The sequence below is a fragment of the Clytia hemisphaerica genome, unplaced genomic scaffold (genome assembly GCF_902728285.1).
Source record: "Clytia hemisphaerica strain Z4C2 unplaced genomic scaffold, Clytia hemisphaerica genome assembly, whole genome shotgun sequence".
In the NCBI taxonomy this organism is placed as follows: domain Eukaryota; kingdom Metazoa; phylum Cnidaria; class Hydrozoa; order Leptothecata; family Clytiidae; genus Clytia; species Clytia hemisphaerica.
In genome coordinates this window covers 412,212-483,290 of record NW_027103879.1, presented here as the reverse complement: position 1 = coordinate 483,290, position 71,079 = coordinate 412,212, and the positions used below count along the sequence as shown (strand labels likewise).

Sequence of the window (71,079 nt, the reverse complement as noted above, 5' to 3'; positions counted from 1 at the left end):
GTCTTTGGTAATACACTTACCGAAGCGAAAGCTGGCCAATCAGGCCGCCCGAACCTGCATTGCAGGGAAAAATCTCCCTGCAGGCGAGTTACCTGCGCAAAAATATCATAATCTATACTGTGAAATTTCAAATGGTGGTTCGGTTCTCTCAGAAACCTTGACGGCGGTCTGGTTTCAACTCTAAAAATGTCTCAGGTCGGATCCTACTTTAAAAGAGGAGTCACTTCTTTGAGGAAATTTCGAACAGCGGTTCGGTTCTCTCAGAAACTTCGACAGCCGTCTGCTTACCTCGACGGCGACCTGGTTTCAACCCTAAAAGCGACTCTGAGATCGATGTGTGAGTGTCCCGTGGGGGGGGGGGTACTTAGGCAAAAATAGGTGCTGGGTATGTGTGCGGACTATAAAGGGTGGGGTTTTTCACCTTTCAAAGTCTCTCTAAGGGTTACAAAAATCAGGAAATTTCAAATTAGTCTCTCTAAGGGTGGGAAAAAGCACGATTTTTAGAAAAAAAAAATTGATTTTGAGAGAAAAAATTACAAAAAAGTCTCACTAAGGGTAGGAAATTTTAGAAAATCAGAGAAAATTTTTCGAAAAAGTCTCTGTAAGGGTCACTTTTTCACTAAAATTTGGTCTCTCTAAGGGTCGGTTTTCGGAGGTCCCGTCCGCACATACCCCTCATTCACCAACCCTAGTACCCCCCCCCCTCATTGTGTGATGTAGGTTTTATCGTTTCCTAGGGATTTTTCTAAGCTTTATAGTTTAGTTACATTCTTTGTTTCGTTACAGAATTACTTTAGACTGAATTTATCTAATTGAAATTTTAAGGGAATTTCAGGGGTACCGTTTCACAGATAGTTTTGGGTTTCAGTCTTCAATATGGTGGGCTGGAGAGCTGCAAGATCATCATAGTTTGTATTATATCGCAGGCTGAGTTATTTTTCTAATAAACTATAACAGGTAGTTGATATGCTCACGTGGTACAGGGCAAGTTTTTTGTTACTACCTCTCACAACGCCCCGGGGGGGGGGTACTTAGGCAAATAGAGGGTACGGTATGTGCTGCCCTTAAGGGTACCTTTTTTGGACTTCCAAAGTCCCGCTAAGGGTCGGAAAATCAAATTTCAGTCCCGGTAAGGGTCGGAAAAATAGGAAAATTTCAACTTTTTACCCCCTGAAAGATCGAAATTGTGTCAAAATTGGTCAAATTAGTCCCGCTAAGGGTCTAAAATTCCCAAAATGTTCCTTTGTTTTCTCCTTTTTAGTCCCGGTAAGGGTCCATAGTTCGAAAGTCGGGCGGCACCCCCCGCGTCAGCTCCCAACCCTAATACCTCCCGGGCACAACGCTCAGTGCTTTGGTCGCGTGATGCAGGGACAAGTTAGTTTTTTTTTGTGTGTGTTATTCTTTTTCTGTAACTGCTTCATTTCTAATGGTACTATAGGTTATTGGCAAGTAAGAATATCAATAGAACTGCCAGTGGCTAGATAGTTGTATATAGTCGCTTATTTAATTTAGGTTTCATCATATTTAGGATTTATCATATTTAACTGTTTATTTTTCATTGGTTATTTCCTCTCTTTTATTGTTATGTTGTCTGGTCAGTCTGCAACCATTGCCTTGTTTTGGGGGTACCTTCGGTTGGGACCAAATTTTCCCCAAAACTGATCATGGGTTAGCCAAATATGTGGACGCCAAACTTAATTGAAAAATTTCTCAATCTATTCTACTCCCCTCCAACCAGATGAACTAATTTGGAAATTAAAGTTTCAATTTTATGTTCAAAATTCTACACTTTTAGCCGGATTCGAAATCAACATTTCCACCTCGAAATTTGACAATTATGACAATATTGAAAAACCTCGGATAATTTCTAGTGTAAAGTCTATTTTACGTTTAGATCTGAAAAACTTTACTAAAACTACTGTTATTCATTTTCTACAGGCCTCCAAAAACACCGCAAACAAGTGTTGCTGCCATGGTAACGTCAGATCGTTTGGGAAACATTTTCCTCAAAGATGATGTCGTGGAATTCCCTGCAACGAAAGTTGGCAAGACGAAAGAAATGAAATTTCGATTGTGTAATGATGGGACAGAAGTGACAAGAGTGAGTTACCATGGAATTTCTTTCCCCAAATTCCTACAAACATTCCTACGAAAATTAAGATTTATCTTTTTTTAAGCGATATGGCAAAAATATTGCTCGTTGTTGGTTAATTGAAAAACTTATCTTTTTTTAAACTAGACTACTGTTGTTAGAAATTCTGAACAAATTATTTTCTGAAATCTTGATGGATTTTAGTGGTCCTTGTTGTTTACAGCTTGACACCGATTTCATTCCTGCTAACATGTTTTCGATCATATCTTTGTTACTTTTTTGTTCAAATCGTGTATTATTTTCTGGATTCTTGTCAGCTGAAATATCTTCTAACTTTTCTATTCAAATCCTTTATTCTTCTCTGTTTTAGATTCGATTAAGTGGGTTCCATTCTCCTTTCTCTGTGGTCGAAAAACACACCAAACTCTTTCTCAAGTTAGTAGACATTTTTTGTTCCTCTAGCTTTTATCGGTCTGGCTAGCGCAAAACAAGTTCCTATTTAAGTGGGTCAAGCCTATCATCTCTATCATAAATTTCGTATTGGTCTGACTTTGCTAATCATGACTAACCAGCATTTATATAGCCAGTGTTGTCAAAAATTTTACAAACTTTCACCAATTTGTTAAAAAATGATTTATAAAGCCCGAAGGGTTAGATGTCGTGCTTTGGCTGAAAAGTGTGCCGAGGTTAGGTAGGAAATTCTAAGTCATCAATTGTTATTTTGAAAGCTAATCGAATCGAAACTGCCATTTTTAATCTATTATATATAATCTATAGCCATCATGCGTAGACATTCGAGGGTGACTTTGAAAGACTTTAAATAGCTTTAAAAATGTGTAAATGTCTCCTGTAATGCCCAGGTCAACGAGTGATCCAGATCCAAGAACCTCCAAATTTGGCCCTGTTTCACTTTATTCTGTCCTTTAGCGAATTGAGTTGAATTTTTACCACTGGACACCTTTCCATCATTCAGTCAGGTCTGCGCAGCACTTAAAGGGTCATTAAGGCTAAAAATTTGACCAATTGAAAGATCAATACAGAAAAGGCGCGAAAAATAATTGTCAGGTGCTTAAAAATCGCTAGCGAAAATGCTTCAAGCGAGAATGGGAGAGTTTGGATTTAAGCTTATTATAATATAGAAGGTTATTTTTAATTATCGATATTTTTTAATCTTTTCAGACCGAAAAGTTACATCCGTGTTCCAGTGACGTTCACACTGACCGTCGCCAACTCCTCGTTCACTGGATTGATCATCGTCTCCCTTGACAACCAGCAACAAAATGGCGGAAACATTTGCGTTCAGCTCAATGGAACTTCTTCATTTTGATGGCAACGTCGTTTCATTGGATTTGAGTTTCGAATGTTTTGTTACTGTTTGTTTAACTCAAGTAATTCAAAATTTTATTATTTTCTCTAACAACTTTTTAGGCAATTCAAATTCAGTTTATTGTCATAAACCGGCAAATCGTTAGAAAAATATTTGTCCGTTCAAAATTTAAGGTTTGCTCAGTTTTCTAGCATTTTGTAACAATTATATTCTCCTCCTTTTTAGCAATGAGTGATTTTCATGCAAATTTTCATAGCATTCGTATTATTATTTTTCGGTCTCGGAAAATCAAGGGTGGTTTTACAAATGTCTTATCGCACGTGGTTTGAAAACCTGTATGAATTATCGTGAGACGTAGGAAATATTTTTTATCATTTTATTTTTCTGTTTTCATGTACAAAAATATTTCTATTTATTTAAAAAACTGTAAAGTAGATACCTATGAAAATATTCCATTGCACAAATTGTAGCAATCTTTTAAATTAAAAAATTTAAATATCGTTTTGAATCAATTCGAATGGTACCAGAAAGTCTCTTCCCAAACAAATGAAACTTTGGATTCTTCCTATTCCATCGAAATTTTCAAGTGTTTCATTTTCATTTTTTTCTGCAATGTTCTCGTTCTATTCCTTTATGGAATCACATTGGAAAAGAATCTTTTTTTTGAGAAAATATCTATCTCAAGCGGAAAAGCAGATCAAAAGAGTGTAAACCAAAAATCATCAAAAGTTCTTCTTCAAATAGAACATAAGTTCATTCTTCTCGTTTACGAAATCCTTCCAATTGATGTCGTTGTTGCCATAATACTGCAACGAAAGTTCTTGTTGGTTTTTACGACTGACGATGAAGAGTTCAGAATTCTCTACATTGAAATTCGTGATTTGCATGAAAAGATCATAAGAAGATGATCGACCAGCCCACAACGCAAAGTTGTCGTTGAAGAAGACGGTGCGTGGATCATTTCGAAAATTGTTGATGCCTGTGTCATGGCAGACGTAAAGTTGTTTACTACTGTCGCGAAATGGTGAAAGTTTGACGAAAATGTTTTGTTGATGGAAATAAAGTTTCCCTTTTTCCATTTTCTTGAACAAATTGTCCATTCGCTTTTTGTAAACAGGTAAATTTGATTTCGGGAAAAGTTTTTTTAATTCGTTGAAACCGTCAAAATTATAGACTTTGTCATCGGCTTTTATTGGCTCGACTTGCATAAATCCCTCTTCTTCAAAAACATTTTCAATAATTGAATAAAAAAGACCTTCACATGATTTCAAATTAAGGCTGTATAATTGAACTGTGTTCGAAACCCTTTGGAAGAGTTCGAGTGTTTTCGCGTTTTCTTTCCTTGATTCCAAAAATTCATTCCTTGATTTCCGTAGTTCTACCTCCAAAACGCCGATTCCCTTTTTGGTCTCATTCGATTCATCTCGCACGATTTGAAAATGTAGATCTCTGTCTTTCAACTCTTCTTTCAATGAAGTTAACTCGTTTTTAGCGATATATAACTCTGTCTCGTTATTCGCGAGTTTAATATTGGTCGTGTATAACTCATTTTTTATCGAGTTTAACTCTTCTTTCGATTCGTTATATTTTTGGAGGACAAATCGGAGATGGTGTTGACTGTTCGTTGCTTTGTGATCGGCATAGTCTTTTCGAAGAAGCTGAAAAAAAAAGATGATCAAAACAATGATAATTCATATGTACGTAAAAGTTACTTTAGAAAAAATTCGTCTATTTGGGTCTATAATTTGATTAACAGAGTCCATCTCTACATCACTGCGAAATATATATGATAACGTCCACGACGGTCCCCGTATGACGGGGACCTCAGTGCTTTGGATTTACCAGATAAAAAAGTTAATACCTGAACATTGCAACCAAAATTTTCAAATTCACATTTAATTGTCTGAAAAAGACATTCTGTGTTTTGATGACCAGAAACCTGAAAGAAAAATTTAGAAAATTGTGACCTATTTTCCGAGCTATTTTCTAAAAAAATTACATCAAGCTTTGGTTTCCACTCAAAACTAAAAAAAAAACTAAGCTAAGCAGACGTGGTTTTTGAGGTCGATTCACATCGTTTATAACAAAACAAGTATAGGGTGCTGACAGCCTAGGTTTACATACCTCATTCTTTGGAAAGACTATTTCGCATCCTTGATTTGGACATTTCGTTGGATATTTCAAACATTGTCGATAATGATTCTAGAATTTAAGATGGAAAATCTCTTCATTATTAGATTTATGACATCACGGATTATAAACACATTTAATTTACCATTCAAAAACGATAATGATTTGGAGTGAAAGCTCTTCCCCGAAAGTTTGTACTTTTCTATCCAGATTTTAGAATTTTTTTCAAACAATAGTATATATTGTTCTATCAAAAAATGGCATGGGTTTTTACCAGCTTTTTAAAACACAAATGATAGTGTGTAAAGCTCAGAGGACTACGTGAGTTTCTCTCCTATGTGCCGAATTTATTGTTTTTCCCAGTAAAGTTCTACAGATCTCACGCTTTTGATGATTCTGATAAACACGTTAACGGGGGATTTAAACATCTATATTATCCATCTCGTCTATTGACCATAAACATGAAAGTTTAGCTTTGTATGACATGTTAACCTATGAGGACAGAAAGACTCGCGTAGCTTTCAATCATATTGACATTCTCAGGATCACTTATGCAGATTATATCGTTTCTTACTGTATCAGGTTTTCTAGAATTTTTCTGGGACTTATGATTGAAACTGAAATTGGTTTCATCGGATCTTTTTTACGTTTGCTAGTTGTGCTTGCATGATTAGTTCGGAATTTATCCAAGATTACTGCCATTGTTGCTTTGTATTGTAATATTTAGAGCAAAGCAATTTTACCTGTTCATCACTTTCTTTAAAAGCCATTTGACAGTACACGCAGTTTATCTCTTTCATCGGACAATTTTGTTCGTGTTGTTTTTTCGCTTTACGTAAGAAGCGTACGTCACATCCCATAAAACGACACGTTATTTCGACGTATGGACAATCCGTGTTAGCGTGTTGCTGTTGAAAAAGGATTTGATTACATAAAACGAAGAAAATATATCTTTCAATAAAACTTGCTGATCTCGCATTTCTTCTCGCATTTTACTTAAGACCTTACGGAGAATCGTTCGTAAGGCTGTCTTTTGGGAATTTCCCCAACATTATGTAAAGTTTTTGTTGATTAAGAGGGTCTTATGCCCGGGGGGGCAGCTGGGCAAAAGGACCGACGGGTATGTGCAGGTCCTAAGGGTACCTTTTCCAATATGTTTAAAATGCACTGTAAGGGTCGGAAAAACTAAAGATGCACTGTAAGGGTAGAAATTTCAGAAAATTCTTGAAAATTCTAGATATTTTAACCAAAAATACTAGAATTTTGACCATTTTTTGCACGAAAGGGATCGAAAATTTGGAGGGAAATGCACTCTAAGGGTATGATTTTCACTGATTTTTGCTGCACTGTAAGGGTTCAATTTTAAAAGCCAATTTTTGGCCCGCACATACCGTCAGTTCGCAAACCCAGTGCTTTTTGAACGTAAGCAAACTCTACATAAAGCCTTAAAACACTACGATCTACTATGTGCTGCCCTTAAGGGTACCTTTTTTGGACTTCCAAAGTCCCGCTAAGGATCGGAAAAATCAGAAAAATCAAATTTCAGTCCCGGTAAGGGTCGGAAAAATAGGAAAATTTCAACTTTTTACCCCCTGAAAGATCGAAATTGTGTCAAAATTGGTCAAATTAGTCCCGCTAAGGGTCTAAAATTCCCAAAATGTTCCTTTGTTTTCTCCTTTTTAGTCCCGGTAAGGGTCCATAGTTTGAAAGTCGGGCGGCACCCCCCGCGTCAGCTCCCAACCCTAATACCCCCGGGCACAACGCTCAGTGCTTTGGTCGCGTGATGCAGGGACAAGTTAGTTTTTTTTTGTGTGTGTTATTCTTTTTCTGTAACTGCTTCATTTCTAATGGTACTATAGGTTATTGGCAAGTGAGAATATCAATAGAACTGCCAGTGGCTAGATAGTTGTATATAGTCGCTTATTTAATTTAGGTTTCATCATATTTAGGATTTATCATATTCAACTGTTTATTTTTTATTGGTTATATCCTCCCTTTTATTGTTATGTTGTCTGGTCAGTCTGCAACCATTGTCTTGTTTTGGGGATACCTTCGGTTGGGACTAAATTTTCCCCAAAACTGATTATGGGTTAGCCAAATATGTGGACGCCAAACTTAATTGAAAAATTTCTCAATCTATTCTACTCGGGTAAGTAAGTTATGGCATGTCTCTAAAACTGAAAATTACCATAATTTTTAGATCGCATTAGTCGGCAGAAAATGACCAAACAAATGACTGAACATGAAGGGTACTACAGGGTGTCCCTAATAAAAGTATCGAGTTTGAACATGCGATTGAGTAAAAAAGTTTGTGTGTGTTATTGCTAATTTGTAAACAGGCAGAGTATGTTTTTATTGTTACGTAATGACAAAGAAAAATGAGGGAGAGCTTAAAATACAATTTTGTGAATACACACTTAAAACTTTCTACTCAATCGCATGTTCAAACTCGATACTTTTATTAGGGACCCGGGGGGGGTACTACCCTTGTCGACCGACGGGGGTGCTCCGCTGAGGTTCGAAAAATGGACCCTACGTGGGACTCGAAATTTGCGAAAAAAGTGACCCTGAATGGGACTGAAATTCCAAAATTTTCTACTTTTTCTCCAAATTTTCCAAAAATAGGCACCCTACGAGGGACTGATTTTTCTATTTTGGTGTTTTTGCGACCCTACCTGGGACTCGTGAAGGTTAAAAAAGGTACCCTGACCAGCGGAGCATCCCCGTAACCCATCTTGCCCTAGTACCCCCCCCCCGGGATTAGGGACACCCTGTACGATGAAGTTTCTAACCTGATGTGTAACCTAATTGTTTTTTCGTTAATTTTCGCGAAAAACCGTAAAAAGTGATTTTGACGTCATAATCGATGACGTCATAAAAACTAAAAATGGAATTTCTTAAGAATGGTTTATCCAATTATAACTGCAAACTTCCCAGAACTTCCACCAAAGATGTATCTCACTAAAATCGATTATTTCAAAAAAGTAATTTTTCGAAATTTTGATGACAGTAGAAATCAGGAAAAAAGGAAAAATCCTATTTTTTGCTGACTTAATCAGAATTTCGAAAAAATTTTTTCTTAAAATGATCGACTTTAAAGTCTATTCACGATAAGTGTGCACTCTTTTTTCTTTTACCTATAACTTTTGAAGGAATTCTTCAATCTTTATAAATTTGGTATCATTGGAAAGATATTAGTGAGTGGAACAATTTGAAATAAAAAAATCTCTAAAAATATTCTAAAAATGAAGATGAAAATTAAGAAGAAAAAAAGGAAGATCTTGTAGAAAAATGCTATAACTTTCATTTTTACTGGAGAGATTCTTTGATCTTAGGAGATCATCACTGTGAAGAAATTTCATTGAAATATTTATTCAATATAAAGTTATGATACAAAGTTAATAAGTGATTGACCCCAAAAAACAGCAAAAAACTGCAGAAAACAGCGTTTTTAGACGTCAATCAGCTTATAACTTTGTTTGATATCTTTTGACTGAATGATTATTTTTGAGAATTTTTTTTCACAGTGATGACGTTCGATGGATTCACTTCAGTGAAAATGATAGTTATAGCACTTTTCTACAAGATCTTCCTTTTTTTCTTCTTCATTTTCATCTTCATTTTTATAATTTTTTTAAAGATTTTTTTATTTCAAATTGTTTCACTGACTAATATCTTTCCAATGATACCAAATTTATAAAGATTGAAGAATTCCTTCAAAAGTTATAGGTAAAAGAAAAAAGAGTGCACACTTTTCGTGAATAGACTTTAGTAAGATACATCTTTGGTTAAAGTTTGAAGACGATTGGATAAACAGTCCTTGAGAAATTCAATTTTTAGTTTCTATGACGTCATCGATTATGACGTTTTAATCAGCGAAAAAACAATTAGGTTACACATTAGAAACTACATCATAGTAATCTTCATGTTCAGTCATTTGTTTGGTCGTTTTCTGTCGGCTAATGCGATCTAAAAATTATGGTAATTTTAAGACATGCCATAACTTACCCGAGTACTCCCCTCCAACCAGATGAACTAATTTGGAAATTAAATGTTTATTTAACAATAGTTACATCGTAGTTTAATTTCAAATCGTCTAAATCACTTATTCCGCCTGCGGTACTACCGGAGCGTCCCGCCCAATGATATAGTATAGCCCAAAGGGCTAGATAAGCGGCCTAGGTCAAAAAGTGAAGATCGTCTTATGGAAGGATTTCCTACCAGAGTCACGTGACATTACAATATAATTTCAGCGATGGACCAATCAGAAGCTTCGCAGGTTTTGGAAAACAATAGCAACAATATTTTTTCCGATATTCACTTTTTTTTGCTGAAGAAAGCTTAAAGTTGCCTATCTAGCCCTTCGGTCTTTACAGATATCTGTGGTCCCGCCTGCAAGAAGCCTTACTTCTCATTTGTTTCCGCGTGATATTGGCTATACTCTGAAAGCACAAACAAGATTTAACATATAGTACATACGTCTCAAGCATAAAATGGCACTTTTGTAAAAGCAGTGAGCCTAACTTAGGCCTAACTTTGGAAATATGATAAATTATAATTGAAAATGCTTTTAATTTCTTTCATTCTTAGCTTTGATAGCAAAATTTCATGATGGAGATATTCTTAGCATATTCTTAGTTTTTTGGTCATTTTCATCATGGACATACTTATAAAGTGTATTCCCATAAAAAAAGCGTGTAGTTTATGTTAGTTTATCACTAGCAGGGGACTAAATTTTCCCCGAAACTGATTATGGGTTAGCCAAATATGTAACGCCAAACCTAATTGAAAAATGTCTCAATCTATTCTACTCCCCTCCAACCAGATGAACAAATTTGGAAATTAAAGTTACTATTTTGTGTTCAAAATTCTACACTTTTAGCCGGATTCGAAATCAATTCATTTTCTACAGACCACCAAAAACACTGCAAACAAGTGTTGCTGCCATGGTAACGTCAGATCGTTTGGGAAACATTTTTCTCAAAGATGATGTCGTTGTATTCCCTGCAACCAAAGTTAGCAAGACGAAAGAAATGAAATTTCGATTGTGTAGACGTATGGAGGTAATTTCCAAAAATGCCAAGAATGCCAGATACACCACATCTTTTTGGACCTACCCCGGTGGAGGTCCTATAAATTAACCTTTGTCCGTCCGTCCGTCCGTCCGTCTGTCCGTCCGTCCGTTAGTTACCAGCTTTTCTCGAGATTGGCTCATTAGTTTTTTCTGATTTTTTGCACAATGATGCAAAATGGCAATGCCCGAAATGTGACGGAGTCCGATTTTCGAATAAAAAATTTTGGGGCAAATTTGGGCCGAAAAGCGGCTAAAAAACGGGTTTTTTGGACTTTGTGAAAAATTTGATCATTAATTTTTTCTGATTTCTTGCACTAAAGTAGGGTACCATCATAGGTAAAAGATGGCTCAAGCAGATTTTTGCAAAAAAATTTTGTTGGCTCAAAAAACGCATGTTTATCTATAAGAATCACTATTAATAAGCATACATCGATGTTCTTAGTCAAATTACTCAATTTTTTTATGAGATAGATGTTTTTTCTGCTCAAGAGGGCTTACTTTTGAAGAATATGTGTGTTTAGACAGGAAATTTGGGTTGCTTGGCGTGTTTTTATAGAAAAACTGGCCAAATTTGATATTTTTTTATAAGCACATTATCAATTACTTAGGTATTGGCTTTTCTCGAGATTGGCTCTTTCATTCTTTATGATTTTTACACAAAGATGCATAACTATAAACCCTTGAATGTGACAGAACCCGATTTTCGAAAAAAAAATTTTTTGGGCAAATTTGGGCCAAAAAACGGCTAAAAAACGGGTTTTTTGGACTTTGTGAAAAATTGGATCATTAATTTTTTCTGATTTTTTGCACGAAAGTAGGGTACCATCATAGGTATAAGATGGCTCAAGCAGATTTTTGCAAAAAAATTTTGTTGACTCAAAAAACGCATGTTTATCTATAAGAATCACTATTAATAAGCATACATCAATGTTCTTAGTCAAATTACTCAATTTTTTTATGAGATAGATGTTTTTTTCTGCTCAAGAGGGCTTACTTTTGAAGAATATGTGTGTTTAGACAGGAAATTTGGGTTGCTTGGCGTTTTTTTATAGAAAAACTGGCCAAATTCGATATTTTTTTATAAGCACATTATCAATTACTTAGGTATTGGCTTTTCTCGAGATTGGCTCTTTCATTCTTTATGATTTTTTACACAAAGATGCATAACTATAAACCCTTGAATGTGACAGAACCCGATTTTCGAAAAAATGTTTTTGGGCAAATTTGGGCCAAAAACGGCTAAAAAACAGGTTTTTTGGACTTGTGAAAAATTGGATCATTAATTTTTTCTAATTTTCTGCATAAAAGTAGGGTACCATCATAGGTAAAAGATGGCTTAAGCAGATTTTTGCAAAAAAAATTTGTTGGCTCAAAAAATGCATGTTTATCTATAAGAATCACTATTAATAAGCATACATCAATGTTCTTAGTAAAATTACTCAATTTTTTTATGAGATCGATGTTTTTCTTTTCTCACGAGTGTTTAGACAGGAAATTTTGGTAGTTTGGCATGTTTTTATAGAAAAACTGGCCAAATTCGATATTTTTTTATAAGCACATTATCAATTACTTAGGTATTAGATTGATTGGCTCTTTCATTTTCTACGATTTTTTGCATAAAGATTCATAATTATAAACCCTCAAATGTGACGGAGCCCGATTTTTGGAGAAAAAAATTTTGGGGTATATTTCAGCTAAAAAAACGTGACCTAACTTATAAACGTGTTAAATGCATAATCCAGGTAGGTCCATCAAAGTATCACTTGTTTATTTGGCATTTATGGCACTCAAATTTTGCCACATTTGCCAAATTTTTGTCAATCGAATGCAAAATAATTGGCAATCAGGGCAAAAATGGCATATTTTGAAGTCAATCGAATTGGCTGTAAAATTTATCTTTTTTTAAACTAGACTACTGTTGTTAGAAATTCTGAACAAATTTTTTTACACCGATTCCATTTCTACTAACATTTATTCGATCATATCTTTCGAAGAGCCGATTGTTGATACTTTTTTGTTCAAATCGTATATTTTTTTCTGGATTCTTGTCAGCTGAAATATCTTCTAACTTTTCTATTCAAATCATTTTATTCTTCTCTGTTTTAGTGGGTTCCATTCTCCTTTCTCTGTGGTCGAAAAACACACCAAGCGTGTGATTTTCATGCAAAATCTCATAGTATTCGTATTATTATTTTTCGGTCTGATGATTGGTGGTCTGGTGATTTTATAAATTTCTTATCGCACGTAGTTTGAAAACATGTATGAATTATCGTGAGACGTAAGAAACATTTTTTATCATTTTATTTTTCTGTTTTCATGTACAAAAATATTTCTATTTATTTAAAAAACTGTAAAGTAGATACCTATGAAAATATTCCATTGCACAAATTGTAGCAATCTTTTAAATGAAAAATTTTAAATATCGTTTTGAATCGATTCGAATGGTATCAAAAAGTCTCTTCCCAAACAAATTTATCGTATTCCATCAAAACTTTCAAGTGTTTCATTTTTTCTGCAATGCTCTCATTCTATTCGTTTATGGAATCACATTGGAAAAGAATCTTTTTTTTGAGAAAATATCTATGTCAAGCGGAAAAGCAGATCAAAAGAGTGTAAACCAAAAATCATCAAAAGTTCTTCTTCAAATAGAAAATAAGTTCATTCTTCTCGTTTACGAAATCCTTCCAATTGATGTCGTTGTTACCATAATACTGCAACGAAAGCTCTTGTTGGTTTTTACGACTGACGATGAAGAGTTCAGAATTCTCTACATTGAAATTCGTGATTTGCATGAAAAGATCATAAGAAGATGATCGACCAGCCCACAACGCAAAGTTGTCGTTGAAGAAGACGGTGCGTGGATCATTTCGAAAATTGTTGATGCCTGTGTCATGGCTGACGTAAAGTTGTTTACTACTGTCGCGAAATGGTGAAAGTTTGACGAAAATGTTTTGTTGATGGAAATAAAGTTTCCCTTTTTCCATTTTCTTGAGCAAATTGTCCATTCGCTTTTTGTAAACAGGTAAATTTGATTTCGGGAAAAGTTTTTTTAATTCGTTGAAACCGTCAAAATTATAGACTTTGTCATCGGCTTTTATTGGCTCGACTTGCATAAATCCCTCTTCTTCAAAAACATTTTCAATAATTGAATAAAAAAGACCTTCACATGATTTCAAATTAAGGCTGTATAATTGAACTGTGTTCGAAACCCTTTGGAAGAGTTCGAGTGTTTTCGCGTTTTCATTCCTTGATTCCAAAAATTTATTCCTTGATTTCCGTAGTTCTACCTCCAAAACGCCGATTCCCTTTTTGGTCTCATTCGATTCATCTCGCACGATTTGAAAATGTAGATCTCTGTCTTTCAACTCTTCTTTCAATGAAGTTAACTCGTTTTTAGCGATATATAACTCCGTCTCGTTATTCGCGAGTTTAATATTGGTCGTGTATAACTCATTTTTTATCGAGTTTAACTCTTCTTTCGATTCGTTATATTTGTGGAGGACAAATCGGAGATGGTGTTGACTGTTCGTTGCTTTGTGATCGGCATAGTCTTTTCGAAGAACCTGAAAAAAAAAGATGATCAAAACAATGATAATTCATATGTACGTAAAAGTTACTTTAGAAAATTTCCGTCTGTTTGGGTCTATAATTTGATTAACAGAGTCCATCTCTACATCACTGCAAAATATATATGATAACGTCCAGGACGGTCCCCGTATGACGTATCTCAGTGCTTTGGATTTGCCAGATGAAAGAGTTAATACCTGAACATTGCAACCAAAATTTTCAAATTCACATTTAATTGTCTGAAAAAGACATTCTGTGTTTTGATGACCAGAAACCTGAAAGAAAATAACAAAAACATTTGGCTACAAAGGTAGAAAATTTAGAAAATTGTGACCTATTTTCCGAGCTATTTTCTAAAAAAATTACATCAAGCTTTGGTTTCCACTCAAAACTAAAAAAAAAAACTAAGCTAAGCAGACGTGGTTTTTGAGGTCGATTCACATCGTTTATAACAAAACAAGTATAGGGTGCTGACAGCCTAGGTTTACATACCGCATTCTTTGGAAATACTTTTTCGCATCCTTGATTTGGACATTTCGTTGGATATTTCAAACATTGTCGATAATGATTCTAGAATTTAAGATGAAAATCTCTTCATTATTAGATTTATGACATCACGGATTATAAACACATTTAATTTACCATTCAAAAACGATAATGATTTGGAGTGAAAGCTCTTCCCCGAAAGTTTGTACTTTTCTATCCAGATTTTAGAATTTTTTTCAAACAATAGTATATATTGTTCTATCAAAAAATGGCATGGGTTTTTACCAGCTTTTCAAAACACAAATGATAGTGTGTAAAGCTCAGAGGACTACGTGAGTTTCTCCCCTATGTGCCGAATTTATTGTTTTTCCCAGTAAAGTTCTACAGATCTCACGCTTTTGATGATTCTGATAAACACGTTAACGGGGGATTTAAACATCTATATTATCCATCTCGTCTATTGACCATAAACATGAAAGTTTAGCTTTGTATGACATGTTAACCTATGAGGACAGAAAGACTCGCGTAGCTTTCAATCATATTGACATTCTCAGGATCACTTATGCAGATTATATCGTTTCTTACTGTATCAGGTTTTCTAGAATTTTTCTGGGACTTATGATTGAAACTGAAATTGGTTTCATCGGATCTTTTCTACGTTTGCTAGTTGTGCTTGCATGATTAGTTCGGAATTTATCCAAGATTACTGCCATTGTTGCTTTGTATTGTAATATTTAGAGCAAAGCAATTTTACCTGTTCATCTCTTTCTTTAAAAGCCATTTGACAGTACACGCAGTTCACCTCTTTCATCGGACAATTTTGTTCGTGTTGTTGTTTCGCTTTACGTAAGAAGCGAACGTCACATCCCATAAAATGACACGTTATTTCGACGTATGGACAATCTGTGTTGGCGTGTTGCTGTTGAAAAAGGATTTGATTACATAAAACGAAGAAAATATATCTTTCAATAAAACTTGCTGATCTCGCATTTCTTCTCGCATTTTACTTAAGACCTTACGGAAAATCGTTCGTAAGGCTGTCTTTTGGGAATTTCCCCGACATTATGTAGAGTTTTTGTTGATTAAGAGGGTCTTATGCCCGGGGGGGGGGGGCAGCTGGGCAAAAGGACCGACGGGTATGTGCAGGTCCTAAGGGTACCTTTTCCAATATGTTTAAAATGCACTGTAAGGGTCGGAAAAACTAAAGATGCACTGTAAGGGTAGAAATTTCAGAAAATTCTTGAAAATTCTAGATATTTTAACCAAAAATACTAGAATTTTGACCATTTTTTGCACGAAAGGGATCGAAAATTTGGAGGGAAATGCACTTTAAGGGTATGATTTTCACTGATTTTTGCTGCACTGTAAGGGTGCAATTTTAAAAGCCAATTTTTGGCCCGCACATACCGTCAGTTCGCAAACCCAGTGCCCGGGTCTTACGTGACTTTTTATTTCCGTTCAAAACTTTTTGAACGTAAGCAAACTCTACATAAAGCCTTAAAACACTACGTAAGCTTAGGGAAATTCCCCACCCTTAAAGGTCTTAAGTAAAATTTTACGTACATGTGAAAAAAGCTTTGTGTAGAGTTTGCATACGTTCAAAAAGTTTTTTAAAGTTTTACTTAAAGGGACATAACAGTACTTGCGAAATTTGTAAACAAACTGTATGCAGCGGATACAAAATCAAAACAAATGTCACATGTCAAAATAAAAAATCAAACCAAATATGGCTAATTTTGATTGTTCAATTGTTTTACAAGTTTGTTTTGGACACGTGATTTTAATTGTTCTCTTTAATGACACGTGGTTCGCGCAATGTTTACTTTTTAAATATTTCCCGCTTTCCAAAAGGGAAATATTTATTAAAACGGGCTTTCTCCATAATTTCCCGTGTCAAAACGCCTTCCGTACGCCCTGACTGACGCCCGTTTTTATTTTCACAGCGAAAGATGCATCCAGTGAATTATAAGTAATGCATCGTGATTCAAGTCGACTGATAAACTATATATATATATGTTACAAGTTCCTTACGGATTCTCAAGCCCAGTTATAATAAAACTATTACATGTTAGTAGCAGACCCGACTGGCAATTGTTATGTAGCAGGTTGAAACATGAGTATTTGCTGCTAGAAAGATGCAGTTTGTTTTCAAGTTAAAATCTTTAAAATAAATCAAACTGTGTGGGTTTCTTTACTTCCAAACAACCTACCAATAGTTTTGGAACACTCCATAATAAAGGGAGATGGCTGTTCTTGTGGAATGACTTTCTGGTTACCCCATATAAACACGATGTGACATGAAAGTGAAGAGACTTGTTGGTTTTTTGATTTGTTGGTTTTTGTTTGATTTCTTGACTCATATATCTCATGGCAAATGGGATAGCAAATGACTTTTCATGTATTGCTTGGCTTTACATATGATACATCTAACTTTGAACCCTCCAGAATGTTGAAAAAAGCATTTTATGAGATAAGTTTCGATTGTGATTGTAATCGACAGATTTGACTTGGCGTCAGTTTTGTTTGGTTGATAAATCTTTAGCTTTACCATGACCGTGGGATGATTTTCAAATAAACTTTTGTTGTTATACACAGTTTTGTTTCCTACACATGATGACTCCAGCCATGATTGGTATCAGAATTTTGGAAAAAAAACATCTTACGACGACGAGAAATTGTTGATAGAAATTATATTGACTTATTTTTACAATTTTGGTGGTGTGGGTTTTGTTGTTGTTTACACCGTGGATCCTGTCAGTGTAGACCTAAAGCTCTAAAACAGCATCTAATAACATGAAAACCAGAATATGATTCTTCAATGGGAATCAAAACTATAAAGTGCACTTACAAACATCAATTTGTCAGATCTAACAAAATTTATAACGGCACTGTCATCATTGACAATAAAACAAACAATATTCTGTCAAGAGCCTTGTAAACATTCCAACAACTTCCATCGAAATGATCTATCACAGCTCAGTCTACCATTTTTAGCGCGGTCCGAGGATTGAGCCGAGAACTCTCGCAGAGCGCCAGAGCTCCCGGGCGCCGCGCACCGCGGGGATGAAAAACTTCAATCTGTCAATCATTTTCTCAAGCGAAGAGTACGCTAAGCGATTCTAGCTTTACGATAGTGCCGCGGATCATCAATGGATAGTATTCAATTATCATTATCCCTTTATTTTCATTCCTAGAACTTTTGCAAAAAAAAGGAAAAATAGAAAAGTTGTATTTTTTACTGCTCTATTCACATACTGAATTTGAAAGATCTTCTATGTGGCGTTTTTTTGCAAACTTCAAAAAACTGATTTTTGTCCCGCCTTTGCGGGATTTTGGCTCAAGTGCTTGAGTGCAGCATAGGGTACAAAGTCCAAATATGCGTTTCCCGTAATTTTTGTATGAAGAGTTAGGTCTACACTGCCTGTTAGGGTATCTTGATTGTTGTTTGTTGGAATTGATTTCCAAAAAAAAGAGAACCTTTTTTTGATAAATACTTTATTTTTTTCATGAACCGTGTGGATGGTTGACATCTTTCTCTAGTCTTGTAAACCAATGCAGTGTCTGTTTTCAAATCTTGAATTCTCTATACCTACTGAACTGAATTGAAGCTCTGACTAGCTCTGTTTAAAGCTATTTAAATGCTTTAAAACTTTGAGGCATATTCTTTTCTTTGTTGCTATTAAAGATAGATTTTTACTTTGTCCTAATGTAAATTTATTGTAAAGTTTTAGTTTTTGAGTTTAGTTCATCTGCAGTAGTATTTTTTCAGTAATCCTTAAATCTTGTGAATAAAGTAACATTTAAACCAGACTTATTGCCCTCATTATATTCAAATTTTTATTTTTTTTAGGACTGATGAGTACATATTTTTAAATACCAAACAAAGCAAACAACATGCCAGTTCTTTCTGGACAAATATATATGTATACTTATTATGTGTGCTTTGATTTCTATTTTAATCAACCCTCTCAACTGCTGATCTTTCAACTATCATTTAGGAGTATAGAATGGGCTTTCATAGTACCATTTTCTCTAAGTATTTTTTACCACTTGCGTGGATTAAAATATTATTTTCTCACGATAAAAGCTCACCCTCAATAGGGTGACACGACATTTGTAGAGTTGTTGAACAACTTAAGACTTGGAATTGTAACTTGTAACTCTCACCTTGCTTTCTTTTACTAAGGCTAATTATCCCTTTTTATATATGTCAATAATGACCTTCATTTTTAAGGAAATATTTAGTCGCAATTTTGCGATTCTTGTTACTACTGTAATGTCCCTTTTAAGACCTTACGGAAAATTGTTCGAAAGGCTGTCTTTTGGGAATTTCCCCAAACGATAAAAAATCTATGTGATGTTGGGTAAATTCCCAGACCATAAGGTATTAAGTAAGACTTTACATGTATGTGAAAAAAGCATATGTTCAGTTTCCCTAAATTTTTTAAGTCTGTCAAAATATTTCAAGGAATTAAATCAAAACATTGGAACCATATACCATAAAATCGTTGATAGCACCAGTCCACGGACATCCTTGCTCATGGTGTTTGCACAAAACTTCTATATCTTCAGTGATAATGTTGTCAACGACTGTGTTGTTTCTCTTCTGTTAAATAAAGCAGATGCAATAAAAGTTATATTTCTTTAAATTTCATTACCGTAAGATAAATCTTATATGATGTTTTAATATGTGGAAATAACAAACAAGTACAAAAATCCATCTGAAAGATGTTTCCCTGTCTAACAGTCCCGGTGAAACTTCTTATCTTAATGGTGCGATAAAGGTTTCTATCGAAATCCCGATGGAAATGGTAATTTCGCATTGTTCCCAAAAAATCTAGCGGGGATGATTTCGGAAATTAATGTATTTCCATTGAATTTCAAATGAGGATGAAAACAAAGTAAATTTTTCAGAGGGGTTGAAATTGTATAGGATGTTTTCCCCACCGGAGACGAAGTTTTAGCCAAATTTTTCAGTGGTTAGGGGGTCCTCTGACACAGGGGATTTTTTAGAAGAGCCAAAATAATTTTTTTTGCACTGAAAATTAGAAATTAAGGCGAGCTAAAGTGTAAGGGATCGAGGGCGCAAATTTCCGATACAAAATAAATAACGATAATTGGGAAGGTTTTAGGAAAAACTACTTAATCATTTATGGAAAGTAGAAAACTAATAAGAAACCATACGAAAGAGTGACTTACTTCTTGAATCTGATATTCTTGATTACAAAGCATACACCTGAAGGGTCTCTCTCTGTAAAAGGAAAAGCAGATTGCTGGAATGTTTATTTGCGAGGTAACTGTTAGGGAGTGGTCAGAAAGTATATACTAGGGTGGGGCGGAGGATATTTACAAAAATGCCAATAAAATTCCCACCCTCTTGATATCCTCAGAAAGATTTCAAGTCCCTCCCCCCCTCACCAGTCAATATAATTTTGGCACCCTCTCCTAAATATAGAACATCCCCCCTAAAGACATGAAATCTTCAATTGTTATGAATAAAAAAGATAAAACATACTGCTCAAGGCCTTTCCTCTCTTTTCGTTTTTGATCTTCCCATCTCACCAAACAGCTGCTACAAAATGGATGACGGCAGGGAAGTTCAACACATTGTTTTAACAACTCTTGGCAAATTAAACACTGACAACGTGTTGGTAATTTCCCTTTTGTTTTAAACTCGTAACCACCTGACTCTTCGCCGGCCATTATGCTTTTATGTTCGAACAAACTTGTAAATCAATAAATTAAATTTTTATCACCAATATTGTCAAATCGTCTGGTTAGAATCACCTCTTACAAATTTCTACAACAATTTTGAAAATTCAAAAAAACGGAGGCATATTATTAATCAAGTTGACGATTTTGACAAAAAAAAATTCAATCACCCATTTTTGGCCACACTTTCTAAGTCTTTTCTAATTACAATTTAACTCCAACCTCAGTGGTATGTGAAACCACGATTGTTTGACAATGAACTCAATCAATAATTTTAAAATTCTAAAAAGGATTTTATAATGACTGGTAAAAGGTATGCAAGAGAGATTTCCATGAACTTATTTGCTTGAAATTTTTACTGAAGTAAAGTAAGAAAGAATTTAAAGGTGAGTGTGTCCATAATATAAACTAATAAAAAGAGAAAGCGCGAGATAAAGTCGATAAAGTATTCTTGATTAAGAAAAGGAATATAAAAAGTCTTTAATTAGAGACAAAAAAGCTATTAAAGATAATTAGGCTTTAGCATTCCTGACATCCTGTTGAGATATTACTCTTCCAAATTCGATAGAGGTAATAGACCACTAACTGTGGAAGCTTCGTACACCTAGATAGAACACAAATATTCAGAACAGCAAAAAGACTTGATTCAAACGTTCTTAATGCCCTCTTAATGTTATAAGTTTCAAGCTTTAAAAGATTCTTATAATGTTCTTATTTTCACAATTTTGGTTTCCTAATTCATTTTTCTAAGAAATGGGTGTTTTAGAGCCCGCAAAGCCTCAAGATGTTCTTAACTTGTTCTTAATATTCTGACCATCGAAGCCTTATGTTCTTTAATAGTTTGCTCTTATAAAAGTTTTCGTATAGTAGGGCAAAAGGATTACAGAATACAACCTATTAACTGCTTGACAATGATTACTTCAGATATAAAGGAAAATTATTTACAAAATTTAGAATTCAAAATTTTTCTGTTCTTTGATAAAAGAAGTGACATAAAAATGCTGATGCAAGAATTTGGTGAAACCTTCAAAAAAAATTATTTACAAAAAATAACGTGAAAATAATAATGTTGTTTGGAATATGTAATTGAAATCTAAAATTTCTTCTCTGAATGTGTCTGTATTAATGAGCGGTTTATTTAAAGCCTTCTGATGATAGAGATCCCTTCCCGTACGGTCAAAACAACTTGCTCCACCCGATCGTCATTCTTCACATGTTGGTTGAACTCGTGAAGCTTCTGACTTCGAAAATCTTTCTTGTCGTACAAAAGAGAACACAACACATTATCAGCTAAAATAATTCCACCTTCGGCTAACAGTCCTTCATCCATGGCTAGATCGTAGTAAAGGACGTAATTCTCTTTATCGGCGTCAAGAAAAATGACGTCGAATTTCTGGCCGTTTGCTGCCAATTTCTTCATACTTTGAAGGGCGTTTCCCAACTCGAGACGGATCTTGTGGCCGACTTTCGACGCTGAAAAAGCTTGTTGTGCAACGTCAGCAATTTTTTCATCACATTCTAAAGTGACAACTTGACCATCATCGGGGATTCCTTCAGCCATCGCCAAAGCAGACATTCCAGTAAACGTACCGACATCCAGCACGTTGCGAGCTCCTTTGATTTGGCATTGCATTTTTAGGAATTGACTCTCAAGCGAACCAACCATGCAGGGAGAAAACATTTCGTTGTTTTGCGTCAAATTGGCGATATTTTGGACACCTTTTGAAGGGACGGTCGTTTGAGCCATGGCGTATGTTTCGACGCCATCATGAAACAATTTGAAGTGATTGAAATCAGGAGGAGATTCAGTATCCAGGGCTTTTTGGAAAGTGACATTCATTTGCCATTCACTGTTCCGCTCTGTTTGAACCGTTTTGATCCATTCGGAGTAAGATGACGGAGGGTTGGATTTTGCACTTCCGTTTGGATGCTATAAGAACAAGAAAAATACTTTTTATGCAGAATATTTAAAGGCTAAATCGACAAAATTTAACTATTTTTTCATAAAATGACCATCATCATCATTCTTTGGAAGAAGCAGTAAACACCAAAGGAGGAGTGCAAAATAGCGTTTCAAGCCCAAATTTCTATATTTTGCTATACTTTTTTATTCCGATCTTGACACAATTTCAGTGGTTCATAGACTAGTGTTTGACCATGGATTTAATAGAAAATAGAACTGAGAAGTAAACAAAACTTAAGAATCGCGATCATGAAGAACCGATTGAATTAAATTAGTGTTGCGTTTAATTGGAAGTTTTTCAGTTTCTAAAAGCATTGAAATCAAAGAAAGAAACATACCTTTGGTGCACCATTAGATTGCAAAACATCATTTACTCCATAACCTGCCACAGTAGAAGGATCTTCCAGCCCTACATCGCGACAGTGTACATCAACTCCTCGTCCTGATCGTGGAAATTGCTGACACAGCATTTTGTAATCATCCAATGTCTGGTTAATGGTATCACGTGACAACTCGTTGATGTAACCACATTGACCAAGTTCTTTGGGTACTGGTGCACAAAGATTGCCACCTGTGAGATGAGAAAGATACAATATCATTAGATGGATTCAATATTGTTGACTGTAAATTAATGAGTTACACCTTTGTAACCCTAAACAAGTTTAAGTGACTGATACAGGGGTGGTGAAAAAAATATTTTGTTCGAAATTGGGAAAGTAGGATGACGATTGTCATAAATTTCGAACCACTTCTGTATCGTAGGATGGATAAACGTTCTCAAAGAATGTTTTAGAGATAAAACAATTTTTTAGATAATCAGTTTATGATTGTGTCACTTCAAAACGTTGTGAGAAGGGGGTGTGTATGGTAATCTAGACTTCGCCACCAGTATAACAGAAAATATTTAGAGCCAGATTTGTTTTGTAGCAGGAGAAAGTTGCAAAAGAATCTTTAAAATTAAACAGAAAAAAATTTCGATAAATATTCTCTCAACGAATGCCTTGTCTCAAACATGCTACCCTCTCTCTCTCTCACACTCGATCAGAATTTTCATGAAGCTCACCCCATAGTAAAATGCTTTTTGAAGTAATCACATAATTGCATTGACAGGACCCACGAGAGAGATAAAAAATACAGTTGCATAACTTTCGAAATAAATAAATTCTATCAAAATGTTACTATAGTTTTGAGCTCTAGAAAAACAATCGAGCGAGCACAATATGTAATCAATTTTCTCAGCAACAACAATTGCTCGAAATTTTATCCCTCTTAGCGTTTGTTTCTCTGTTTATTACCTTTGATAACAAAATAACTATCATTATATTGTGGTTTGCAATATTAATCTCACTTTAGCTGTCGCAAACAGCCACCACAGGCTTAAACTGAGTGTTTGTTTTTGGATGTTCTTAGCCTTTTATGCTTGAAGGAAAAAATTGTTCTTAATTTCATCATTTTGTGATTATTTTTTGTTAGATTTTCTAAAAAATTGGGTGTTTTAGAGTCCATTAAAGCTTAAATCGTCCCTCACTTGTTCTTAATATTTTGGCCATCGAAACCTTATGTTGTTTTATAGTCTGTTTTGCAAATGTGCAACGTTCGCACAACATGTTTAAGGACACAATACACTTTCTTTCTGACATAAAACCTACCTCTTTTCTCGATGACCTTGGTGTTTGCGGCAGCAACCAAATCATGGTTATCCATAATGTCATGCCAAAGGGATAACTCCATTGTACTGATCAAACGTAAAATACGGCTGCATTCTTCTGCCGTGATGAAGTTTTCTAACTTTGCCAAATAAGCTCCATACCCCATACATGTGGCAACAGCGTGTCCGTGAAGCATGCCAGCGGGAAGCTCATAACCAGGCGACCACGTATGGCCGTAAGCGTGAGGTCGGCATTGATGTGTCTCCCAAAGGTTTCCGTATTCCGAACGAACGTATCCTTCCATAGCTTTACCAATGATAAGATCGCACAACGTTTCGAATTCGGCGTCCGTGTTGCCAACCGTTCCGAATTTCGTACGAATCAATCGAGGTCCGGCCTTCTCAATTAATTCGAATAAACTTTTATCTTTTACAACAGCCATCTTGATAATCTCAGCGATTCCTGAAAAAATGGAAAATAGTTAGGGATTTTTTCCTCCTTTCTGACTTTTTCTCAAAATACGCTCATTTCAAAATACAAAAGAGTCTTACAGGTCCAATTTTCAGAGGACTTCATTCTCTAAGAGGGACCGAAAGAGGGGTAGCAGCCTCGAAGTATTTTTGCCAAGACACTTCAACGTCATTGGAAATAATCATTATTTGTGACGACTGACTGCACTTTCAAGATTGATGACGGTCTTTAGGGAGTGCATATTAAATTTGTCAATGCTGTTTTAAACAATAAGTTAATTTCAAAATAAATCATGCTCTTTTCGTTGTTTTTATGTAGCTGAAAGTAGGAAAGTTCGTTAATATATCGAATACAGATGCGGCATATAGAAGAAAACTATAAGGAATAATGAAAAGTATTTCAATGACTCACCATGTCGAATCCAGCCTTCATGAAGTGTTTTGAAGAAAGAACGATCGGTCAGCGTCAAGATGGGCGGGTGATATGCACCGTACAGATTCTTAAACCCGAATCCATCACAACATGTTCGGGGTGAAGGTCCGGCGTCAATACCAGATACAATAGATGTACACAACATGACGTAGGGCGTATTTCGATGATAAAGGGCGGTTGCAAAACCACCAATATCTGAGATGACACCCCCGCCAACAATAAGGATAGGTTCGTTCCTCGACACACCATTTTGTTTTAGCTGCACTAAAATCTTCTCCACGCTCTTGATATCTTTGTCGACCTCGTTACCACCATGGATCAACTTCACAAACTCTACACCGAAATGATCGAAATATTTTTGCAATTCTTCACCATAGTGTAGAATGACTTTATCGTCAATGATGGCGACGCAACGCCCAAAGGGTAGGTAAGTGTTGATCAATGTCTTGTTTGAAGGATGAAGCACCTAGGAGATGAACAATTGGTAATTCAAATGCAAACCGCTTATACACGATGTTACCAGCTTCTAACCTGGTTTCCCAGCGTTTGGGCCAAAATTAGGCTTAACTTCAATGGCAATTACTTTGATTACACAAGCATGCGTGCTTGTGAAATTACGAAGGCTTTAACTGCGATTTTTATCAAAGACAATTCAAATCTGCCCCTGTGATGCTTAAAACCCTTTATTACCTGACAAAATAAATTGGCAGTTCAAAAAAACTTAATTCCTGGATATTCTCGGGCCTGAATCTTCGACTAGTAAATGCAGTGTCGTCCTATTTGACCTAACACGAGTTTCTTTATAACAACACAGGAACTATTATATATTCCCTGTTGTGTAGGATAGTACTTTTCTTTCTCATCTTACGTCATCTTTCAAATACAGCAGAGGCACTCTTTGTTTAATTTCCCATTTTGGGAGTTTTCAAATACTTGATTTCTCATTTTTGATTCGATTATCAGGTCAAATTACTAGCTTTTGACATGATGTGTCAAAATCTGTTTTGGAGTAAAATGCCTCATTGCTCATATTTCGTAACTTTGACCCGTGCAATCTCTGTTAAAGAAAAATGCGGCGATATTACAACTTCCCAAAGAACGACATTAGTCAGTCAACACATTGTTAAGACACCTTGACCTTCATGGTCTGCCGCAGCTACGGTAACGGTACAGATTTCTGTAAATCCCGAAGGGCTAGATTGAGTTCTTCAAGCTTTTCCAAGCAAAAAAAGATTGAACATCGCAAAAAAATATTGATGCTATTGTTCTCGAAAAGCCGTGAAGCTTCTGATTGTTCAAGTGCTGAAATTCTATTGTAAAGTCCCTTGACCTAGGTCCCGGGGGGGGGGGTACTAGGGCAAAATGGGTTACGGGGATGCTCCGCTGGTCAGGGTACCTTTTTTAACCTCCACGAGTCCCAGGTAGGGTCGCAAAAACACCAAAATATAAAAATCAGTCCCTCGTAGGGTGCCTATTTTTGGATAATTTGGGGAAAAAGTAGAAAATTTGAGAAAATTTTGGAATTTCAGTCCCATTCAGGGTCACTTTTTTCGCAAATTTCGAGTCCCACGTAGGGTCCATTTTTCGAACCTCAGCGGAGCACCCCCGTCGGTCGACAAGGGTAGTACCCCCCCCCCGGGATCTAGGTAGGATTTCCTACCGAGATACGGCATACTTTTCAATCTAAGCCTTCGGGCTTTATAGATCTGTGAGCTAGGGATTGGGTAATTTCAAATTTTCCCGGACACGTTTTTGTAAATGCACATAAATTTGTATAATTTGTTCAACACATATTTTTCAACAAAAGATTTCCCATAACTCATTCGCATAAAAAAAGCAAAATAATAAAAATAAGGAATTTGTTAAATAAACACACCCTCCTCCCTATTTAATGAACTTCTCTTTCATTCAGTTATATAAAGGTTTTGCAAATTAAAAGAGGGAGATGGAAAAACATATCTTTCTTTTTATGCAAAAAGTACAGAATAAAATATGTTTAAAAAGTCTTTCGTTGAGAAGTGAAAAGCGTTTTCAAAACAAACGAAAGATTTCGTTTCTTATCACATGGTGTATTATGGCCAATTAGAAGAGGCCAAATGCTCACCGAGTCTCACCGACTTCTGCGTTCTTATCTGGTACTCGATGTAGAAATTTTCTTCCGACACGCTAAAGCTCTGAAGGTCGGGAAAATTATAAACATCTGGAACCTTTGGATTACGGAATTTCTCCTGACCGCGTTCGTAAAATTTAGAAAGAGTCTGGGGACGGTAAAAAGTTACTAGTGCCCCGAACTAAGAGTAAACATGCAAAAAAAATTTCCCGTGCGATTTCTAAATAGTGCTCCGAACTGAAAAATGTAAACAAAGCAGGACGGGAACTAAAAATTTATTGAGAGTGGCTCTAAACCCAAACCCAATTACAGTTCAATTTATAGCAATAAAATGCGAATTCTTTGCTGCTACTAGAATAAATAAGTTTGTCTCCTCACATCGAATGACAATTTCACCTATTCAAGATCTTTTACTGCCTAAAAAAAGTAAACAAGCAATGTCACGAACCAAACAATTAGAAGAGAGTGGCCATGAGCCAAATTTCCCTCAATCTAGTCCAATTTATACAGCAATATGTGAACTTTTTGCTATTTCCAAAATCACTAAGCTTGCCTCAACACACCAAATGAAAATTACACCTGCACTAGATCTTTCACTACCTGAAATATGCATGTCAGCCTCTAAAAATAGAGTTTGGCGAAACAGGCGCAAAGATGGTCCTATTACCAAAAAATAAAAGCTTTTTCCCCAAGATACTGATACAATATATGGGAACCTCCCTCCAACTTTGTTATTGAACATACCTGATATGCTTTCTTTGATTTGGCCTTTGAAAATATAACCAGTCAACCACCAAAAACAAATAAATAACAAAAGATAATAATCATGCAATGTCAAGCATTTTTAACTTGGTGCACTTACTAAGAAATTACACTAGGTACTAAATATAATACTGAAAAAGTAATGAAACTGTCAAGTTTCAATAAATCCACCAAAATAAACCAAAAACAGCCAACAATCGAAGGTTTGAATATTTCTCAAGCCTTCTCAGGCAGCAGAGATTTTCATGCTAAATTCAGTCGGGTGCAACCGATAGTCAAGCAAAAACTGTAAGGACGGCTAGACACGACTGTGATGCGGTACATCAAACGATGACTACTATAGGTCTCCGATGGTATATTGGTCCGCTCCTTTAGAGCTTTAGCGTGGGCGGCCGCCAATACGCCATCGGAATATCAGATAATCTGCGTTCAAAATATGAACGCGCGCTTCGCGTAAGCCAGTTTTTTCAAGGCAGACTTAAAATTCCGTACATCATAAAAATCATTAAAGCACCGATAATGCTATATGGTCTTCAGCCGTATCTTTCTTGGCCTTGTAAAAACCGGCTTGGTTGACCAGGCTAGGGATTGGGAGACAGAAGATACTTCCCGAAGAATCCAGAGACGGAGCCACAACCCGGGGGGGGGGGGTACTAGGATTGATGGGTGTCGGGTATGTGCGTGCCAGACCTCTGGACCCTTACCCTTAGAGAGACTGAATTTTGGTGAAAAGGTGACCCTTAGAGAGACTCAGTGTAGAAAAACCCAACCCTTAGAGAGACTTTTTCACAAAAAATTTCTATAATGGGCCAAAGAAATTCGATTTTTAAAAGAATTTCTCCAATTTTCGAAAAATTTCTCTAATTTTTGAAAAATTTTCTCACTTTTTTTAAAAATGTTCTCACTTTTTTGACTTTTCACTTTTCTTTGACCCGAGTTTGTGAAAAAACCGACCCTTAGAGAGACTGATTTTGACTTTTGTTGTTTTGGTAACCCTTAGAGAGACTTTGGGAGGGTGAAAAACCCTACCCTTAAGGCACGCACATACCCAGCACCCATTTTTGCCTAAGTACCCCCCCCCCCGGGAGCCACAAACCCCCAAACTCATTTAACTGGCGAGTTAAGAGGCAAAAGGTCACCTTACGCACTAGACTATGCTATAGTCCAAGACATACCCCATTTCTAAGAAATAAGTACAGTAAAAGAAATTTCACAAACGGGTTCACAGCCGTTAGACTCTACCACTTATTAAACCGTTAAAAGTGTTTTGTCTTAAGACATACTTGAAGAAGTATTTGCAATTTGGATCGTTTCACTTGGTAACTTACAAATCATTTGGCCTTGATCAAGAATAAAAGTATACTATATGGAATAAACATATAAAAAGGAATATCTTGGAGCAGAAGACAAAACAGGATCTTCGCATACCTTATTAGTGATTTTGATAGATGTTGTTATTGAAGTGCTCATCACCGCTTCGATGGTTTTCGAATCTGCTGCTGCCAACGTCAATCCATTGCAATGTCGGTAAATACTGGTTGGGTAGACTGCGTGTGGGTCAATGGTCTCGAGGCTGGTCTGATTTTCTTTGTACAGAAAGCCAGTCGACATTTTAGTTGCCTCTGTATTGCAAAAATCCTTAAATTTCAACTTGAGGTTTTCATCGGAGCTTTTGACCAGTTTGGAGAATGACTTGTCGAAAGTGTCATTGAAGGCTTTGTTTTTCTCCAGCAGTTGCTGCACCAGGCAGAGGATTTGACTCAGAGGGAGGTTATTGTAATATTTGAATTTCTTCATCAAAGCAAGGATGTCCAAATCGTAGGTCAAACATTGCGAGAATTCCTCACTAAAAACTGGTAGCTGTGAAACATAGATTAATAATTCAGCGAGTGAACGTGTATCAAGAACGTCTGTGACAAACCTGGTCAAACCATCTTCAGATGAAAATTCTTTCTCTGAAAGAGCATTGATTGTGTTTCGAAGTAATTTCTTCACTTTTTCACCATCGACAGCTTTCAAACTGTAGTATTGGATGGTATTGATTTCTTCCTTCTTGACCATGGTTGCGTATGATGAATTTCAAGCCTTTTCTTCGCAGGTGTGGTTGAGTTGACATCGAGCCTCCGAACTTGGGCCAATTTATACCAACGCAACAACAAAACGCACAATTCATCCATTGTGAACTCCCTTCAACGAAATTAAGCTAAAAGTCAAATTGCAAAACAATCCGTATAAAACTTCGGGGAAAATATACCCCCGTATTATTATGTTGTATACACAAATTATCCGATATAAACTTATAAGACACCTTTCATTTTAAAGAGGTTTTCAGGGTGACTTTCAAAACCTCAATCGGTGGATTGCAGCCACCCAGTTCAAATTATGTTATCTAAGATTCGTCTCCTTAATTATTATACCTGGACGATAATTATTACTGAGTGTTGCATAAATTATGAAATAAAATCGAAGCGTTTATAATTGATTTCCTTTGCTTGTATGTTTATGCAGAGGAATGTTAAAAGAGGGGAAAACGACTTTTCTGATTACTCAAAGTTCAAAGGTCACTTCTATTGAATATTCAATTGTAAAGACGTTGATTAGGTTATTAAATGAAAGACGGCTTGCCATACAAATCGGACGGTTTCTACATGATTTGACGATAAAAATGAAAATTTGTTTTTCTTTTTTCGTTGATTACTAGTTCAATTTTTAAGAACAAGGGAGCAATTTTTTAGCAATATATAGCAAAAGAAATTCTTAACGCAATGATATTAAATTGGTTCTTGTAAAACTGTTAGAAATCGAGTAAAATCAAGATTTCTCGAGCTCAAGCTTTCCATATAATGGTGCGGTCATGATGCAGTTCTATCAGTAGAATCGCTAGGAAATTCTAAGCAAGAAGATATAGGTACCTCTTCGTATAGGTGAGGTTTACCCAAAATATAAACCCTAAAGGTTTGCGCATAATCAGGCCTGAAACAAAAGAATTTTGTCACAACACGCTAATTATGTAGATTCTTTTAGTATAGCGATAAAAAAATAAACCTATATTGACTTGAATGTATACCGTATATATATTGACTTGATATAAACTCCCTTAAGGGCAAGAGACCTGGTATATGGCAAACCGTGTTTCCATTGTTTTCAAGAAACTGGTTTTCCATCTTTTTATATTCCTCTGGTTTGTTTATGTAGTTAGTTATATTGTTTAGGAAGATCGAAATTATGTAATGTCTCTGAACAACTTATTGTCAAAATATGATAATTATGCGCGTATCGCGGTTGAATACGAAAGTTGTTCTCGCTTAATTACCTAACCTAAAAATATATAATGGCGACACAAGCGCATGCACATATCAAGCTATCGTTTATTTTGATTTCGTCATATCTAACAATTTGCCAAAGAGTGTCGAGTAGGTTAAATGTTAGATGTTAGATAACTTTTTCAAAGATTTAGACTTTTTTAAAGAACAGTTTTATGAGAATTAGACTGAAAATCTTCAAAATATAAGAACAATGAAAGAACAAGGTCATTACATTTGAGATAAAAGGGAAATCCTCATGAAATCTTATAGCCACAAACGATTTGGAAGTGCTCTAACTTAGGTCGGAAGGGGGAGGATAGATTTTTAACTCTGATTTTTAACGCTAGACTTAGAGTGCATCTTTCGCGTCCGAACTTCAAATTTTTTAAACGAGGAAATAACCAAAATTCTCAATACATTTTGACACAGAACACTAGGCCTTGAATTACTGAGATTCGAGCAATCAGGGTCAACATAGTAAAAACCGAATTAGAAGAGTTTCAGAGCTAGCCACTTCGAGGCTTTGAAATCAATGGGTGTGATCGATAAATTATAAAGATAAGTTTCAAGATAACAATACTGCTGTGAATATTGGTGAATCTTATAATGTAGTATCACATAAATGACTTTTGAAATGAACCAATCAGGCAGCAAGATTTATAGTAAACAAAGAGAAAAGAGAATTTCCCAGGCCATGAAACTTACGTAAGTTTGGATAAAAAAATTTTGAGTGTTTTTTAAAATCCGGCGATAACAAGCTTTAGCCTGAAATTCCACGTGACTTTAAACGTGACAAAATTATTTTGGTGACCTCCATCGCTGGCCATTTATCAATCAGTCAGGTCAAGGTTTGAATAAATTGATAAAAGTTGCTAGGGAAAAAAGCGGTTATGCAGTAAAGCAGTAGAGGCTTGTTCACAGATTTTACCTGAGGTACGAATGATAGAGAATCGACTGCAGAGAATGAAGCTCAAAGTTAAAACTAATCTCATTAAAACATTTGGAAGACGTCTTTTGGAGAAAGTTTAAACGTCTATAGACGGAAAAGTTGCAGCCAAGTTCTTGACAGAGCACAGGCCGGAAGCTTTTTAAATTTGGTACCACGGCCGCCTATTTTCCGTACCCGGTGCATCGTGCCTGTTGCGAACCTCTCGGTTCAGAAAGGAATATATTTATGCATTCACCCGATAAAGAAGAAAGGTCGGACCTTTTTTCCCGGATTTGAACTTGCACTACGAAACATATACATTTAAATCGTCCGAACATTTTACAGATTAAATTTCACAATTCTATTAAAAACTCAGATAGAAACAGGGAAGGATTAATATCTGATAACTTCTAAAAAACTGCTTTCAGACAGGCAGGTATTGCCCGTTTGATTGTTTTGAAATAGATTTAGTTTGTCTCAAATTATAAAATGATGTAATATTTGTTTTTTTTTCTATGATTTGCGCTCCTTCTCATTCTATTCTGCATTGCCTATTCTAATTGTTAGAATAGGCAAAAAGTTAGCGCAAAGTTGGCAGTTAAAATCGTTGCTTATAAAAGATTTTATCAAGTCATTGCATTGACGTCAAAAGAGGGCAATGGGCTCTTCCAGAAAAAAATTGTACATGGGGGGTGGAGGATATAAATTTTTTTTAGTGATTTACCCCCCCGGACAGGGTGACTTTTGGTCCCCTGGATAATAGGTTTCACCCCCCGGACAAGCATCTGCTGACCCCCCGGACACCCCAAATTACCCCCGGGCAGAGCAAATTAACCCCCGGACAAGGTAAATTTTGATGATTTTTTGCTACCCCCCGGACAATATATCCTCCATCCCCCATGTACAATTTTTTTCTGGAAGAGCCCAATGCATTGACTTTATAGAGCTCACATTAATTCACAATCAGAATAGGCAGGGCAAAAAGTGGGCCGTCTAAACTGTAGCCAAATCTCCTTCAAACAGTCCTATCCAATCTCTAAAAAATAAATAGAAATTACCTATGACAAAATGAGATTTCCAATGAAAACGACTACAAAATTGTTGAAATTTAAAACAAACTACAAACTGAGAAGAGGTGATGAACTTGAACGAAACATGACAAGCCGTATGTACACATCCCTTTCTTTTGTTTCCAAATAGCTTAACTGTCGCGATTGCACCATCCTGCACAAAGACACGAGTCTTTTACATTTCAGCAAATCGACAAATTCTTAAAACAACTTTCCATGTGAGGATACATTAATAACAAGTTAGGAAAAATAGTGGAAATTTAATATCTGAAATACCCAATAGCACCTATTATGTTTTAGGTGTTCCTAAGAACTTTTATTGATATCTGCGTAAAAAGGGATGTCTTGTGTTTGGGAGTTTCTAAAAATCGACCTGAAATGGTGACCACGACCAGCGACCACTTTCACTCGCCAAAATTAGAAAATAAAAGCGAAAATACTTAACGGATACACGCAATGAATCTGCTGTGACAAAAAATCATTAGGCAAGAAAACTCGAACAAAAGGCCTGAAATGATACTGAATTGTAAGTTTGCAATATCGTTCTAAAGTGGGGCGCAAACCTACCAATATGTTGGCCAACATTTCGACCAACATCCACTGACCAACAATGTTGGCCGGTTTGCAGTAGGCACCAACATGCTCGAGAAGAAAAAAAAATCTCAAAAAATGTTGGCCAACATTTCCGCCAAAATTTGCATGTTTGTCGGTTTGCACTGGGTAACCAACATGTTGGCCAACATTTAAGTTTTCGAACGTTTTTTTACGTTTTTCGAATGCTTCTTCATTGGAAGTAAAAAACAAATGAATGAACATTTCGTAATGTTGGCTGGTTGTTTTTTTATAAAGGGTCACCACAAACCGTACCAACATGTTGGCCGGTTTGCGCCCCACTTAACATTCATATATTTGACTTGAGTGTCTCGGCTTCACTTTGGAAAAACGTAAAAACAACACATAGTCAGCAATTATTTTGATGCTCTTGCCTCTCTAATGAACAATTTAATTCTCATTTGGGAATTGAAAGACCGAGTTTTGATGGAAAAAGAGATTAAAATACTACGGAAAATGTTTTAATGAAGGAAGGAGAGTGTCCTGTACTGAGGACAATCAATGAAAAACTAACTTGTTGTTTATCCAGTGTCTATAATAAATTTAAACGACCCCGTCGATGGGTCCAACACAGATTCACAACACAGTTATGAAGTAGTAGGAATGAATAACTTGTTCTAAATTCGTTACTACCCAGGTGGAGAGTACTCCCTGAAATCCAGTCATCAGCTATTTATAGGGACATTCTAGTTGTAGCGCCTTTTAGGGCTAGGTTGGGATGGAGGAGGCCGAAGCAATGATACCTTATAGTGTACACAATTATATCAAAATGAATTGTAACTAATTAAAAAATACCTAAGTTTGGAGGACTGTTTGTGTGTATTGATCATCAATGTTTCCATTGTTGTAGATTTTATTTTTCATATTTTGCTAAAAAGAAAACAAAAGGACATGGATGAACAAGGAACAGAACGTGAAATTTACGGATTTGAAATTTTCGGAAAATATGTCGCTTGACAAGAGGTCAAGGTCTTCCAAATGAAAAGTTACCCAGCCAAAGATCAATACAAGATATGCAAATATCGTATAAATGTTTCATTGTCAATTTTTTAAATATGATATTTAAAAGACAAAAATAAAAAAATTACATTTATGCCAAAAATTTCTTTAATAATAATTTTGCTAAAAATGATGTAGGGTAGATGACTCAAAGAGAACTGAGAGAAAGATATATTTGGTAATTTACTACGGATTGACATCAGCAATTCAACACGACGAAATGATCAAGTTCATTGCAGGAAAAGCACGGCAGAGGAAAAGGCATATGATACTACGTGATACTATAGAAAAAAGCAAAATTATCTAATAATAAAATCAATCAAAATATACAGAACTAAAAATGTAGAAAAAATAGCATAAAAATATCGTGCGTGACACAATGCCACTTTTCAAAAAAACCCCAAAATTTTCATCTCCAAAAACCAATTAAGATGATGCTTTTCCGTCTGTTTTAGTCACGTGATCGACCGATTCATTATTCGCTGTTGTCGTGGCAACAATCGCCGTAGGCCTTGTCAATTGCGAGGACAAAACCGCCTTATCGACTAATTGGGGCGGTGAGGCGGGAAAAGAGGGCGACATTGAATTCTCATGACGTGGCGAAGTGACAACCTGTAATGTTTGTGTGAGAGGCGACTTAATTGGAGTGGGTGTTCGTGTAGGCGTTATAACTTGCAGGGTGGCGCTTTCACGCCCTGAAGAGATCTTCTTCTTTTCCAAGTCGATTGTTAAAGGGTTGCTCACAACGGCCGGTGAATATACCGGACTACTGATCGGCGATTGGAATCGTTCACCCATCAGTCTCTCATCTCCAGGTGTTCCACGGTTACTGGGAGAATGCTTTGATTGAATATCGTTCTCAGCGCGCGAGAAGGGTGGCGGTGAGGTGATATTGGGCGTTCGTCTGTTGTTAGTGGGCGAAAGAAGGCGTTCCGAAGTCTTGCTCCCTGTTGAAGAAATGACGCTGGCAGACTTGATTCGTGGTGACATTACACGGTCCGCTATCGGTGAAGAGCGTGGTTCACTTAGCGAAAGCCTGTCCACAGGTGATTTGATTCGATCCTTAGAAAGATTGGCGTGTTCATAAGGTGTTGATCCGAGTCTTTCGGAGTTTGGCGAGACAACTCGGTCAAGAGGAGGGGGGCCTTCCATTGGTCGTGGTGATTTCATGCGGAGGACTGGCGAAGTGATTCCATGTCCAGGAGAAGCAAACTCTCTCGCGGGTGGAGTTGGATGATTCTTTGGGGATTTTATGCGGTCGAGTGGCGGTGCTTCCCTCGGAATAGGCGATTTAGCTCTCGAAGAAGGGGAAGACGTTCGGTCGGTTGGTGATTTCATTCTACTTGTGTTTTGTGAAATAACACTCTCCAACGGAGACGGTCTTCGATCAATCAACGGTGATGAGTGTTTCGATCTTGGAGATGAAAGTTTCTCCAATGGAGGAGTGACCCTGGTCAAGGGTGGTGGTGAGGTCAGTCTCTCTGATTGTGAAGGTGAGAGAAGTCTCAATGAGTGAGGTGGTCTGTTGTCTGGTGAGTGGATGACAGGTTCCCGTGGAGAAATGGAAGACGATTGCCGACCGGATGATCGAGGTGACGGATCTCTTGCAGGGACATCGAGTGAAGGTTTCCTTGACGATCGTGGTGAAGGGGTCAAGTCTAACGGTGAAGGTCCGCGAGGTGACGTAATTCGTTCAGAATTTCTCGATGATCGTGGCGAGAAGAGCCGTTCAGTTGAGTGGTCGCGCGGCGAAACTATTCTCTCGATTGGGTGGTCGCGCGGCGAAACGATTCTTTCAGAAGACGAGCTTTTAAATGAGCGATAAGTGTCATAAGGTAGGAAATCTCTTGCAGATGGAGATGCATCTCTTGGTGGATAACGGTCTTTTGGACGTGACTCTGGTAGCTGATCGTATTGAGAGTGAAGTATTCCTGAAGTTGGCGAAAGTAGCCTATCAGATGGCGAGAAAGGTCTGTCGGCAGTGGATGATCTTCGTGTTTGACGTGATGAAGTCAATCTGTCTGAGGGCGGAGATCGAATCCTCTCTGAACGCGAGTTCGGTCTTTCCAAAGGCGATTTCATTCTTTCCAACGGCGGAGACTTTAATACTGACTGGAGTTCTGGTGGATGACCTTCAGCATTCTTTTCAACAGGCGATTTGATGGTTGAGCAAATAACTGAAGAGATAACTGACGCTCTCCGAGGCGGTGGACTAGTGGGCGTTTCTTCAGGTGAGTCTTTCTTTTGCAATGCCCTTGGACTTTTATCGGCATTTCCACTTTTTAAAATATTTAGCAGTTTGGAATCGTTTGATGGTTTCACAGTTAAGGGAACACCTTTGAATTTGGATGTCGGTAATTGAGCAGAGGCAGCCTTCGATTTTTCTTTTAAAGTGGAAATGACGTCAGAGAGCTTGCTGGAACTGGTCACAGGTTTAGATGGTTTGTTGAATGACACTGAATTTACGGTGGGCTTGTTCTTTGAGAAAGATACAGCAAGTGACGAATCGAGAACGCTACTTTTCTCGACAGATTTAGCAAGATCTTTAGTGATGTCTGCAAGAGACTTGGAACGTTTACCAGGTGGCTTAGAAACCGGTTCCTTCATTCCTTTCTCCTGTGTTAAGTTAGAGATGACGTCTGAAAGCCTCTTTGTTGGTTTGGGAATAGAGGGAGCGGGGGATGTCTCCATGGCTTTCGAAGGTTCCTTCTTTTCCGTTGATTCTGGTTGGGAATTCATTTTCTCTTTGATTTTGTCGGACACACCGGACTGTTCCATTTTCTCTTTCAGCCCTTGGATTTTCATCTCCAGCAACCCCAATCCCTTCTTGCGAGCTGGCTGTTTGCGTTGTTGTTGCTGCTGAGAGTTTTGTCGTACTGCTTCGGTTGAGATTTCGATGACTGGTCGTTCAACTTCTGCTGGTTTCGATTTCTTGGCTTTGGAGGGTGATGATAATTCATTCGCAACAGGGATCGTTTCCGCGCTACGTTTGAGAGTTGGTTCGTCTTGCACACGTCTTTTTTCTTGCCTATCTGGGAAAGAAACAGGAGAGCGCGACCGCCTCAATCTGTGCTCTTCGTGAACTCTGGGAGACTTGATGATCGGTTTCTTGGCTTCATCTCTGGGCGGCATACTTCGTGATAATGGCTGGTATTGAACAGGGGCGTCGACGGGAGAAGAACGTATCGGAGGTGAATGGAGACCCTCGTGACGGAACCGCGGACTGTCCCAATCAACTCGACCATATGGGAATCGACCTTCGTGTGGAGAGTGTCGATCAAGATGACGTGGAGAATGCGAATCTGTTGGGATGTGTATATAGTCATGTTTATGCGCAGGCGAGTAAAGATCTCTGGTAGGTGAAAGACGGCGGTGTTTAATAGGCGGGGATCGTCTCTCCAATTCGTCGTACAAACGTTCTTTTTCGTGACGGTAATCGTAGAAGTAAGGAGAGCGCGATCGTTCAGGATAGAAGTATGGTTCATGTGGAGCGCCACCTCGAAAACGTGGCGAAAGCGGTTCGTTGTAGTGGAAATGTTTGTGATGATCTTCGTGGTCGCGGTAGTGAGGACTGTGGTTGTGTGGGTGTCTGCCTACTGGTGGTGGCGGTGGTGAGTGGGTGTGTCTGTGTCTGGTGGGAGGAGACACCGGTCGATGGTGGTGATGAATGGGCGGAGGCGAACGACGATCTGGACTTCCAGGACGGTGGAAGGGTCCAGGAGAGTGGTGTCCGCGTCGGAGATGTTCTGGAGAGCGACCACGTGGTGGGCTTCGATCAGGGTAGTAGTCCATGTACATATCTCCCCCTCTGCGGTGTAACACATGAGGCGGTGGTGACCTCATATCGCGCCAACTGTGGCGTGGAGAAGGTGAGAGGGGCGCCATCAACCGCTCGTGCAAATCATCTTTACCAAGCGGCCGTTCAGCTTCACTCATCTCTGAGATTGAATCTTTGGCCCGCTTCTTGGCAGACCGTTCAGGGCGACGACGCAATGTAGGGGCTTCTTCAACTGGTTTGTCTTTGGAAGCATCTTTCTTATGTTCGCATACCTTTGATTGAGTGGTCGGTGAATGTTTGTCAGGCGTCAACGGAGGAGGCTTGGAAGTTTTCACGACTTTCGTTGATCGAGATTTCCTGGAATCAGAGTTTTGTGGTGACTTCATGAAGCGTGAAGGATCAGGTACTTTGAGAATCACTTCAGATAGATCGCGCTTCGTACTCGATTTCTCTTTCACTTCAATCTTCGAACCTTGTATACGTACATTGGAGTTCGGACTATCAATATGTATACCGACTGTTGGATCTGAGCTCGCGGTGGACGGAAGTGGAGCTGATTTGTTGACAGGGGAGTAAGCATCAGAGTCATGTCGTCTCGTTCGTGTTGGTTTCCCACTAAGCACTTTGACAATGGTAGGTTTGTGGTCGGTGTTGGTCAATGACCGCGACCTGGTGGAGCCAGTAGTAACGATGGAAGAGACTTTGGGAACTTTGACGTTGGAAGGAAAATGAATGATGGGCTTTTTGTCGAGTCTCGATGAAGGCGAAGACGGTTTCGTGGTGGACGGTGAACTCGGAATGTGAATCTGGAAAAAAAAGATCGGGTTAGGGTGAGGTTAAAATTATCTGCAAAAATAAATCATTGCTTGATTTTATCTTTGGAAGAAAAATTGAGAGCAACGAATAAATGCATGGGTTAACATTCAGTAAGAAATATCCATCCAAATCGGTGTTTGATACAACAAAAGAGATAATTACGATGAAAGCTCACCTGAACATTACGAGAATCTTCCATCTCTACTCCTCGCTCGACGCGCGGCTTCTTAATGAACTTGATGGAATCGATGCGAACTTTTCGATCATCATCAGGAAAGAAATCGATCGGATCGCCACGTTTTTTCCTCTTCAAAATGTCTCCTTTAGGGTCTGTCTTCACGGTCAATTTCAACCCGTCGATGCTTTTGATTTTGAAGTCACGATTAGGTGTACAGTTGCCACGTGAATGTTTTTCATCAGTCAGTTCGGCACTGGTGGTGTGGCCAACCGTACTAATAAGTGATCGAGAGTAACTCGGAAGTTTCGCAGCCATCGGTTGGATTTCGATCTTGGGCATTTTAGGCCATTCTCCTTTCAAAACACAAGTGCAAACCTTCTCAAGGTGGGACACGATTCCTTTGTCCTAAAACATGAGAATAATCCATTGAAAGCCATTTTATTCAACATTGAGTAGTGGAAAGATTGTAATTAGAAATATTACCGAAAAGATAATACAGAAGATAGTACAGAAAAACCCTGAATTCGGAATCTATCGCTTACTAAATAGACGTCGCTTACCTTGGGCCAGGAAGAAAGAAGTTGAGCATATTCGTTGGTATGCATGGGGATTTTGTTCTCCGTTTTGATGTCATTATTGAGTTGTGCTTCGTCTTTCGGTTTCTTTTCAGGATGTTCACCGTTCATTTGAGCATGAAGTGTCGGTTTGTTGTCGTCTGCTGATTCTGCAATGTGAAGGTGATTGAAGGTGAATAGCATTAGAACAAGACATAAGGAAGTTTCATTAGCTAATCAATTTCTCTTTTCTTTTGGAATATCGAAGGAACCTTAGCCGAGAGAAATTTTAACTCGAACATAAGCGGGTGGAACGATTAAGTCTGACCAAGGAATCACAAAAACAAAATGGAAAATACCTTTCTTCAGTGTTCCAATCTTGTCGACCATCTCTTTGAAGATGGAGTCTGGGTCGAGGAGGACTTGATATTCCGTTCTCCCGAGACCATGTCTAAAAAAAATTGACCGTTTTTCAATTCACACTCTGACGCACTAAAAAATGGCAGGCTAATTAAAGTCCTGTTAAGGAGTTTCTTAAAATCAGTGTTTTTCATTTGTAATTGTGCGTAAATCCGATAAATTGCGATAGTCGGGTTCGATTTCCCGATCTTTCCGGTTTGATTTCCCGATTTGGTTTGCGTTTGCGCTCGCACTTAATAGGATATACTCTTTTAAATTTTATGTTAGATATATTAAGAAAGGCTGACCACGATAAAGATGTTTGCATAATAGTTCGCTATTCAAGAATGACAATTACCGGAGTTCGCAGCCCTCATCGCAGCTGTTTTATTCCGGGATAGATGAGCGGCAAATATCATTTTTTTTGGTTTGTATGGATTCTCTAGAAAATATCTTTTTTTTCTTCGAAGGGGATAATGAAACTATAGATAATAAAACTTACTTGGCAACACCCTGGAGGAGAGCTTTGTCGTGTTTGACAGACTTCCACCAGTGAGGGAGATCATATGACTTGATGCACAGAGCCAAACGTTCTCCCAACTTTTCGTGTGGTAAGACCTGAGTGCGAATCTTGTTCAATAGTTTCACACGCTGAAGACACCGACTTGCTTTGTCTTCTGATATCTCTTCAATTTGACATCCTGAAAGGTTAGAAAATTTAAGGTTTGTCAAAACTTACAACGCGTGTCAAAAATTGTGTAATCTGCCTGACTAGTGAACAGAAATCTTCGTGCTATTGTAGTTGAACCAAAAATTTTCTAAAGAGGTACATGCAACTTTCTCAAATTCGAGTCTCTACTATTCGAATCTTTCTCTAATACGAACTAAAATATTGGTCCCGTCAGCTAGAAATTAGTATAGAATGCTTTCTGCCATTCGAATCTTTCTCTAATTCGAAGAAATCCTTGGTCACTTGAAGATCGAATTAGAGATAGTCAACTGTATGTGATTGATCAGGAAAGGAGAAAATTTTTCGTGACCAACCTTTTAGCCTTTTCTCGTCGTTCTCGGTGGCCCGTCCACATATCCTCCTGCACATAGCTATGAAATCTTCGTAATAATGTGTCAACGTTTCGTCCAATTTCTTGTCCAATTTTGCAAGTTGTCTGAAAAAAAAGTTAATTATACTCAATATGGGGAAAAGCTCAAAATCAGTAAGTTTATTTAAAACAAGCAACATGCTGAATGGACTTACCTAATGATTAGCATCAGATGAAAATAAGAAAAAAGTGACAATAATTGTACAAAAATTCAGAATGGAAAAATAAAGCTTGTGTGTTGAATATTGTAAAATGGTCATGGGCATTGCCATTTTGCATCATTGTGCAAAAATCAGAAAAAAATTATGAGTCAACATTGAGAAAAGCTATTCTTTCTTATTTGGTTAAAGGGAATTTCCCCAAAATACGAAAATCCGTCTTTTAAGGCGAATAAGAATTTTCCAGGAAAAACCACTTCAGCCATTCTTTAGAGAATCTTGCCCTCCATCTTTGAACAAAAAATCAGAAAAAAGTAATGACAGGATTTTGCACAAAGTCCAATAAACCCTATTTTTAGGCAGTTTTTGGCCCAAATTTGCCCAAACATATTTTTTTTCGAAAATCGGGCTCCGACACATTTTAGGCATTGCCATTTTGCATCATTGTGCAAAAAATCAGAAAAAAATAACGAGTCAACATTGAGAAAAGCTATATTTGCTTATTTGGTTAAAGGGAATTTCCCCAAAATACGAAAATCCGTTTTTTAAGGCGAATAAGAATTTTCCGGGGAAAACCACTTCAGTCATTCTTTAGAGAATCTTGCCCTCCATCTTTGTACAAAAAATCAGAAAAAAGTAATGACAGGATTTTGCACAAAGTCCAAAAAACCCTATTTTTAGGCAGTTTTTGGCCCAAATTTGCCCAAATAAATTTTTTCTCAAAAATCGGGCTCCGTCACGTTCTGGGCATTGCCATTTTGCATCATTGTGCAAAAAATCAGAAAAAACTAATGAGCCAATCCTGAGAAAAGCTGGTAACAGACGGACGGACGGACGAACGAACGGACGGACATGGGTTAATTTATAGAACCTCCACCGGGGTACCCGGAGGTAGGTCCAAAAATATTGTGTGTAAGCGCCGCACAACCGACTTAGAGGACGTTAATCAAGACTAAGTGTAGATAATAATGAGTGTATTGATAACAGAAGGTTCGGAAAATCAGAATCATTATGTTCTCACCTGAACTTCTGCCAGTCGTATTCTTTCGTTTCAGGGTTTTGAATAACACCGAAGTTACTGAGAACTTTGTAGAAATCGCTCTCTTCCCTTCTCGTCCATCGTTGCTGCATCTCCGCACGTTTTCGTTGCCGTTCCTGCACCATGTTCGCTAACCGGACTTGCTTCTGCTTGTCCTATGAAAACAAAAAAACTCTTCATGTTCTCCTGTACATTTTCCATCCGTTCCTTCGTTACACAGGAGAAGCGCCTAATAATATCACCCTTGGCCTATATTTCATGAGGACATTTCTTAACAAAAATTTCTAATAACCATGAAAAAAATATAAAGAAAAATTGTAAAGAGTTTATCCATGTAGCATTGTCTTTTCCGCTCTGTTCATAGAATTTGAACAAAATGGCTTATTCCCAAAGCATATAGTTTTCCACGGAAATGTTGAAATATCAAAACATTTAAGGCTTGAATTTTTATCAATAATTCTCATGGCAAGATCTCAAAAGTGTAAAATTTAATTAAATTTTCCATGTAGCAATGTCTCTTCCGCTCTGTTCATAGAATTTGAACAAAATGGCTTATTCCCAAAGCATATAGTTTTCCACGGAAATGTTGAAATATCAAAACATTTAAGGCTTGAATTTCTATCAAGAATTCTCATGGCAAGATCTCAAAAGTGTAAAATTTTATTAAATTTTCCATGTAGCAATGTCTCTTCCGCTCTGTTCATAGAATTTGAACAAAATGGCTTATTTCCAAAGCATAGAGTTTTCCACGACAATTTTGAAATATCAAAACATTTAAGACTTGAATTTCTATCAAGAATTCTCATGGCAGGATCTCAAAAGTGTAAAATTTAATTAAATTTTCCATGTAGCAATGTCTCTTCCGCTCTGTTCATAGAATTTGAACAAAATGGCTTATTCCCAAAGCATATAGTTTTCCACGAGAATTTTGAAATACCAAAACATTTAAGGCTTGAATTATTATCAAGAATTCTCATGGCAAGATCTCAAAAGTGTAAAATTTTATTAAATTTTCCATGTAGCAATGTCTGTTCCGCTCTGTTCATAGAATTTGAACAAAATGGCTTATTCCCAAAGCATATAGTTTTCCGCGACAATTTATTTTCAATGTAGCAATGTCTCTTCCGCTCTGTTCATAGAATTTGAACAAAATGGCTTATTCCCAAAGCATATAGTTTTCCACGGGAATTTTGAAATATCAAAACATTTAAGGCTTGAGTTTTTATCTAGAATTCTCGTGGCAAGATCTCAAAAGTGTAAAATTTTATTAAATTTTCCATGTAGCAATGTCTCTTCCGCTCTGTTCATAGAATTTGAACAAAATGGCTTATTCCCAAAGCATATAGTTTTCCACGGGAATTTTGAAATATCAAAACATTTAAGGCTTGAGTTTTTATCTAGAATTCTCGTGGCAAGATCTCAAAAGTGTAAAGTTTTATTAAATTTTCAATGTAGCAATGTCTCTTCCGCTCTGTTCATAGAATTTGAACAAAATGGCTTATTCCCAAAGCATATAGTTTTCCACGAGAATTTTGAAATATCAAAACATTTAAGGCTTGAGTTTTTATCTAGAATTCTCGTGGCAAGATCTCAAAAGTGTAAAATTTTATTAAATTTTCCATGTAGCAATGTCTCTTCCGCTCTGTTCATAGAATTTGAACAAAATGGCTTATTCCCAAAGCATATAGTTTTCCGCGACAATTTTGAAATATCAAAACATTTAAGACTTGAATTTCTATCAAGAATTCTCGTGGCGAGATCTCGAAAGTGTAAAATTTTATTAAATTTTCCATGTAGCAATGTCTCTTCCGCTCTGTTCATAGAATTTGAACAAAATGGCTTATTCCCAAAGCATATAGTTTTCCACGGAAATGTTGAAATATCAAAACATTTAAGACTTGAATTTCTATCAAGAATTCTCATGGCGAGATCTCAAAAGTGTAAAATTTTATTTAATTTTCCATGTAGCAATGTCTCTTCCGCTCTGTTCATAGAATTTGAACAAAATGGCTTATTCCCAAAGCATATAGTTTTCCACGGAAATGTTGAAATATCAAAACATTTAAGGCTTGAATTTTTATCAATAATTCTCATGGCAAGATCTCAAAAGTGTAAAATTTTATTTAATTTTCTATGTAGCAATGTCTCTTCCGCTCTGTTCATAGAATTTGAACAAAATGGCTTATTCCCAAAGCATATAGTTTTCCACGAAAATTTTGAAATATCAAAACAGGTTTGATATTTATGAAAGCATTTTCATGGGACTGAAGTGAACCGAGTTAACATTAGCACTAGAGGCATATGGCAGAGTATTGATCTACACAGACCCCCTAGCAAAAGTGTCTCATTTCCCAACATTACCCAAAATAATGAGAAACCAACCTTTTCAGCTTTCAAAATGTCGAGTTGTTCTTTATCAGTGAAGCGCAAGAACGAAGTAAACATCCTTCTCAACCTCATGTTCAAGTCGTTAGGTTGTGGCCACCTCGTGTCCGGATTGTTGCTTTGTACTTGTTTTGCTGAAGGAAAGAAAAAGGAGAAAATGAAAAGTGTAAAAACCGCATGCACATTGTTTAAAGAAAAGCTAAATGTCGTGAACTGATCAGTCATGAAAAAGTTGTCATCAACATTCAGTAGTCTAACGCGTTAAAGCATCATTTAAGCTCAGTTCTACTCCGGTGCGAAAGAAAAGCCAAGCCAAGTCCCAGGCAAAAAAGAGCCGCAGCCCCTTCCAAGATTTGAATTTTTTCCAAGCTTTAAAAAATATTAGAAAATTGATACAAACAATAAAACAGAAATATACAACCCCCTACATTCCCAGTGATGATGTTTTAGCTTTAAGCATATATTAGGTCCCGAAATAAGCAGTGCGCTTCTAGGCAGCCCTTTTATTCAAAAGCATTTTTAAGAGTGTAGCCTAATGCTTAATAATGAGCTATTAAGCTAAAGTTTTAATTTTACAACAATGAATTGATCAGTACAATATAAAACGTTTTGATCAGTCAATAGTCTAACGCGTTAAAGCATCATAAAAGGTTTTCATCAGTCAATAGTATAACGCGTTAAAGCATCATAAAAGGTTTTCATCAGAACTTGGTAAGTCTAACGCGTTAACGTTAAAGCATTACTTCAATTCAGCTTGCAAAGAATGTCCATCGAAACCTAACACATTTGAACATCGCTTTGATCTTTCTTACATAGGGAAGTGAAATAAAGTAAACGAACGCAGGTACTACTAGTTAGAAAACATATTCCCGTACTTCAACAACTATTTTTAAAGAGCTCACACAAAGCTGTCAAAATTTACGAGAAGCTTAATGCATGAACTGATCAGTTAGGATAAATTGTCGTCAATATTCAGTAGTCTAACGCGTTAAAACATCATTTCAGTTCAAGTTAATCAAATCGGAAAGTAGTAAATTCCTGAAAAAATCAGTCCCAGTTAATAAGCCCCAATTAATTTTACAAGAATGAATTGATCAGTTAGGATAAATTATCATCAAAAGTCAGTAGTCTAACGCGTTAAAACATCATTTTAATTCAGCTTGCCACAAAAAATGTCCACCCAAACCTGCCGCATTTGAATTAATTTTGATCTTTGTTACATGGAAAGTGAATAGAAGAACCGAACGCAGATACATCAAATTAGGACATATCTCTATACTCTAGAAATTATTTGTAAAGAGCTCACACAATCCTGTCAAAATTTAAGAAAAGCTAAATGCCGTGAACTGATCAGTTAGGATAAATTGTCGTCAATTTTCAGTAGTCTAACGCGTTGAAACATCATTTCAGCTAAGTTAATCAACAAAGCAGAAAGAAGTAAATTCCTGAAAAAAATCAGTCCCAGTTAATGAGCCCAAATTAATTTTACAAGAATGAATTAATCAGTCATGAAAAAATTGTCATCAAAAGTCAGTAGTCTAACGCGTTAAAGCATCATTTCAATTCAGCTTGTCAAGCGCAATAATGTCCACCCAAACCTGCCGCATTTAACATAATTTTGATCTTTGTTACATGGGAAAGTGAATAGAGGAAGCGAACATCAAATTAGAAACATATCTCTATACTCTAAAAACTATTTGTAAAGAGCTCACACAAAACTGTAAGAATCTAAGAAAAGCTAAATGCCGTGAACTGATCAGTTAAGATAAATTGTCGTCAATTTTCAGTAGTCTAACGCGTTGAAACATCATTTCAGCTAAGTTAATCAACAAAGCAGAAAGAAGTAAATTCCTGAAAAAAATCAGTCCCAGTTAATGAGCCCAAATTAATTTTACAAGAATGAATTAATCAGTCATGAAAAAATTGTCATCAAAAGTCAGTAGTCTAACGCGTTAAAGCATCATTTCAATTCAGCTTGTCAAGCGCAATAAATGTCCACCCAAACCTGCCGCATTTAACATAATTTTGATCTTTGTTACATGGGAAAGTGAATAGAGGAAGCGAACATCAAATTAGAAACATATCTCTATACTCTAAAAACTATTTGTAAAGAGCTCACACAAAACTGTAAGAATCTAAGAAAAGCTAAATGCATGAACTGATCAGTTAGGATAAATTGTCGCCAATATTCAGTAGTCTAACGCGTTGAAACATCATTTCAGTTCAAGTTAATCAAAGCGGAAAGAAGTAAATTCCTGAAAAAAATCAGTCCCAGTTAATAAGCCCCAATTAATTTTACAAGAATGAATTAATCAGTTAGGATAAATTATCATCAAAAGTCAGTAGTCTAACGCGTTAAAGCATCATTTCAATTCAACTTGTTGCAAAAAATGTCCATCTAAACCTGACGCATTTGAACATCACTTTGATCTTTTCAGATGGGAAAGTGAAATAGAGGAAACGAACGCACATTCAGTCAGGTCATAAGTAAACATGTTTCTGTACTCCAACAACTATTTGTAAAGAGCTCACACAAAGCTGTCAGAATTTAAGAAAAGCTAAATGCCGTGAACTGATCAGTTAGGATAAATTGTCGTCAATTTTCAGTAGTCTAACGCGTTAAAACATCATTTCAGCTCAGTTCAACTCCAGTTCGAAAGAAGTAATTCCCAGAGGCAATAAAAACAAGGCCCCCCCCTCAGATTTGAGTTAAATTCAACTCCAGTCCCAAAGAAAAAGTCAATACAAGATTTGAATTGAATGGAATGAATTGATCAGTCATGAAAAAGTTGTCATCAAAAGTCAGTAGTCTAACGCGTTAAAACATCATTTCAATTCATTTTTTTTTTCGATTACAATTATAAAACGCATTTGATGTTTTAACACTAAGACGAAGAATGGTCTTTACACATCAAATTAGCAAATAATTCTCTTTTGCGAGTTATGCAGAGTTTTGATGCTGTAAAACCTCTTCATAAGACCAAAGAACTTTAAACACTGTTTAAAACAAAAGTGTTTGGAATACCCCGAACATTATCTTTGTTCGAAACGGTCGTTTGAAGTTGAGAGATACAAACTAGAAAAGAGGATTTACATACCATCGGGAACCGTTGAAGGAGGGGTCTCTTTATTGGAAGCAACGGAAGCCGGTGATGCATTGTGTGAAGAGAAAAGATCATTCTCGTCTTCTGATTCGTTCATAGAGTCGTTCTCATTCTCCCCTGCTTTTGTCGCAGAGGAAGACGGTTTGCTTTTCTTCTTAGAGGTGACGGATTCTGTATCACTTGCCCCATCTTCGCATCTAAAGAGGGCGAATGACAAAATGTTTTTATTCGTGAACATACTCAATATATATCATGGAAACTCAAGGATTCCAGATAAGATAATACTTTCAACAATGAATTGATCAGTCATGAAAAAGTTGTCATCAAAAGTCAGTAGTCTAACGCGTTAAAACATCATTTCAATTCATTTTACGTAAATTATAAAACATAACCTTCAAGACGGTCAGGAGATATCTCAAATGTAGAGAGTATCACATTGGACTGTTCCTCAAAATTTCCATAATGGGGGGTGAACGAACCTTTTTAAGTGAAAACTAATTTCTTGGAAAAGTGTAGATATCCCCTGGAAAATGACAAAACACTTCTTTTTAGACACTCTGGAAATTCTTCTCAGATTACCTCTTGGAAATGTTCGTCCACCCACCTGCATGGTCATAAAATGGAATTGCCCATTGAATGTGTGAAGAATATAGGTTTGTGTTATGTTATACCTTTCGACAGAAGCTGGGTTAACGATACTCTCGGGCGTTTCCGGTGCTTTCTCGTCCATCTGATAAGGTCCAATTTTGTGATAGAAGTACAAGCAAGGATCGTTCCGGATCTGCTGGTATTTCTCGTAACCTGAAAAATTGAAATAAGTCATTTCAATCAGTTTTAGCAGAAAGAGGTACTATTTTCATGGCGTGTATTGTTGTTATCGATCTTATGATCTATCACTTAGGACATGAAACGAAAGTTTCTGTAACGAAAACGCAGTACTTTTGCCCATTTTCAAAAACTTTGAAGCTTTTGTAAATAAAGCATTACTATACGAACCATGTTTATAAGTTCCTATGAGAAGGGACTTGTCAGCTTTCTCATCCCACCAGACAGCGGGAAGTTCACCACCCTCGGCTGGAGGAACCGTGAATTCAATCTCTTCATGTGGTTTTCCTTCAAAGATATCCACTGAGGCTTCCTTGATGATGTCGTGTTTGAGAGAATGTATCAATCGTATCCGTGACATGATCTTATGGCAATGTTGTTGCAAGTGTTTCCGGTAACTGCTATCAATGATCAGCGTGTCCGGGTCCACTGTCAACCAATCTAAACCGCATTCAATGAGGGCTGGTTTACTGTATTGATGTGTCAGTCGTCTCAAAGCGTTCCTACCTGGGTTTGTGGTAGCGTTTCTCTTCCGACCACGCCCATTCTTGGGTGGTGGAGCGGAGCCTAAGATCTGGTCTGTGATATCAAACTTTTCGTTTTTTGGGGGAGCATTTTTGACGGATTCATCAATGAGGTTGGTGAAAAAGTCTTTAGACTTCTCATCGGTTTTATAGAATCTGAAGCAGTAAGCAAGGATAGTTCTTGAGATGCCTTCGACGTCATTGTTTCGGACTTCTTGCTTGAATTGGACTTGTGATGTAATGTCTTGCCAACGATCCCATCTAAACAGTAAGTTAGCATTAAAGTTTTTCAAAACCGGGGTTTCTCATTTATCTTGAAACACCACACCATGTAAAATGTAAATCCTTGTTTGATCAAAACTCTCTTAATAAATTAATATTGGAAAAAAGTAGTGATAGACTATTGTGCTTAAATCAGACCGGTCCCCCCTTCCTCGAAAAAAACTTCTCATCAGCAAGGTTTAAGCAGTCAAGAAGTCCACAAAAATACAATCCTTATTAGAAAAAGAAGGCTTACTGTCGCAGCTTTCAAAATTTCCAGCCCCCTTCTGGTAAGGTCAGATAATCACTACCCTACGGGGAAGAGTAGATGAATTGTTTATAAAAAGAGGAGTCTCTTACCCATAAATGAGTAGCAGTTTTTCAACTTTGAAGCATTCGACTCTGGTCCATGCGGTTCTTTCAATGTATTGTGAGGATTTAGATTTGCTTTTATTTGGTTCGTATACTTCATCATCAGAATCAAGGTCGGACATCTCCAACGCATCTCCGTCAATGTTGCCAAACCTTTTGGTTTGTTTACGTTTTCGGGGCTCCGCCATTATTAACTGCTTGTCCTGAATTATTGTAGAAGATTATAAGTGATTAGAAAGGATTGGGCCCTTAGTCCTTATTCTCTGAAAGATTTCATTGCGTGATACAACAATAGAAAACTTGAATTTTATCTTGGTTTTTAAACAGACTATACATTCACTAGGTAAGGAAAAACATTCCCATACAGTCCACTCACATCAGTGCAAGCCAGTAAACACTTTAGAAAAGAAGAGGTCAAGCTTGTTCAGATGAAAGAGAAGAAAGAATATCAAACCTGCTCAAGATCTTCGAGTTTGATGGAAGCTTTTTGAGCCCACTTTTTCCAAAAATCTGGATCATCAATATCGACATCAAGACCTGCTTTATCAGACACAAAACTTGCCTGAAAGTAAAAGAATGCACAAAATAAAAAACTATTTCAAATATTTATTTTGGTACTTCGGTTGTGACTGGTAGTAGGTCATACAATGTTCTAAGCAAAGTTTTTCCTCTGAGACGAGAAATGGATTCAACGCCACAAATTAGCCGGTAAGGCCTCTTTTTAAACTTCGCAAACACAGAAATCTGTCTGAGACGGGACAACGGTGAATTATTAGTTAAGAAGAAGAAAAGCAAATTGCAATTGCATACAATAAAAGACAAACTAAATGCTGAGCAAATTCAAGTTAACTTTGAAGAAGACCAGACAAATACCTTTGAGAAAGTGGAACCTTTTCCCTCGCCTTCAATTTGGATAACTTGTGTTCTCCTTTGTAAAATTTGATCAATATCTTCTTCGCAGAAGTTACTAGCATCCTCGTCATTTTCCATGACCGCTCCATAAGCACCTTTCTTCAGCAAATCCTCCACCTCTTTCTTACTCATGGCTTTTTGACCAGACGTTTCCTTCTGATTCATGTTTCCCAAGACAGCTTTATCAAGTCCAAGTTTTAAACTAGCTCTATCAAACATTTCTCGTTCATATGTATTTCTACATATTAACCGATAGACTTTCACAGGTTTTTCTTGTCCGATTCTATGACACCTGGCTTGAGCTTGTAAATCGTTCTGAGGGTTCCAATCACTATCAAAAATTATAACAGTATCAGCAGCTGTCAGGTTAATACCTAGACCACCGGCACGTGTACATAATAGGAAAACAAAGCGATCAGAGTCAGGTCTACAAAAACGATCAATGGCAGCTTGTCTCATGTTCCCTTGTACACCACCGTCAATGCGTTCAAATTGGTATTGTTTCTCCATAAGGTACTCTTGTATCAAATCTAAAACTTTGATCATCTGTGAAAATACGAGTATTTTATGTCCACCACTTTTCAGCTTGGGCAAGAGTTTATCAATGAGAACCATTTTACCGGAAGATTCAATCAAACCACTCAAATGAGTTAATTGTTTATCAGGTTGTTCTGGGTCAGAGTAGTCAGAGGAGATCTTCTCACGAGCTCCTTTGATTAAAAAAGGATGGTTGCAGCATTTACGAAGTTCCATCATGGTATTCATTAAGTTTGGTAAATTTGAATAACCTGAACCTTTTGCTAAGAAACTGAAATTTCGTTCAAGAATTGCTCTATAGAATTTCTTTTGAATTGTGGTAAGTTCAACTTCAACAATTGTTTCTTCTTTGGATGCAATATTGGTTTGTACATCAGCCTTCACTCGACGTAACATCATTGGCTTCAAAATCTGGGGAAAGAGATTTTCAATTGTCAATTGAATGTGGCTTTTATTTTTTAATCTTTCCCAATACAATAATAGTTTTATAACTAAATCAGTGTAATGGCGGGTAATGGTTTTGAAGCAAAATTGTGGTTAAGGGCACGCTTGTAATTTTAAAGTTTCACGAGGAAAGCAGGCACTGATCAGTTAAGATAAATCTTCATCAGAATTCAGTAGTCTAACGCGTTGAAACATCATTTCAGTGCAGCAATAAGATAGCAGAGGCAAAAAATATTCAAGGAAAGCTATTATGTCAATAGAAGCCTAAGGCATGTGATAGTAAGTAAGTTTGTGACTTCAGTCGGAGGCGACCCGAATGCTCCTCTTTCAATAGCTATCTACCAGAAGGTAGGTGAGGGTGCCACTCTTTCTCCCTCAATTGCTCTACTTTAACCCTTAATCCTTCTCTTAATTGCTGAGCATCAAGCAGAGAGGCATCTAGTACCATTTTAGGAATCTTTGGTATGACCCAACTGGGGTCAACAACCTTGCGGACCGTAGCCAGGTGCACTACAGTCAGCATGTGGTGCTGATCAGTTTTTAAAAATTAAACATCAATAAGATCAGTAGTCTAACGCGTGAAAACATCATTTCAGCAACCAAATTGGAATGGAAAGAAATCAAAAAAGAGATTAATTACCTGTTTCAGTTTTTCAACTTGGCCTTCAGTTTTAAGATTACCAAATTCAAACATGAACGCCCCTTGAGAAGGGAATCGTGTTGGCTCCAAAAAATTTAGAAGACTGAACAGCTCTTCAACATTATTTTGAAGTGGAGTTCCAGTTAACAGCACTCGATGTTCCATTTTCAAGTTATTTAATCCCTCCATCAGCTTACATTTTTGGTTTTTCAGTCGATGAGCTTCGTCAATAATAAGACAGCGGAATGGAATGGTACACAGAAATTGATTTGCACCTAACAATTAAAGAATGGATGGATTTTGATTTTCAAATTCTATCATGTAAAGATATGTGCAAGATCAAATTTTTCAGCATTGAATTGTCTGCAAAATAATTCAAGTATTATTAACTGAAAGTGAGTTTTATAAAGAAAAGCCATAACTTACTTAAAACAATTTCATAAGTTGTAATAATGGCTTCAAATTTGTAAACATCATTTATACTGTTTCCCTAAAAACAGAAAAAACACAATTATCAAAAACAAAAGTATAATTTTTTTCCCTCGAATTCAAGTTATTTTCGGTGCATCTTCCAGCAATATAGAGGCCTTAGTTTTTCGAATTTCCCCAGCTCAGGCCCTTTGTTTCTTTAAGAAACCATCTTTGAAAAAATTATAGGGGGCAAAGTGCCCCCCAACCCAGGTGACAGTTAAAACCTTTCTAGGACCAAAGTTTGTTCTGAGTACAATCACTGTAACAATAGTTGGTACCTTTTCATCTTTATAGTACATTTCATATTGTTGAATATTATTTCTGCTCACTGCACTACCATGGTAAACGATTGCATTGATGTCTGTCCAGGTTTCAAATTCACGTTGCCAATTACCAATCGTTGACAAAGGTGCAATAACCAAAAATGGTCCGCGAATACCATATTTCTAAAATTATATGTTTATGAAAAACTGAAGTAGGCTTGATAACAAAGTTGCATAAGTTGTCAAGCATTGTTGCAACCATGGCAACTGGGTTAAATGAAATAATAAATGTAAAAACCCTTTTCCTGGCGAGTAAAAGTCTGTTTCATTTAACATAATGGATTCTCCCACAGAGAGCATCACCAAATGTTTTGAACTAGCAAACAAAGGTCACGGGTCAGTTTTGACAGGTCAACTTTGATTACTGTAAACAAGGAAAATGTTCTAAAACGGTCACTGTTCTCAAAAGTATCATTCTGAGGGTATTTCATCCATGTATAACAATTCTAAGGGTCAAAATCTATCCATGCCATATCTCTAAATCGGCTTTCTTGAAGCACTCAAAATTTTCAAACAATGTCTGCTGATACTGTCAGCATTCTCAAAAGATTTCGGCATTTATTGTTATATACACCTCTTATTTTGTTATAATATAAATATTCTATAGTCAGATGTCATTTTGTCAATAATATGTGATTGCCACTTTGCATATAATATTCATATAATTACAAATGGCACTTTCAGAGGAATGTTTTGAATTGTTTTTTTGCTACAAACTTGTTATAATAATTTGGTCTGTCATCTATGACCTATGAGCAGTGTTTTGAACTAGCCCACTACTAAATAAGAAATGTACTACATGTGACAAAAATCTTGAAATTTTTCATTCTTCCCCCGAAAGCAGTCGTAGATCTTAAGGAATTATATCTATCGCAACAAACTGGGGAATACTCAATTTAAAATGTTGAAAAAATCTCAGGAAAACTATTATTCTCACCTTCATGGCACATAAAAGTGATATACTCTGAATTGTTTTCCCCAAACCCATCTCATCAGCAAGGATACAATTGATTCTACAAGAAATAAGCCAATACAGAGATATAATAAGAGAAAACAGTTCCACATTAGAACAGATTTATTATCAGGGCTTGAAATAAGGTTCAGTCATTGTTCGATCCAAATGGCTCATTGTCCGACCCAAAAAAGCTGTTCAAGCCAAAGCAACCCTGATCGGTCGGTTATTTTGTCCGGCAACCTTGAAATCTTTATTTTAATTATTTTTTTTGACAAGTGCAGTAGCACGAAGCTCTGAGTAGTGTACTTTTTACTTTTTGTTGTGATGAAAGATATCTCTTAAAGCTAAACTATTTCAATTTTCAGGGATATTCTTACAATTGTGGCGTTTGCAATGTTGTGTGCTCCTCACAGGTGGGAAAAAATTAAAGATCACCTTGTGTTTAAAAAAAAATCTGTCTCAAAATTTCTCTTCTTTGTATTATTATTATACCATGTTCTTGTGTATGAAAGTAATTTACTGTTTTTTTGGGTGAAGATGTATTACTTCAATGAGAATATCAAAGAAAATTGCAAAAAAAGATTCCCGACCACCAGGGTGAGATTTCTTTTCGTCACACATTTCAGGAAACAAAACTACTTCTTTTTAAGCCTTAACTATACCTTTTGTACCAGCAAAATGTTAACCAATTCATTCCTTCAAGCTGATAATCATGTAAACGATTTCCATTTTTGTACATTGGTGATTGAAGCTCTTTCACCCAATCCCCTTCTTGAGGTCTTGGTTTAAACTGCAATGAAAGAAATAAAGAAGATTAGATCTTGTAATTAAAAAATTGGAATATGATGCCTCCCTAAAATTTCCACTTTAATTCGTTTTCCCCTCTTCTCGGTTTGGTTTTAAAAGTTGCGTAAATGTACACAGGTATATACATTTTAGACAAGAGTAGTGAACCTCCCAGCCAAAATCTCTTAGAGCTATGGTCCCCCTTCTTCATCCCATGTTCATAAAATTTATCATAATTATCATTATCATCATGTCAATATATATCAACTATTTTCCTATTCCACATACCTATAGCAAATCTTACAACAAAATATCACTTACCCTTCTCTGTTCAACAGGTGGTGGTTTCTTCATTTCATGAAAGTTTTGGATTACTGATTCATCAATATTCATCTAAAATAGAAGCATGCAATCTTATTAAAAGAATTAAACAAGTTATATGAGGAGCCAACTGGAGCCAACTTAAATTCTCTCCATCACATAAAGCTAGATTTTATAATTGTTTTGACTGAGGTTTAATAAAGATTTTTATTTATATGAAATAAAATAGAGGTGTGCCTTGTACGCTGACAAAGCAGATTATTTTTAAGAAAGAAATTTCTTTAAATTTGTGCTGTGTGGCATGAGAAAAAGAGAAAGTTCTTTTTTCATGCAGAAATGCTGTGTAAGCAAATGGTAAGAGATATTATGTCAAATAATGTCCTTGAAACAGGGGTAGTCAGTATTGAAATTCCATACATCATGGCATTTAGTGATGTGGTGCTATACTGAAAAACCCCCCCTGATTGAAAACAACAGAAAATTAGAGAAAAAGAAACCTATTTCATCAAAAAGTCCGAATAAGCAAAAACCAACTTATATGGCTTCACTTCAATGAAGTATATAAAGCTCGTTGAAAAGATGTAAAGAAAGACAATTTCAAAATACCTTCAGCTCCCATGTGCTATCCTCATACGGCAAACCTCTCCATTTGACTAAATAGTGATCGATTGTCTGAAATTGGAAAACAAAAATTTCAGAATTTTAAATTTTCATATGATTATAATGATGAGCATTGGATGAAAACTCCAAGATGAAAGTAATCTGCACAAAATTCAATTTTTTTTAAGTGAATGAGAAAAAACATTTCTTACATCATTGGTAACTGGGTCGACAGTTGTTGTATAATCCAAAACACGATCTATTTCAACATAATCCGGATTAAATGGTTCGTCATCAAGCTATGAATCAATGAATTAATTACAAAAGAGTTAGAGCCAGTTTAAAGTCAAAGCATTGCAAACTACAATGAGGTACTTTAAAAAGTACCAAAATTCAAGGCACAAAGGTAGAGCAGACCCTGAATCCAAAAATACTTGTCTGACTGTCCCAGACAGTCTTGGATGTCCCAGACAATCTTTAGATTATCATACAGCACAAAGCTATTAGCCTTTTACTCACCTCATTCAAGTAGGCATAAGAAGAATCCCTTTTCTGTTTATATCTTTTGATCTTAGCAGGAACACGTTTGTCTTTCTTTGCAAGATATTCAAGAGTTCCCCATTCACAGTGAAGATATGAGCTAGAAAAAGGAATTTTCGTTGGTGATTATTATAACCTTTGGTTTGCAGCAAGCTACTAGACTAAATAACTAACTGTCATATGCTTTTAGTGCTACCATTAAAGCCTTTTGTATCTTATCTGAATATCTTTAGAATTTCGATTTTGATTTTTGTGAAAGGGACATGTAGTGAAAGTAAATTGTACAGAAAAGGTTACTTACTATCCTTTGTATTTAACATAGTACTCTTCAACCATTGTTTCTTCTTGCTCTTTTGACTTTGTCTGAAAGAGGAACAGTGTAAATTATTGGCTTTTGATTGACCAACTCAAATGTCAGATGTGATTATAGAACCCTCTTAAATCCCCTCTTTTTCAAATTTAGAGTGTGACACTATTTGTCTCTCAAAAAAAAACTTACAATAAATTTGATAATTTGTTTTCTTTTAATAAGAAAAGAAAATATCTTTCACTTACGGAGAAAGTTATAGATATAGAAGAGTAATATTACCTCACTCTCTTCAACTTTTTCTTCTGATATATCTTCGCTCTTCTCCTCTGTTTTGTTAGCGTTTTCTGGATCTTCTGTCTTTTCAGTTTTTCCGGTTTTCTCCTCACCAGGTTCTTGTTGAACTGTTCGCATGGCAAGAATCTTTTCGATGATAGCAATTTCCCCTTCAACTTCAAGATTAGGTTGATAAGCCACAAGTTGATTTACTCCACCATCAATGACCGGCTCAACAGGATTTGAAGCGACGGGAGGTGCTAAGGATTCATCTTCTTTTACTTCTGGCTGCTCTTTCGGTTCTTTTTCCTGTTCTACTTGCTCTGCTTTCTTTTTTCCTTCATCATCAGAAATGTTGTAATCAAAATCGTCCTTGTAATTTGTTGTTTTCTGACGTTCCCTCAGAGACCGCCTCTGCAAAAAAGAAATTATTATTAAAATTGATTTTGACAAAAAAATGAAAATGAAAATTATGGGTAACGCATATTTTTATAAAGTTCATCTCCTTTTTATACATAATATGACTATTGAGTTAACAATCAATCATAACATACCATGTTAGGGTCATCAAACTCCTTTCCAAGCAGCTCATCTGGAGGAAGTGCATCAAAATCATCAAACTCCATTTCTACAATTTTCTTTTGCTTTTCTTCTCTCTTCTTCTTGTTGAGACTTCCTGGTGGTCTGAGGTGAAAATATTACTTTTATGTTTAAGGTATTAAAAACTTGCTCAACTTTTTAACATGGATGTAATGCTTTGCAAAGTTTAGAGGCTCACTGTGCATCTACAACTTTTAATTTCTGTTTAATAAGAATAATGATAATAAAGTCAAAAGACAATGAACTAAATTATAATCATACAATTGATGGATTATTGCAGAAGTTTAAAGTATGGTACAATAATGAATGGAAATTTTCATACCTTCCTGCTTTGCCTTTTGGTGCAGTTGGATCTTTCTTCTTCTTTGTACCGCCAGCTTTTGCTTTGGAGCCTTTGCCTTTCCCTTTGGTTTTTGGCATTGTTTCTTGTTTTGTGTTATCAACCGCAGGTGGTGCCATGCCAGGAAGAGATAATGGTTTGCCAGGCATTTGATTGATATTGTTCATGGAGGAAGATGGCATTGAGGAAATGGTCTGAGACATGAAATTTGTCATTGACATCATAATGTTGGGAGGAATTTGTGGTCCCGCATGAAATTGATTTTGGTTGAATGGAAATGGTAAAAAGTTCTCTTGTTTTGCTGGAGCTTGCTGCTGTACAGGTTTATTGTTCAATTGATTTGTTATAGGAAGATTGAAGGAGTTATTGCCAAACATACTTTGCATATTTTGGTTTGGTGCAGGTTGCTGTCCTTGATTACCACTTGATAAAACTGTAGTGCTGGATGACAACTCCTGATAAGATTTTGAATCATTTTCAACTTGTTTAACTGGAGTGATAGTGTTCTCATTTGCCTTCTTTAAATCATCTTGTTTATTTGTAAACGACTCAAGTGGATCTCCATCAAAAAGAGAGGTTGAGGGAAACAAATCAGTGCCTGCTAGGAATGCTGAAGAAAAAAGACTATCAGTTTTACTGTCCTCTGTTAAAGCTTTCTCAAAACTTTCAAATTCAGGAATGTTTATTCCATCAAGTGAGTCCTCTAATAGTCCAGCATTTGAAATTTCACTTGGTTTTGCTTGGGCTTGCGGTTTAGGTTGTTGTGGTGTTTGAATTTGAGGTTGCGAACTTGTGTGTTGAGGTTGTGAGTTTGGAGGGATCTGCTGGTTTTGCATAGGAGTTTGATTGAAGTTTGGTTGAGGAGATCTCATTTGTTGAAGCTGATTAGATTGAGGAGGTTGCTGATGTGGTGGAGGTTGCTGCTGTGGTTGAGGTTGTTGCTGCAAGGCTCCTTGCATTCGAGTCTGTTGAACAGAAAGTGGTGAGCTAAAAGTTTGCTGTTGTGACTGCTGCATGAATTGCTGCTGTCTTTGTTGCATGAACTGTTGTTGTTGTTGTCGTAGGGCCATTTGAGTTTGTGAGAGTTGTGGCAGGGGAGATTGTAACCTTTGATTTTGTGGCAGTCGAGGGGAAAGCGGACCTTGTTGTCGCATTTGCTGCAATTGCTGAGGATGTTGTTGACGAAATCTTGGTGAAGAAAGGTTTTGAGGTTGATTAACCATTGGAGGTGCATTTCGGTTTGGTCTGTTTGGCATTTGTTCTAGAAATGGTGGCATTTGTTGTTTAGAAGCTTCATATTGTTTAAATATCATTGCATATCGATGGTTAAGCATTTGTATTTGGTGTCCTACCTCAGGAGTTTGAGGACTCTGTTTTAGAATGTTAATTTGCTGTTGTATTTGAGCCAAGCTCTTGAAGTAGATTGCTGCATTGGAGGATGGGTTACCCATAGGTTGAGTTTGCAATGGTGGTATATTTTGAGCAGACGATACAATTGGCGAGGGGATGGGCTTTACTGTTGGAGAGGGTTGTGCATTTTGAGATGAGATAGAAGGAGGTGAAGCATATGATAGGGTCTGTGTCACTTGTGTTAAATTTGAAGAAGGGGAGGTTGCAGCTGCCTCTGGTGGCTGATCAAATGAACTAGCTGAACTAACTGACGATGGAGCACCAAAATGTGTTAGTTTAGGTGATTGCGGGACATTGAGAGATGAGTTTGGATCAGTGTTAAAATTGTTCAGAAATGTAGAAATTGGATTCGCTCCTTGTTGTTGAGATATTGGTATCTGTGTTTGTTGAGGTTGTGCCTGCTGTTGCGGTTGGGGAGTTAGTGGTTGTGGGGTAAGTGGTTGTGGAGTTTGTGGTTGTGGAGTTGGTGGTTGTTGTAGTTGAGGTGTTGGTGGTTGCTGAATTGGAGTTGCAGGCTGTTGAAGAGGGGTTACTGGTTGCTGAATTTGAGGTGTGAGCGGTTGTTGGATTTGAGGTTGGGTTGAGGGATGTTGTTGCTGGGGTTTTTGCTGTGTATTTTGTTGAGGGAGAGGAGATCGAAGTTGTCCAGGTTGTTGCTGCATCATCTTTTGTACATTCAAATTTTCATTTGTTGATAAAGGATTGCTCATTTCATTTGCATTCAGTTGATTCATAGTATTGCCTGGTTGTTGTTGCTGCTGTTGATTGAGATTTTGAGCTTTGAATTGTGGATTAAAACTGGCATTGGCTTGGGAAGGCTGTTGTTGAGGCTGTTGCTGTTGAGCTTGTTGTGGAGAGAAAGGTGAAGGACCTCTTAGAGAAGGAGGAGCTTCATCCAAGACAGGCATCTTACGAAAGGCACCAGCTTGTTGATATTGTTGGTTGGATAGGTTTTGCATTCTTGTTTGAGGATTGTTCATCTCACTAGGAAAGTTAGGATTTTGCATCATTCTACTTTGTCCTGAAGACATTTGTTGAAGATGTGGAGGCATATTAGACATCATATTTCGAGGCCAACTATGCTGCTGCATGTTAGGATTGTTGAACCTTGCTTGTGATCCATATTCTTGCATCATTCTCATTTTTCTCATTTGCATATAATACTGATTCATTTGTTCTTGGTTCATTTGATTACCCATATCAAAGCCGTGTCGTGGAGTCATCTGTCGATTAGCAAACTGTTGAAGTCTCATGGCTGAGTTTTCCATTCCTCCTCCCCCACCAAAGTTTGATTGGCCATACATGTTATTGTACGCAGTGGGATGATTATAACGAGGCATTTGTTGCTGTTGGGGTTGAGCTTGTTGTGGTTGTTGTGCTGGTGTGTTCATCATGGGCGGTGGGGCAGAATTAATCATATCCATGAAGCTTCCTCCTGACAGAGACATGTTGCCACCAAGAAAATTTGCTTGGTTGTTCCCACCAAAATCACCGCCCATTCCACTGCTAGCATTTGTGTTATTATTGGCATTATTACCAGACACACCAGACATGCCAGTGGAAGCGCCCGAGTTGAAGTAATTCATGTAGTTTTGACTCATTGTTTATAGTAAACAATGCAATTTCTTATATTTCATATTTATCTTTGAAATTGCCATTCATGCCAAATGACAAAATACAAATAGTTTTAGGTTTTTTTCTAAAAAGAGAATCAATATCAGGGTTCGAATTATAGCTTCGCACTTCGCAAAATGCGAAGTGAATTTTAGATTTAGCGACCCAAAAAGATTTCCCAACTCAAAAATGCGAAGTTAAAAAATTATAAGAAAATGCCTATTTTTCTACACACATTTGTTTATCTATTGCTTTATAAACTTGCCACTTCGCTACTTTATTCATTCGTCTATCTATTGCTTTATCAACTTGTCAATTTGCTACTTCATTCATTCGTTTATCTATTGCTTTATAAACTCGCAACTTTATTCACTCGTTTATCCATTGCTTTATCTAAAACTCGTTACTTCAAAACTTCACTAAACTTTGCTTTGTCTATAATCTCTTACTTCAAATCTAACTTCGCTTTTCTCGAGAAATGAATTGAAGATACTTTCGCATTTTCTTCCAAACAACATCGCAAAATACTAAAAATGTTTCGCAAACAGTGAAAAAATTTAGCCTGCGGCGCTCCTCTGTTACCTCGCTTCGCTCGGAAAAATAGCGAAGCTCCTGAAATTTATAATTCGAACCCTGAATATACAAAAAAAATTAGTTAGAAAGCTATTTAAGTTTCATTTGTTCACAGTGATCAAAATTAATGCTACTTTATCGTTTACTTGACTAGTATGTCAAGAATGCACCGCATACTAAAAAGATTTACAAAATAACTTGGCACATTTTAATAAAAACTAACATAGAAACAAACTAGACCGTTCCCATCATTGCAAACACCTTAAACATGAAAAGCCCTTAGGATGATAAAGATGGTATAACCCATGATCTCAAATTCTTTAAGGAGAATTTGAATTAGTTTTCAATGACGGGAGTACATTGAGTGGTGGAAAGATTTCTTGTCAGTTCTCATACTCTTAGGTTCCAAATAAACGGGGGGGGGGGGGGGTTCGAATAAACGGGGGGTTTGAAAATTTTCTAGATTTTAATAAACGGGGGGGGGGGGACCTAATTGCCGGGGGGTTGGAAATTGTACTTCTGAAACCCAAAAATAAGGTAAAAATAGGCTAAAATCAGGCTATTTAGAGCAAAATAAGGGGCCTTCTCTTTGACAGCTGAAAATATTCTTAGAGATTAATAAACGGGGGGGGGGTCCTAATAAGGTCCGGGGGGGGGGTTGGAAAATTTTCGAAAAATTAACAAGAGGGGGGGGGCCGTTTATTTGGAACCTAAGAGTAAATACTTTTAAATCTATGCTTCAAATGGAATGAGAGAATGGAAAACCATCAAGGGACTTAAATTTTTCTTCAAAAACAGGAGCTTAGCAAATAATAACCATCATTTATGAATATTAGAGTTTTGAATAATGGGAAGTTCTGCAAGGAATTTCAATTTAATCGAAAACTTGTGCATTGACTTTAAAAACTCAATTTCGTAATTATTTTGTAGAAAGTGCCACTCCTTCTTAAATTCAAAATTTGCAACAACGTCACATGATTATGACGTCAGCATTATTTTTGTTAGAAAGTCACTGTAGGGGCTTCTTTGATTTCAAGTCAATTCCCTTTTTGGGCGGGGATATTATTAGACAGTAGTTCTAATTTTCTCACTCAATCAAGGATAAAAAATAAAATCTTGAAATGTATTTAAAGCAAAGACATATTATGCACTGTTTCTTCTAGAAAAAAAAAAGATTTTTGTCGAGACTGCGCGAAATCCTTCTTTCATAATCATGTCAACCCCTTGACAAACCCTTCAAATTTGCAGCTGGCCTACCATTTTAACCTGACAGACAAAAAATGAAATTCACGATTACAAATGTGCAAGATTATTTTCCATGATCTTGAGATAAAGTTTATTGTAACAGCAACGCTATGCAAGGGGGTGGGGTTAATAAACAAAGTATTCAATCAAGGTTTTCTGTGGCAAGTTTGATAGGCTGCACGCATCCCATTAAAATGTTTTGATAAATGGGATACTTATTGTATATAAAATTCCCATCCAAGAGCTACCCCAAGTTTTCGATAGCCTGTTTCAATTTTCTTAAAAAGTTTTAGAAACCCAATGATTGTATTTACCGTCAACTGAGATAACTTGGGACGATTGGTCGAAACATGGGACTGGTTGATATCTGGTCTGTATTTTCACTTACTGTTAAATCTCTTTGACAATAAATTTGTTTTGATAACTCTACCAAGTTTATCAATCATACTTCTTCGTTCTTCTTAGAGTGCACGGACACTCGTGTGTGTTCCACTACAGGTTTTTTTCATATTTCGATTTAAAAGCCTACTCGGTGCGAAAGAGAAATTGTGTATTTTTTAATACGCCGTTCATTGACTCAAGTCAAATGACTTTGGAGGTTCAGTGAAATGGTGGCCGAATTGCCGTTCCCATGTTTTGTCAGATAGTCCCAAGTTAGAGCAGTTGACGGTACCTCTGTAGTCATTCAATCTTTTTTATAGTCCAGCCTAGAGTTTCGATGGCTTCCCCCAACTCATATAAAAGGTTTTAAAATTATCTCCTTTTAATGAATTATTGTATTCCATCATAAGACAAATCAGAGTGTAGTCAAAAGTGAATGGAATTCAGGCTGACCGTAAAAAATCTTTCGTTTCTGGTCCACCCATAGTTTCTACCCCCCCCCTTACATTTAGGGTTTTGATGAACCAAAAGCAAGGGGGTGTTAAAAGTATGACTTTCCTAAGGGGGGTTGCCAGTTAAGGGGGGATTTTCTTACCTAAGGGGGGGGGCTTCTAAGATCAGTGAGGCTGGAACTTCGATTTTTGAGGATTACAATTTTACCAGTTTTTTAGCGATTTTTGCCTCGCTAACCCAAATCTCGCAACCTCTTTACCTTAAGGAAGATCGAAATTAAAGTTTTTCAGCGTTCCGAAAAAAACACAGAGCAGAAATTTTTTCATCTTCACAGGATTGATTCTCAACAACAAAATACATATTTTGGTCTTTGGGTTTGTCTCTGACGCAGGGTTCGAATTATAGCTTCGCACTTCGCAAAATGCGAAATGAATTTTAGATTTAGCGACCCAAAAAGATTTCTCAACTAAAAAATGCGAAGTTAAAATTTTACAAGAAAACACCTATTTTGCTAAACTTTATTTATTTGTTTGTCTATTGCTTTATCAACTTGTACTTTGCAACTTTATTCATTCGTTTATTTATTGATTTATCAGCTTGTTACTTCACTTACTTTATTCACTTGCTTGACCATTGCTTTATAAACTCACAACTCCGCTACTTTATTCGTTCGTTGATATTGCTTTATAAACTCGCAACTTTATTTACTCATTTATTATTGTTATTTACTCACTTGCTTAACCATTGCTTTTTAATTATCAACTCGTACTTCGCTACTTTATTCGTTTGTTTATCCATTGCTTTATAAACTCGCTACCGCGCAGCTTCATTCAATCGTTTATCTATTGCTACTTTGTCTACAATCTCGCACAACAGTCTAAGTCTTACTTCGCTTTTCTAGAGAAATGCATTGAAGATACTTTCCAAACAACATCGCAAAATACTCAAAATGCTTCGCAAACAGTGAAAAAAAATTCGCCTGAGGCGCTACTTCAATTTACCTCGCTTCGCTCGGAATAATTGCGAAGCTCCTAAAATTTATAATTCGAACCCTGTGACGTTTTTCCTTCAAAGAATATCCATCACTTTTCTTTTCCCCTTGAGCGCGCGAGAAAAAAATGATCAGCTCGCGTTTTCGCACGGGCAAATAAAGATGAGGCGGCAATCTTGCACTGAGGGTACTACTTAGTTTCCACCCTATTTTGAGCCCACGATAGAATAGTCCAAACACTGGGGTATTTCAAATGATAAACTATGTCGTTCTGTAAGTGTTTATTTCCTGAGAGATATAAATAGTATATTGAATATTATTTTAACTTATTTATTTAAGTATTTTTGAGCGCAAATTTAAATATATGGTTAAATAAAAAACAATTGATAACAGGTCGTTTTATTCCTCAAACCCCAGGGAAAAGTTTTTTTGCCGACTTAGCTATTTTACAAATCTTGGAAAAGAACTCCCATATAGGAATTCCGATACCTAACCTGATTGTTTAATTTAGAAACGACTTCAAGAAAGTCATGATGGCAGATAATTTTAAAGGTTTCTGAGGAAAATGTGTGTAATTTATCGATGTTGATGGTTTGTTGATTCTTAAAGAAAAAAGATAACAGGTATAGCTTTTTCTAATCGAGGTTGAATATCGAGGTTGCAGCTGCACTGAAGATAAGTAACTTTTTTCTTTGTAAATAGAAGTCTATACTGTATTCAACAAAAATCATCTAACCTAATTATGACTCTTGTACAATTGCAATTAAGGGGGGGGGTCCTCTTACCTAAGGGGGGTCTTGACCCCTCTAGAAACTATGTCCATGTGACGAAAAAAAAAGTCATGCGGGCAGCCAGAAAAAAGTTTTCCTCTACTGATGCAAGTTACCCGACTTCACGGTATGAAAGAGAATGTAAACCAGTGTAAACTTATATAAATAAAGTAGAATAGGAAAATATAAAAACAAACTTCCCAAAACGAAACCAAAATTAAAACTCCAATTCACGTACCATTTGACTCCATTGTAAACGCATAGACAATGCTATGCCACATTTTTTATGTTTACAAATTCCAATTAGAATTTGAAAAGCAAAATCGGTAAAAACAGCTCGCAGCGCAAATTGAAGACTGTCGCAAATTTGTCATTCGAGTGCAGACAAAGTTGAAATGGGAAAATTGGAAAAGTTGAAAAAGTTATATCGAAAAGACATATCTTGATTTTTTTTTTTGCAAAAGAAAGCTGAACGTATAAATAAATAATTCTCTGTTGGAAAAAACACTTATGCTAAAAAACTTTTCCTTCCTGAATTCATGGAAATTTGAAGATTTTTTTCAAAAATCCTGTATTTGTTACTGCTGCTAGCGTAAGCTTTGATTTCTCTACCAATAGAAAAGTGGCAGTGACAGTGGGATCTTAGTGCGATAAAGAGAAACTTGTGCAAAATGATGGTAATAAGCTTTTAATCACCTACCCACCACCCGCCTACCGTCGTGAAGTCGGGTAACTTGCATCAGTAGAGGGAAACTTGCATAGCCATCAAATGACTGACCAATCAAAGCAGTAAAATTTCAAAACAAATGAACTACGCAGCTCCGCTTCCATGCAGCTCTACCATACCATTTTTTTTTATTTAACTTTGTATTTTAATGACCAGCCAAGCCATTCATCTGAGGGCTATGCATGTTAGCCTCCCTCCACTGATGCAAGTTACCTGATCTCACGGTACCAATCCAGTCCATCCATTGGTTATCGATTGGAAAAAATTATTGATTGTACTGTATCGAGTGGGAAGGTGGGAAGGTCTAAAATCTTGTTTGTTCAATTATCCAGACCCCCGCGCTCGATAGGATCGATCATCGGAATGGCTCGATGACGGATCGATATGTGATCGATGGATTACTTATCGATCCGGATAGGAGATCGATAGAGGATCGATACTCAAGATTTTTTTAAGCTTATGATTAGTTATCGATTATTTATCGATCTATCATCGATCTTTTATCGATCTCGATTTACGATCGATAACAAATCGATTAACGATCGATGACGAATCGATTAACGATCGATGACGAATCGATTAACGATCGATTAACGATCAATGACAAATCGATATACTCGATTGAAATAATAGCTCGATAATGGATCAACGAAGGATCGATACTCAAGACTTTTTAATGGCTGAATCTTACATTGATCTCCTATCCGGATCGATAAGTAATCCATCGATCACATATCGATCCGTCATCGAGCCGTTCCGATGATCGATCCTATCGAGCGCGGGGGTCTGGAATTATACATAAACACTACCAGCCAGACACTGTTCCTTAGACACTTCAATATCATCACTTAAAAATATCAACCAGCAGAATTAATTCACTCGCAGTGCTTGGCTGTACAACTCATGAAAAGTCAGCAGTCAACTTGATCAAATCTGCAGCTGCAGAGATAGTACTACTGAGGGTCGTCAAAACTTGGACACTGTTATCCACCAAAACTTAGTTTGTAAGCAAGAAAATCTGTGATCTGTGATACATATTAATTTGAAGGTGAAATCAACAAAAGATCAAAAATGAAATACTATTTATTATCATGCATGTCTGGATAATAATTCAACTCTCAACACTTTTACTCGAGGAAACGATTCATTTAAAAATTCATAATGGCTGCCAAATCAACATCATAATATGTCTCAATAAAAGAATGTTTAGATGGAAAAAGCTTGATTTCAGCCTAAAACAAACAAATTCATACTTTTATTCTGGAATTTGAGCATTTTTCAAAATCTAAAGTTCCTTTTGTTTACAATGTTTACAAAAAGTCAACAATGTAAACAAAACAATCAGCAATTTCAAATTCTTTGAAGTTTGAGCATGCTATTTCGTTCTTTTTCAATATGTCATGCTCCACTCGAATTCGCTCACTCTAACCGACCAATCAGAATCCACGGAATCGTAAAAACTACCCGGATGAAAACCCCCAGCAAAGAATTACGAAAAACAATCTCGTCTCGGGTCGTTAGGAAAGTAGAAAACGAAAGTGATATAATTCAGCAAAAATACCAACATTTCAGGAAATTTGGCAATTTTTCGACAAAGTGCGATATTTGAGTCAGAAGGAAACCTTGAATTTATTTGCGAGCTTCTACGTACTCTAAAATTTTAATTAAAAATTTCGAAGGGGTCTCGGTACGAGGTTGCGCCGAACATATTTTCAAAAATGTAAACAAACTAGATGGTAAATATGTGTAATTATGAAGTGAAGGCTACTCTGTAAGCGTTGTATTCAAACGAAACTGAAGTTTAGCTGCTGCAAAGCATATTTCTTCCAGAAATTTCCTTTCAAAAGAAGATTTTCATTCTTTGTTCTTAGAAAATTTCCAGCGAATTGATCGCTAATTTCGGGAAGTCTTGAAAAGCGGAACTTCTTCGGTGAATTTTCGCGCCGAAAAATCTAATGACGTCATTTATTCGCGGGAAAGCCGCCAATGATCTACTATAATAAAGTCTTACAAGGCCTTCAACGCCCGGGGGGGGGGCACTCCAGGTAAGTGACCTACCGGACGTGCGGCCCTTAAGGGTAGGCTTTTTGACTTTGGAAAGTGCACTGTAAGTGTTGATTTGTGAGCAAGTGGGAAAAAGTGCAGTGTAAGGGTGTAAGATTTGAGAAAATGCCAAATTTTGAGTTGAGGTTGAGGTACAATTTGAAAAATTGCACTGTGAGGGTTTTAAGGGACCTGATTTTTGGCCGAACTACGTACAGTCGTTTTCAAAATCGAGTGCCCCCCCCGGGCTTCAACGTAATAATTATTGTCATAATTGTCACATTTGAAGGCAAGCATTTTTACTGATCGATCAATATGGGCATGCTAACTTAATCACGCATCATAGTTCTGTTGTTGTTTTCGACACATCAACACTTTCTGCAGAGGGTTTCATGGTTGGCGGAGGAGCGGAATTGGCCCTATTTTTCGGACGGAGTGGCGGAATTTGGCGAAAATTTAGACGGAATTACGGAAATTGGGTTCTCCGACGGAGACGGAAAATTAGACTATTTAACTTAAGTGCGGAAAAACGGAATTTAGCGAAAAAAGTTTTGGCCGAATTTCGGAATTGGCAAAAAATTCGCGGATTTTTTTACAAAAACCTTGAATTTCATAATAATTTTCAGTGGAGGAATTTCGGTTCATTTTTAGACGGTTTGACGGAAATCGGAGAAAACATTGGCCGAATTGCGCCCCAACCTCGTCCCCCGTGTATCTACTTACTTTTGATACTTTTGATGGGTTCTTTGAGTCTCTCAATCATCCAATTTGGAAATCCGATGATTCACCATTTCTCTCACACTGTTTGAATCCGCTCTCCTGTAGGGATAATAATTCGGGAGCAGTGGTTCGTCCGGCAGTGTGGAAAGAAAAAGGTCAAGTTGTCTTTTGAATTTAATTTTTGTGCAGTTTGTGATATTACGAATGTAGAATGGGAGAGAATTGAAAAGCTTAGGTCCTTCTTCAGATAGTGAGCCTTTCCAAATGTTTTTGTGTTTAGAATTTACTTCTTTAAGGTGGCATTTTCGTCCGAGCCTCTGGTTTTCGTAGCAGGTGATACCCCCTTTGTTCTCAGAGTGGTTGAAATTTGAAGAATATTTCTCTAAGATATACCAAGTATAGATGATTTGATATCTTTCTCTACGTCTTTCCAGACTGTATAGTTTTAGAGTTTTAAGTTTTTCCCAATAGTTCAGTTTTTGTAAAGAGAATATTCCATTTAGGAATGATTTTTGAAGCTGTTCTAGTCGTTGCATTTGGTGTCTCTTGGATGGTGACCATAGCTGTGAACAGTAATCAATGTGAGGGATTGCCAATGTCTTCCATAGGGTCAGCATTACAGTAGGGTCCCTTGTTTTGAAAGTTCGATATATCCATGAACTGATACCTTTGACCTTGTCGATTACATTTTCTATATGATTGTCATATGTCATACCCACATCTAAAGTGATCCCAAGGTCTTTGACTGTAGTCTTGGTCTCTATCACCTTTTGGGTATCAGAGAAGTATTTGGAGAGTTCTTTAAGTTCTTCATTTCTACCATAATTGAGATGTTCAAATTTAAGTCCATTCAATTTCATGTTATTCAATCCAGTCCACTCATAGACTGCGTTCATGTCATCTTGGAGCTGAATGATATCAGCATGGTTTTTGATTTCTTTCATTAGACGTGTATCATCAGCAAATGATGATAAGAAAGAGTGTAATATCTTTTTGTCAATGTCTTGTATCATTATCAGAAACAGTAGTGGTCCAAGCACAGATCCTTGGGGAACACCAGAGATGACTTCTGACCTTTCTGATAGTGTGTAGTCAACAGAGACTTGTTGCGTTCTACCTGTTAGAAAGGATTTGATCCAAGCAAGCAGTTTGCCTTTGATGCCATTGGTTTTAATTTTGTTCAGAAGAATGGTATGGTCGACTCTGTCGAAAGCCTTGCTAAAGTCAAGGTAGATCACGTCCACATTATTGCCGTTTTCTATATGGTGGATAAGTCGTTCTGTGTGAGAGAGAAGTTGGCTCAGGCAGGATCTACCAGATCTGAAACCATGTCGAAAATTTTGAGACATTCGAAGTTAAAGCGACTGGTCTATAGTTTTCTGGTAAACCTTGATTGCCTTTTTTGAAGATTGGTGTGATGTAGCTTGATTTCAGTAGATGGGGAGTTTGACTTTTGTCTAGAATATTTCTCCAGATAAGACAAAGGGGAGTTGCAAGTTGTTGTCTGGCTTTTTTGAGCAGGATGGCAGGGAAACCATCAGGTCCAGGGGCAGAGTTTGAAGATAGGGTGTTGATTTCGTTGATAAAATCAGCTTCTGTGAGGTCTATATCGCATAGTTGAGAAGTGTTGTTGTCATTTTCATTCAGGTCGTATCTCTCCAATGGTTGAGTAAAGACAGAACTGTATTGGTTCTGAAGTATGTTAGCCATACGTTTACTGTCATTTGTAAGTTCATTTGCAACCTCGTTCCCTGCGCATCATCAGCTTTTTTATGCTTTAACTATATGGCGCTAGATAATTCTCTGGCGTCCATCAGTAGTGTAAATAAAGCCTGGGATACACGGGCACGAGGTTGGTTCATTTGTTGACGGATCTATTAAGGGTCCAACCTTGGGTTTATGCTTTGAAAACTTCTTT

The 71,079-nt window shown here is 36.8% G+C and overlaps 4 protein-coding genes and 1 long non-coding RNA gene across 5 annotated transcripts; 1 reads left to right on the top strand and 4 right to left on the bottom strand.

Moving 5' to 3' along the window:
* The first annotated feature begins 186 nt into the window (after positions 1–186).
* On the top strand, positions 187–3,434 carry LOC136808458 (centrosomal protein of 192 kDa-like). Its single transcript, XM_067064991.1, has 5 exons — positions 187–195; positions 1,439–1,449; positions 1,939–2,101; positions 2,463–2,527; positions 3,272–3,434. Exons 1-5 carry the CDS (start codon positions 187–189, stop codon positions 3,417–3,419), a joined length of 396 nt encoding a protein of 131 aa, XP_066921092.1. The 3' UTR covers positions 3,420–3,434.
* A 1,850-nt stretch (positions 3,435–5,284) lies between these two features.
* LOC136808447 (uncharacterized) lies at positions 5,285–6,452 on the bottom strand. The gene is made up of 3 exons (XR_010846888.1): positions 6,293–6,452; positions 5,544–5,621; positions 5,285–5,358 (listed from the first exon to the last, which is right to left on the bottom strand). It is a non-coding gene; the product is annotated as an uncharacterized lncRNA (long non-coding RNA).
* A 6,454-nt stretch (positions 6,453–12,906) lies between these two features.
* On the bottom strand, positions 12,907–20,496 carry LOC136808439 (TNF receptor-associated factor 3-like). The gene is made up of 7 exons (XM_067064975.1): positions 20,192–20,496; positions 19,876–19,927; positions 19,175–19,282; positions 15,431–15,595; positions 14,683–14,760; positions 14,388–14,465; positions 12,907–14,186 (listed from the first exon to the last, which is right to left on the bottom strand). The coding sequence occupies exons 1-7, from the start codon at positions 20,377–20,379 to the stop codon at positions 13,251–13,253; spliced, it is 1,605 nt and encodes a 534-aa protein (XP_066921076.1). The 5' UTR covers positions 20,380–20,496; the 3' UTR covers positions 12,907–13,250.
* An 841-nt stretch (positions 20,497–21,337) lies between these two features.
* On the bottom strand, positions 21,338–34,562 carry LOC136808438 (uncharacterized). The gene is made up of 6 exons (XM_067064974.1): positions 34,486–34,562; positions 29,204–29,962; positions 24,883–25,369; positions 24,001–24,462; positions 22,690–22,922; positions 21,338–22,318 (listed from the first exon to the last, which is right to left on the bottom strand). The coding sequence occupies exons 2-6, from the start codon at positions 29,834–29,836 to the stop codon at positions 21,527–21,529; spliced, it is 2,607 nt and encodes an 868-aa protein (XP_066921075.1). The 5' UTR covers positions 29,837–29,962; positions 34,486–34,562; the 3' UTR covers positions 21,338–21,526.
* A 155-nt stretch (positions 34,563–34,717) lies between these two features.
* On the bottom strand, positions 34,718–61,345 carry LOC136808437 (uncharacterized). The gene is made up of 27 exons (XM_067064972.1): positions 58,217–61,345; positions 57,849–57,978; positions 57,301–57,708; positions 57,013–57,074; positions 56,691–56,811; positions 56,384–56,470; positions 56,178–56,243; positions 55,572–55,643; positions 55,127–55,254; positions 54,447–54,522; positions 53,465–53,632; positions 53,142–53,205; positions 52,716–52,990; positions 51,056–52,042; positions 50,637–50,744; positions 50,171–50,385; positions 49,197–49,810; positions 48,872–49,001; positions 48,195–48,397; positions 45,094–45,230; positions 42,694–42,866; positions 41,459–41,580; positions 40,917–41,115; positions 40,375–40,466; positions 40,022–40,185; positions 39,459–39,866; positions 34,718–39,273 (listed from the first exon to the last, which is right to left on the bottom strand). The coding sequence occupies exons 1-27, from the start codon at positions 61,243–61,245 to the stop codon at positions 35,116–35,118; spliced, it is 12,396 nt and encodes a 4,131-aa protein (XP_066921073.1). The 5' UTR covers positions 61,246–61,345; the 3' UTR covers positions 34,718–35,115.
* Between the last annotated feature and the right edge of the window lie 9,734 nt (positions 61,346–71,079).

Excerpts from the sequence above, each read along its gene's own strand:
- LOC136808458 (XM_067064991.1), top strand. Across the intron at positions 2,102-2,462 it reads ATGGGACAGAAGTGACAAGA|ATTCGATTAAGTGGGTTCCA; the intron begins GTGAGTTACCAT and ends TCTCTGTTTTAG. Across the intron at positions 2,528-3,271 it reads CACACCAAACTCTTTCTCAA|ACCGAAAAGTTACATCCGTG; the intron begins GTTAGTAGACAT and ends TAATCTTTTCAG.
- LOC136808439 (XM_067064975.1), bottom strand. The coding sequence starts at position 20,379 with ATGGCCGGCGAAGAGTCAGGTGGTTACGAGTTTAAAACAAAAGGGAAA. Across the intron at positions 19,928-20,191 it reads GAGAGGAAAGGCCTTGAGCA|AGAGAGACCCTTCAGGTGTA; the intron begins GTATGTTTTATC and ends TTCCTTTTACAG. Across the intron at positions 15,596-19,174 it reads GTGCTATCAACGATTTTATG|CAACACGCCAACACAGATTG; the intron begins GTATATGGTTCC and ends CTTTTTCAACAG.
- LOC136808438 (XM_067064974.1), bottom strand. The coding sequence starts at position 29,836 with ATGGTCAAGAAGGAAGAAATCAATACCATCCAATACTACAGTTTGAAA. Across the intron at positions 24,463-24,882 it reads TGAAGGCTGGATTCGACATG|GAATCGCTGAGATTATCAAG; the intron begins GTGAGTCATTGA and ends CCATTTTTTCAG. Across the intron at positions 22,319-22,689 it reads AATCTAATGGTGCACCAAAG|CATCCAAACGGAAGTGCAAA; the intron begins GTATGTTTCTTT and ends TTGTTCTTATAG.
- LOC136808437 (XM_067064972.1), bottom strand. The coding sequence starts at position 61,245 with ATGAGTCAAAACTACATGAATTACTTCAACTCGGGCGCTTCCACTGGC. Across the intron at positions 45,231-48,194 it reads TCCTTCAACGGTTCCCGATG|CAAAACAAGTACAAAGCAAC; the intron begins GTATGTAAATCC and ends TCTTTCCTTCAG. Across the intron at positions 40,467-40,916 it reads CTCCTCCAGGGTGTTGCCAA|ACATGGTCTCGGGAGAACGG; the intron begins GTAAGTTTTATT and ends AATTTTTTTTAG.